Genomic DNA, 71563 nt, shown 5'->3' with positions numbered 1-71563 from the left:
CTCTGGTCCTTTGAAGTCTTTGTTGCTTTGGGTTTTTTTGGGTTTTTTTCCTCCACTCAGAGAGTCCCCGTTAAAATTTCTTGGAGGGCTGCTTTAGTGGTCACGAATTCCTTTAGTTTTTGTTAGTCTGGAAAAGTCTTTATCTCTCCTATTCTGAATCACTGCCTTGCTGGATAAAGGATTCTTGACTGCATATTTTTCTTATTCAACATTGAATATTTCCTGCCACTCCCTTCTGGCCTGCCAAGTTTCAGCACACAGGTCTGCTACTAACCTTATGTGTCTACCCTTGTAGGTTAAAGACCTTTTATCCCCAGCTGCTTTTGGAATTGTCTCTTTATCTTTGGATTTTGCCAGTTTCACTATAAGTCATGGTGTTGACCTGTTTTTGATGATTTTTAAGGGGATTTCTCTGTGCCTCTTGAATTTGGATGCCTGTTTCCTTTCCCAGATTATATTATTATTATATTATATTATATTATATTATATTATATTATATTATATTATATTATATTATATTATATATATTATACCAGTTCTCAGGTATAATTTGTTTGAATAAACCTTCTACCCTTTTTTCTCACTGTTCTTCTTCTGGGACTCCTATGATATGGATATTGTTTCATTTCATGGAATCGCTTTGTTCTCTAAGTCTCCCCTCATGCTCTAGTAATTTCCTTTCCCTCTTTTTTTCAGAGTCATTATTTTCCATAATTGTTTCTTCTGTTTCTTCCGTTCCCTCCTCTGCTTCTTCTGTCCTCACTGTCACTGTATCCATTGTCACTTGCATCTCAGTTACAGGATTTTTTAATTCATCCTGACAGTTCTTAGGTCTTTGATCACTGTAGCAAGGATTTCTCTTGTGTCTTCTATGCTTTTTTTCAAGCCCAGCTAATAGTCTTATGATTGTTTTTCTAAATGCTTGTTCAGATATATTGTTTGTATCTGTTTTGAGCAAGTCTCTGGCTGTGATTTCTTTTTGGACATTTCTTGTGAGGAGAATTCCTCCATCGTGTCATTTTGGCTAAGTTTCTGTCTTTCACGTGTTTTTAAAGTTTGTTATGTTTCTTGTCGACAACTGTTCGAATGATTACAACTTCTCATCAGAAACCCAGGAAGCCAGCATACAGTGAAATATCTTTAAAGCACTGACAGGGAAATAAAAACCATTAACTAAGAATTTTGTATCCCCCAAAATATCTTCCATGAATGAAAGTAAAAGAAAGATATCTTCAAACAGTGGAAAACTAAGGGTATTCATTGCCACCACACTTGCACTGCAAGAAATGTTACCACAAGTTCTTTAAGCTGAAGGGAAATAGTACCACAGGGAAATTCAGAAAAGAGTAAGTACAGAGATTTATATACAAGACTATTCTTTGTTTTTGTTTTTGAGCCAGTATATTTATTTTGTGCTATTCTTTTAAATGGCAAATATTCTAGGAAGTTATGATGTTCTATCATATTTCCATGGGTTTGCACATGTTGTTCTTTCTGCCTGGAATACTCTTGCCCAGTCTATCCACCTAGAAAACTTCTCTACAACCTTTCAATTTTATCTCAAAATGTATATCATTAATAACGCCTTCTGTAATGCAGTCAGCGAACCTAAGTGTCCTTCATATGCTCACACTGCATATGAAATGTGACCCCCAATGGAGCAATTAAATTATTGGTTCACATTTTTTTCTTTGCTTGCCCTTTCCCAACTAGACTGTATGCCCTTAAAGGAAAGAGAATTGTGCATAAGTACTAGATTCCTACTCAGGGAATGAATGAACATAGCAAACACCTAAGCCTATCATTTAAGGCAAACAAAGTGTTCATTTATTTTTTCTCTTCCTTTTATTAAAAAAAAATACATATACTGAATAGTGTGTCTGTGCATGTGTATATAAATATATATATATGGTGTATATCTGTGGTTAAAATTATATATATATATAATTATATATGCTATATAAGTATATAAACATAATTTTAAAATTATTTTCAAAGTATTTATATATGCAGTATTTAAAAATTTACTTTATGATTACCACATGCCATGATTAAAATTTTGAGGGATGAAAAGATTCATTAAAGGTGCAGAAATACAATAAGATCTAAATATTATATTTTTTAATCATTTTAATATTTTTCTTTTTTTTTTCAATATATGAAATTTATTGTCAAATTGGTTTCCATACAACACCCAGTGCTCATCCCAAAAGGTCCCCTCCTCAATACCCATCCCACTCTCCCCTCCCTCCCACCCCCCATCAACCTTCAGTTTGTTCTTAGTTTTTAAGAGTCTCTTATGCTTTGGCTCTCTCCCACTCTAACCTCTTTTTTTTTTTCCTTCCCCTCCCCCATGGGTTTCTGTTAAGTTTCTCAGGATCCACATAAGAGTGAAAACATATGGTACCTGTCTTTCTCTGTGTGGCTTATTTCACTTAGCATCACACTCTCCAGTTCCATCCACGTTGCTACAAAGGGCCATATTTTGTTCTTTCTCATTGCCCTGTAGTACTCCATTGTGTATATAAACCACAACATCTTTATCCATTCGTCAGTCGATGGACATTTAGGCTCTTTCCATAATTTGGCTATTGTTGAGAGTGCTGCTATAAACATTGGGGTACAAGTGCCCCTATGCATCAGCACTCCTGTATCCCTTGGGTAAATTCCTAGCAGTGCTACTGCTGGGTCATAGGGTAGGTCTATTTTTAATTTTCTGAGGAACCTCCACACTGTTTTCCAGAGTGGCTGCACCAATTTGCATTCCCACCACAAATGCAAGAGGGTTCCCATTTCTCCACATGCTCTCCAGCATCTATAGTCTCCTGATTTGTTCATTTTGGCCACTCTGACTGGCGTGAAGTGCTATCTGAGTGTGGTTTTGATTTGCATTTCCCTGATGAGGAGTGACGTTGAGCATCTTTTCATGTGCCTGTTGGCCATCCGGATGTCTTCTTTAGAGAAGTGTCTATTCATGTTTTCTGCCCATTTCTTCACTGGGTTATTTGTTTTTGGGTGTGGGGTTTGGTGAGCTCTTTATAGATTTTGGATACTAGCTCTTTGTCCGATATGTCATTTGCAAATATCTTTTCCCATTCTGTTGGTTGCCTTTTAGTTTTTTTGGTTGTTTCCTTTGCTGTGCAGAAGTTTTTATCTTCATAAGGTCCCAGTAATTCATTTTTGCTTTTAATTCCCTTGCCTTTGGGGATGTGTCGAGTAAGAGATTGCTACGGCTGAGGTCAGAGAGGTCTTTTCCTGCTTTCTCCTCTAGGGTTTTGATGGTTTCCTGTCTCACATTCAGGTCCTTTATCCATTTTGAGTTTATTTTTGTGAATGGTGTGAGAAAGTGGTCTAGTTTCAACCTTCTGCATGTTGCTGTCCAGTTCTCCCAGCACCATTTGTTAAACAGACTGTCTTTTTTCCATTGGATGTTCTTTCCTGCTTTGTCAAGATAAGTGTACTCTTTAATAAGACTCTTTCTTCTCTTAATTTCTTCTAATGCTATTTAAAGACAAACTTTTAACATTGTCTTACAGAGTTGATTAGTATGTAGATGTAATACATATGATAACTGCAACATAAAGCATGGTGGGGGCATATATGGATGGACCTATACAGTTACAAGGATTATATATATGTGAAGGAGTATAAGATTGACTCTAAGTTATTAACTCTAAGTTTAACTGTAAGACTCTGAAAAACTAAGGATGCATATTATAATCCTTAAAACTAAAAATATAACACAAAGAAGTATCACTTAAAACCTAATAGATAACATTAAAATGGAATTCTAAAATGTATATAAATAATGAGAAGGTAGAATAAAAGACAATAAAGGAATAGTGAACAGAGGGAACAAAGCAAATAATAAATTACTAGGCCTAAATCTAATCATTTTAACGATATTGAATTCTAATGGACTAAATAGGCCAAAATTATCAGAATGGATTTTTTAAAAAGCCAAGATTAAACTCATATTGTCTACAAGAGATATTTTTTGGAATAAAATGTAGCTTTATTTATCATAGAGACATTTTAAATATAAAGATGCAGAAAGATTGAAATTAAATACATGGAAAAATATACATCATGTAAGTAGCCAGCATAAAAAGGCTGGGATGGATATATTAATATCAGATAAAACAGATTCTCAGATAAAGAGTAGAATTTTGTGAAAAGGTAAAAGAGGTATTTCAAAATATTAATGTTATCTATTGGCTTTTTAGATAAATTAATTATATATATACCTAGGAGCCTCAAAATAGAAGTGGAAATTGATAGAATTAAAAACAGAAATTGACATAATACATAATCCTATTACATAATCATAGTAGGATAATTTAACACTCTTCTCAGAAATTGATGGAACAACTAGATCAAAAAAAGGTAGGAAATAGACAATCTGCCTCATTTAATTACTGTTTGTAAGTCACTATAGCCGACAATGGCAGAATATGTGTTCTTTTCAAGTGCGCATGAATCATTTACAAGAAAAGACCACATGTTAGGTTGTAACAACAGTTTCAATCAATTTAAAAGGGTTCAATTCATACAAAGTATGTTCTTTTACCACAATGGAATCAATTTAGAAATCAATAACAGAAAGATATCTGGAAATTTTCTAAACATTTGGGAAATAAATAAAACATTTCTAAGCAATCCAAGGGTCAAAGAAGAAAACGTAAAGGAAATAAAATGTTTGAACTGAAAGATACAGAATGTACGACATATCAAAGTTTATAGGATACAGGTAAAGCAATGCTTAGAGGGAAATTTAGTACTTATAAAAGCAGAAAGTAAGTAATCAAATTTAGTACTTATAAAAGCAGAAAGTAAGTAATCCCATAAGTAATCAAAGGCTTTACTTTAAAAAAAATTTTAAAGTAAAATAGAGTTCAAATAGTTCAAAATTTATAAAAACAGTACCATTTATAATAACATCCCAAAATGGGATACTTAAGAATAAATACTACAAAATATGTACCAGAATCTGTACGCAGAAAGCTATGATACACTGATAAAGAAAGCCAGTAAGACCTAAAAAAATGGAGAGACATACAATATTCATGGATTGGAAGATTAAAACTTGTTAAGATGTCAGTTCTCTCCAGAAGAAGCCATAGTTATAATGCAATGCAAATCAAAATCTCAAAAATTAATTTTGTAGATGCTAATAAGCTCATTCTAAAATTGATATGGAAAGGCAAAGAAATTACAATAGCCAAAACAATTTTGAAAAAGGAAAATAAGGAGTATATACATACTTGATATCAAAACTTATAAATCTAAAGTTATCAAGGCAGTGTGGTATTGGTAAAAAGACACACAGATTAGTGAATCAGAATAGACAAGGCAGAAACAGACCACACCAATATGGTTAGCAAATTTTTGGCAAATGTGCAAAGGCAAATCAATGAAGGAGAGAGTGTCTTTTTAACAAATGGTGCTGGAACAATTGGATATTCATATACAAAAAGTTAACTTCAACTCATTCCTCACATCTTGCCCCCCCCAAAAAAATTAACTCAAAGTGGATTATAGACCTAAATGAAAAAAACATAAAGCTATAAAATATCTAGAAGAAGACAGAAGGGAAAAAAATCTTTGTAAACTTGGTTTAAGCAAAGAGTTCTTAGATATGATACCAGAAATATGATCCAGAAAAGAAAAAATAAATTAGACTCCATCAACGCTAAATTTTTTTCTGTTAAAGGCACTTTAAAAAGAATAAAAAAGGGGCCCCTGGGTGGCTCAGTCAGTTAAGAGTCCAACTCTTAATTTTGGCTCAGGTCATGATCCCAGGGTCATGGGGTTGCACCTGTGTTGGGCTCTGACCTGAGAATGGAGTCTCTCTCTCCCTCAGCCCCTTGCCTCATTCACACACACTCTCTCTTTAAAATAAAATTAATAAAAGAATAAAAAGCCAAGGCAGAAAATGCGAGAAGGTATTTTCAATACATATATTTGGCAAAGCATTTGTATTCTAAATATGTAACTCGCAAAATTCAACAATGAGAACACAATTTTTTTAATGCAAAAGATTCAAACAGTTTACCAATAAAGAAAATAGATGACAAACAAGCACATGAGAAGATACTCACCATTATTAGGCATTAAGAAAATGCAGATATAAAACGTTTTAAAAATCATTACTCTATACCTACTTAGAATTATCTTTTATTTTTTTTAATTGACAATATCAAGTGCTGGTAAAGATGCAGAACTGGAACTCTAATATGTTGTTGTCAGGGATGCATAATGACGGGGCCGCTTTGGAAAACCAGTTTGGCAGTTTCTTATAAACATTTGTGTAGTATATTCCAGGATTCCATTCTTAAGTATTTATTTACCCAAGAGAAATGAAACTTATGTTCACACACAAATCTGTACACAAATGTTCATAACTGTTTTATTTAGAATTGCTCAAAACTAGAAACATCCTAAATATCCTTCAATATGTGAAATAGAAAATAAAACGTGGTATCCTTTGGCAAATTTAATGCAATTATTTGGCAATTGTAAGGAATGGACTGATCACATAGATGAATCTCAGCACTGTCATGCTGAGTGATGGAAACCAAATACAGGACAGTACATACGGTATGATTCCATTCAGATAAAATTTCAAACTAACCTACAGTAAACAAACAAACAAAAACCTATCAGTGATCGTCTGTGACCAGGAGTGGAGGGAAGAATGCACTGCAAAGAAGCATAAGGAATCTTTTGAGAATGAGGAAATACTCTGTATCCTGATTGGAGGGGTAGTTTACAGGTGTATATACTTGTCAAACCCATGGTATTTACACTTGAAACAGATACAGTTTATTGTAAATAAATATAAATAAATAATATCTTATCAAGTTGATATGAAAAAGGCATCTCTAATCATTTTGCTTTCTAATAACATTTTTCTTTCTCCTAAAAATGAATAAAACATAAAATTTTCTGTCTAATAAAGTGATCTGCCTAATAAACTCACAATGTAGCATCTTTCTAGAGTCTCTTCTCATCTATCAAAGTTTCTCCATCTTTTGTCCTTCACCAGCTCCTTTGAGTGCAAGTAGCATAAGCATTCTGGAACACTAACTCTACTTCTTTAGATAGAAGCTAACTTCCGTTGCCCAGATTGAATTGAACTAAACTTCTTGAATTCTGCATTTTTTCATCCACTCATATCCAGGAGTTACTGGCTCCATCTCAGAGATCAATGCAACTGAATTATTGATGCTTGGGGAGATTGTATTCAGATTCTCATTAACTGCCTGGAACTATAGGCCAGATTGCCCCAGGAAAACTTGTCAACCAGGAATATTGTCTTCATTGCCTAGCACTCAGAGTCTCAAACTCAGAGTGGGGCTTAGAGAACACTAGTCTAGTCACTGGCTTCCATTCAACCGGACCCTTCACCACCAAGATATCTTCCAGCCTCTTCTTGAACACTCTGGTGATGAGGAGCTCACAGCCAGGTTTGTTGTCTTCCTTATGATTAATCAAATCTCTCCCTTGAAGTTGACTCCTTGTTTCCTTTCTGGACTCTCTCTCCACTTTCTGGGGTGCCCGGGGTTATCTCAACTTCCAATTGCCCATGGCCCCTTCTGCACATCTAGGCAGTTCCCACCAGAGGGCACTCCAAGCACTGCTCAGTCTCTCTTCTGCAGATATGTCCTCTGCTTCGATTTCTTCATCTTGCTCTCTGCCTTGTGACAAGGTGTCAACCAAACTAATCCTTGCCAAGAGATACTTAACTGTCATTTCAGATCACTTAGTGCTTTAAACCCAAATAAAGGTAGATAGATACCTAGGAGTAGAATTGCTGGATTGTATAGTAACCCTACATAACATTTTCTTTCTTTTTCTTTTTTTTTTTTTTCAATATATGAAGTTTATTGTCAAATTGGTTTCCATACAACACCCGGTGCTCATCCCAAAAGGTGCCCTCCTCAATACCCATCACCCACCCTCCCCTCCCTCTCACCCCCCATCAACCCTCAGTTTGTTCTCAGTTTTTTATCCTACATAACATTTTCAGGAACCGCCAAACTGTTTTCCAAAGATTGCACCATTTTGTATTCGCACTAGCAATGTATGAGGGTTCTTTCTGATTTCTTCACATTCCCCTCAACCCTTATTATTGTCTGTCTTTTTTAGTTATAGGTATTCTGGTAAGCATGAAATGGTATCTCATTGTGGTTTTGATTTGCATTTCCCTACTGATTAATGATGTTGAGCATATTTTATGTCCTTATTGGACATTTCTATATGTTCTGTGAAGAAATGTCTATTTGAATTTTTGTCCATTTTTAATTGGGTTATTTTACTATATATTATTGAGTTGTAGAAGTTCTTTATATTCTGGATATAAATCCCTTGTGAGATATATGATTTGCAAATATTTCTTCTCAGTCTGTTGGTTGCTATTTTACTTTATTGGTGGTATCCTTCGAAGTATGAAAGTTTTTAATTTGGATAAAATCCATCTTGCCAATCTTCTCTTTTATTGCTTGTGCTTTTGGTGTCATATCTAAGAGATCATTGCCTAACCCAACATCACAAAGATTTATTCCTATGTTTGCTTCTACACATTTTTATATTTTAGCTCTTACATTTCTTTACCTTTATAATTCATTTTGAGTTAATTTTTGTTTATTGTGTGAGATATGGGTTCAAATCCATTCTCCTGCATGTGGATATCCAGTTGTTTCAATATAGATTTGCTAAACGGATAATGAAAAGTTTGACGTGATTTGTCTTCAGAGATCACCAAGCATCTAGATTTTTCCTATGGTTCTTACAGGCTAAAGGAAAATGATGAACCTATTAAACTGGTACCAGACAGAAAAAAATCTACCTCACATATTTCCAAGGCTTTAGAATGAAGAAGAGAATGCATTAGAACTGTTGACAAAGTGTGATGGCATTTCAGCCACATTAGTCTCTGCAAATAATTCTGCTAGTAGCCAAGGGGGTATGCTGTGAAGGGTTAGAGTATTCATAGCACCTCTAAATTTGGGAAGAAGAATGCCTCATTTTTAAAAGAAGAGTAGACCTCAGCTGAATTTAGAAGACCAGATAAAGATTACACAGAGCCCCTAGAGTCCAAATAAATATTGTACATAAGACAACAGGCCTTATTTTCATCTTTAAAATGTTCTATCCCAAATTTTCAATTAAATATATTGGAAGTTTTGCCCACTTTAAAATTCATCTCTGGTTCCATACTGGCCATAAAGAGAGCCTACTTTATGTGCTGCCTCCGTGAACCCTTCCCAACCTGCCCTAGATACCTCTGCCCTCAGAATTCCAGCTACCCTGGCTTTCCCAAATCCTCAACTCTGTCTTATCAACTCGGGGAGATCACCAGCCTCTGTTTGGGCTTCCCTTCCCTGTGCTGTGGCTTGGAAACTTTCTTTAATCAATTAGCTGAGGAAATCATGGGCTCATCTCCTTTTGATCATTTCCTTTTGCTCAGGAAACACTCATGAATTGTAGTTCAACACTTGGACGTTGTTTCATATATTTTTCTACTATTTTAGTTATAAATACAGTCCCGATTTTTACATAATAACCATTTGTGGATGTCCCATGTCACAAATTTTGCTATGTCATGCTTTTCATTTTCATTTTGATTCAAACATTTTTTAAAGATTTTGTTTATCTATTTATTTATTTTTCATTTTTAAAAATTTATTTGAGGGAGAGAGTGCATGAGCATGAGTGCATTTGAAGAGGGGCAGAGGAAGAGGCAGAGACAGACAGAGACCCCAAGAGGCAGAGACAGAGACCCCAAGCTGGCTCCATGCTCAGCACAGAGCCTGATGCAGGGCTTGATCCCACAACCCTGTGATCATGACCTGAGCTGAAATCAAGAGTTAGGTGCTTAACCGACTGAGCCACCCAGGCGCCCCTAAGATTATATTTTTTAAATAATTCTACACCTAACATGGGGCTCACAACCCTAAAATCAAGAGTCACATGCTGTACCAACTGAGCCAGCTAGGTACCCATGATTCAAAATACTCTCATTTATCGTGTGATTCTCCTTTGACATACAGGTTATTTGAAAGTGCACAGATAATGTGCACAGAGAGGAGCATTGAAATTTGACTACAATTATGGATTCATTTCTCCCTCCAGTTATAGAAGTTTTGCCTATAGATTTTGAAGCTCTGTTATTTGATGTGTACAAATTTAGGTTTGCTTTCTTGATAAATTGGCTTATCATGATGTAATGTCTTTCTTTATCACTTATAATATTTTTTGCTCTACAGTCCAAATGTTCATCAACAGATGAATGGATAAAGAACATGTGGTGCATATATGGAATTTTACTCAGCCACGAAAAAGAAGAAATCTCTCCATTTGCAATAACATAGATGGATCTAGAGGGTATAATGCTAAGTGAAACAAGTCAGTCAGAGAATTGACTCATGTGATTTCATGTGATTTCACTCATATGTGGAATTTAAGAAGCAAAACAAACAAATAAAAACAGAGACAAAGCAAAAAACAGACCCTTAACTATAGGGAACAAACTGATGGTTACTAGAGGGGAGGTAGGTGCGGGGGATGGGTGAAATGGGTTAAGGGTATTAATATCATGATGAACACTAAGTTATGGATAGAACTGTTGAATCACTGTATTGAACACCTGAAACTAATATAACATTGTATGTTAACTATACTAGAATTAAAAATGTTTTTAAATATATTCCTTGCTCTAAAATCTACTTGGTCTGATATTAACATAACCTCTCCAGATTTATTTTAACTAATGTTTTCATAGTATATATTTTCCATCCACTAACTTTGTAATTTTAGCAGGTTTCTTGAATATAGCATATAGTTGGATCTTGCTTTTTTATTTAGTCTGGAAATTCTGCCTTTTAATTGGAATGCTTATACCACTTCCATTTCATCTAATTACTGATATGGTTGGATTTAAATTTACCATCTCACTATTTTCTATTTTCCCCATCTGTTTTTTATTCAATTCTTCTGCTTTCCCTACATTATTTTGGGATTGAGTTGTTTTTTATTATTCCTTTTCGTTTCCACTATTAATTTATTACCTATATCTCTTTTTTTTAGTTGTCACTCTAGAGTTTATGCAGTATACATCTTTAACTTAACACAGCTCACATTCAGATTTATACCTCTCTCTATAGATTTAGCATAAGAATCTTACATTAATGAATTAACTAATTAAATGCATTAAATGCAACTAATTAATGAATTAATTAAAGAAATGTAATTGATTTTATGGCATTTGCTTTCTAATCAATGCTGAAAAAAATGCATCCCTGTAGGGAAGGATCCTTTCCTTGGGAGCCTCTGGAGTAAAGGAAAAGAAAGACCATGAAAAAGCCACACCCTGTGGATGCTTACTCCTCTGGAGGCTCCCATCCCCCCACTGGCCTCACCAAACTTGGATGCTACCATGCACTTCTCAGCACAACTCTATCTCTTTCTCACAAGTGTCACTGCTGTACAGACTTAAAACCATCTTTATGAGGTGAGTGAACAGAAACATAATTAAATTATTGTGAGGTACAACCATATGGCTTGTGTTTAAAGAAATTAAGCATCTTCCCTTATGAAAAAGGAGCTCTAAGAAGAGCTTATTCTCTCTCCCAGAAGGATTCTTTCTCTGGGAGGATAAGGAAGGGATCAGACTTATGCAAACTGAAGGCAAGAGAAAGGAAAGAATCCCACCCTGTCGGGAGAGACTCCCTCTCCCAAGGCCCTTTCCCTGACTTTATCGCCCACTTTCCCCTGCCCCTACCCCTGCTCCTCCTACATAACTGCCCACCTCCTCCACTTTCTGTGTTCTCCTCCTGCTCTCAGCCAGCCTGCCATGTGGGAGAGGGTAATGGACATCCCTTACCTAGCCTCTGACTTCACTGAGCAAAGCCAAACCCTGAACTTAACAAAGATTAAGACAAAAGGAACTAAACACAGGTTAGTACATATTTAACCTTCCTCAACAGTGCATTTCATTCACCCACATCCCAAGCTATGGCTGGTGGGAAGAAATGGGACATGATACAAATAACATAGAACCTTTTAAGATCACAGCCTAATGGACTTACAGAGAGAATGAGTAAATCTCTTACTTAAAAATAAATCCACTCAGTGGCTATTAAATCATCCAAGCACCCACATCACCATCTGGTACCATTCCTTTTTCTTTTATCATGGGATAGTGGAGATGCCATAAAACAATCAGCAGCCTTTTCTAGAAGGTTTTGCTTAGCATTTATTGTTACCCTAGCTTATTTGCCATGCCTGGACCTCGGCCCACAGCCTATTAGAGAATCAAAAGTCCAGGCAAGAAAGGAAATGACTCTTCATGAGTTCATTCCTTCATGTGCCAAGAGCTTTATCTTTTGATTCGTGGTGAGATTACCATAAGGTTACCACAAAAAGTCAAGACAGCTATTAAAAAACTGCAAGGCAGTAAAATCGTAGGCTTATTTATTTGTTCCTGAAAGGGTTAGACCACCTAAATCACTATTTAATTGCAAATTTCTCATTAGAGGTCTTTTTCCCCCCCTTTTGAATACAGTAAAGCCAGTGTTGCTCCTTCTGGAGGCAAGCATTGGGGGTAAGGGTAATTTGGGACTGGAAACCCTTTCCAGAACACAAATGCCATCTCTACTCACCATGATCTCTACCACACCTTCATTTTATGAAACAGGTTCATGATAATGCATAGCCTGATCCTCTCCACAGAGTGCGGGTAACAGATTCCACAAAATGGATGTGACAATTGGTAGATTCTGAACTGTAGCACCACACTGAAGCTCTGGCTGTTTTTCTCCTGCATGAGTTCCTCAGAAATCTAAATGGTAGCCCCTAAAGGACAAGAATCATGTCTAACTAAACAATATCTCCCACCCCTTACCATTTTTTTGTATTTTGAATACTTAATAAATGATTGCAGATTATGTTCAGGCCTTAAATTCTATGTAGAGCCTATCTATGTGGGCTCTGCTGGGTCTCTCTTACAAAAGCCTGCTATGCCCTAAGAAGAAAGACAAACTTTGTTTTTAAGTTTATTTATTTTGAGAGAGACAGAAGTAGCACAAGTGGGGGAAGGACAGAGAGAGAGGGAGAGAGAACCCCAAGTAGGCTCTGAGATGCCAGCCCAGCGCCCGACCCAGGTCTCGAACTCAAAACCGTGAGATCGAGACCTGAGCCAAAACCAAGAGTCCAGACGCTTAACCAACTGAGCCACCCACGTGCCCAAAGAAAGACAAACTTCTGATTCTTAAAGGGGCAAGACAGGATGGCTGCTCTGACCAGCTACGTGACCTTGGAAGGCATTTTAACACTGCAGGTCTCAGTGTCTCCATCTATTATGTGAATGGGGCAGAACTAGCTGATGTCTTAAATGTGCTTTGGCTCTTTCATTCTGAAAACAAACAGAACACTACAACATCTCCCACAAGGTCAGGAGGAAAACGTTCCCTCCATGAAAGTTTCAGCAAGAGCAAGACAGAATATTTTGTTAGCTAAGCCACAGGCATATTTTAACCTCTTGTTTCAAAAACCACTCCATAGAATCCTACACTAACCATATTTTTGTTGCACTCTAGTTTTAGGAAAAAAGGGAATACATTTAAGGATGAACATACCTTCCCTTCAGACTTTTATTGTACTCCATCTGCATACATATTCTAGCCCTACACAGAGAAAACGAGTTGAAAACAATGGCCCTAGAACACTGAGAGTACTTCAGTTTTAAAAGAAGAGTTAAGATTACGTGAAGTTTAATCCACATTATATTTAAATTAAGAAAGTCCACATTAGGGACACCTGGCTGGGGCTGATATGATAGATTGTAGGACTCTTGATCTCGTGGTCTTAGGTTTAAGCCCCACGTTGGGTGTAAAGATTACTAGCAAATAAACTAAAAAAAGAAAAGTCGACGATCACGTTAACTTGAAATGACAATAGGGTATTTAAAATTTCCAAATATGTAAGTTACCTTATTAAATCAGGGTTGGCCTAAAAATTCTAGAGAGCACCCTCTTGTGGCAAAAAATGCAATTGCTGAATGACAGTTTTATCCAGAGATTGTACCTACCAGGCAAAGAGCAGCTGCCATTCATCAAGCACTTATTACAGTTCAAGGATCAGCCCAGGTATTTTATATGGCAATAAAATAAAAGTTTTAATAAAGGCAGTTTTCAATATCATGGAGAGAACTGGAAGTCTTTTGTTTCACGGAGCCCAAGCTACACCTTAAGGTTTACTTCACTGAGAATGTCTCCCCCACCTGTATATTCTTGAACATGAGGGGTATCATCTAGCCTTAGCACATTCTCCAGCACCTTTCCTGCACCTTCTTGGAGTACTGAGCTGTGCCTGAGACACACTGTTAAGTTATATTTCTCTTTTGTTTTCAACTCAGAGACCCTTATTTCAAGTTGACAAAATGAAGACAGAAGAGCAAAAAGGAAGCAATACTTTAAAAAAAAAAAAAAGGAAGAAAACAAAAGGCAAACAACAACAACAAAAAAAACCCCACAGGTCAACACCTTATAAAAATCTTTATGAGCCCAGGGATCTTTAAATTCAAACAAAATTACTTAGCATCCATGATTTGAGAGGCATTTAATAAACAGAAAAACACTTATATGATTACAATTTATATTCTTCAGTAATATATATCATTCTTAGATCTTCTGAGCATCCTATGTTTCTTATATAGCGAATTTCTGTACTTAGTACCTCGTGTGATAAACCTAGTGTTCATTTCTCAAAAGGGCTTGCTAAATATTACCAACACTTGCCACAAACCTGGACCTGAGGGGACAAATATTTTTGTACATTCTGATTATGAATGTTCAGCCCCTCCCTAGAGAGCCCGATGTCAAGTTCCCATGCTAGGTGACCCCTCCACCGAGGTTGCAAATTCTAATGCCTACTAGCTGATCAGTCCCCATTCTTAGTGGGCTTCATGATCTCAGATCCTCCAACTTTTTAAAGACAATTGAAATGTAGAGACCTAACTTTGAAATTTTGGAAACTTCAAATGTTGAAAAAAAGGAAGTCAAACTATGTGTGAAGCCCTGTCTGAGCCAAACAAAACAGGCTTTCTGCCCAGTTGCGTCCCTCTGGTTCAGAGGCAGAGGTTCAGCATCTGCCCTCAGGGATTCTGAGGACTGCTGTTCAGTCTACCCCCAGGAAATGCCTTCCTGATCAGATCCTGAGGACTGCAGTGAAGAAATCCCAGAAGAGGAGAGCTGCTGAGTGCTTCTGATATGCTTCAGTGTCACTGCAATTGTCTTCAGGCAAGCCATGTATGATCTTATCCAGTCAATTCCCTTCTTTAACATTCTCTCATTACTTGGATATTTCCACAGGTTTCAGAAAATACCAGAGTTGACAATGTCTACTATAAAACACTTTTTTTTAATTCTCTCAGGAGCCAACCAGAGTCATGTCTTTCTCTTTGTGGTCATGAAAAGCCGTCCTTCAATAAAACCCACACCAGTTTTGGGGATATCTCCAACAGGGATCATGGAATCTTTCAGAAGATAGGGGCACTGAGATAATATACAAATTTGAAATGGGGTCAGTGCATCGTTGCATCTTTAGCAAGATGAAGAGAGCCTCCTCTATTAAAAGTCCATCTCACATCTTTCATAATTAACTAAGGAAAAGGAAAGTGTGACTGAGTTTCCATTTGGGAGTAGATTTGCTCAGGATCCATGCAGCTTCAGATTTTCAATATCTGCTAATTTGTATGGGTATAGAATATGTACCTTTAATAAAGTCTATAAGCAATGACCTCAACTGGGAACCTCTCTGACTACAGAGATGTCTTACATTGATGTAGAGTAGGTATTCAGCCACACGTACTCAGATCACCCAAAGAAAAAAGTATAGGGAAGTTCTATACTTTCTAGGAGGAATAGCTAAGAAGCAGATAGATGCCTCTGTATGGAAAAGAGCCTTGTCGAAGCTTCAAAAGGAGATCAGGAAAGAGACGCTCTGGGACAGTGGAGTACACACTAAGTACCCACCTCACAGGATCTCCAGGACAGCTGTTGGAACGCAAGAAGCCTACTATTATGTATATGCACAGTGCAGCTTTAAAAGTTACAGGTTCAGCAGCCTGATGGTGCTCGACAGTCATGTGGGAGCTCTGTTCCTTTTTATTTGGTTTCTTTAAAAGATGAATGGAATAAGGGCTTTCCGAGATTTGGGGTAGTCCTCAAACATCTTGAGGTAGAACCTAAAAGACAAGAAAGGATAATTATAATAAGCAGTGGTCAACAGTGGAGGTTCACTGGGTCTGAAATCCTTATGACTCATCAACCTACAGTTATTCAGGGCCTGACTCTTCCACACGGCCATTTGTCCATCTTCTTTCTCCCTCCTGCACCCTCTTCTGTACATGTTGAAGCTTCTTGTGTTGGGAAATAAAAAGTAACAGCCAGAGGACAGTGGTGATGGTTGCACAACATTATGGATGTACTTTAAGACGACTGAATGGTACATTTAAAATGGCTAAAATGGTAAATTTTATGTTATGTGTATTTTGCCACAATAAAAAAAAAAGTATAAGCCAGAAAGAATTGCTCAATGGATTCAACTGGGAAATAAGGAACCAAAGACCCCAAAGACAATGGGCAAGGTTACTCCTAGAGACCTGGTAATGTTCCCAGGCGAATATCCCCTCATGAGGCCTGGGAATGCCAAGAAAATGTTATCTTGTGTTATGGGTTGAATTGTGTCCCTCAGAATAGATGCTTGAAGCCTTAACCCCCTACCTGGAAATAGGGCCATTGCAGATATAATTTATTAAGGTAAGATGAGATCATACTGGAGTAGGGAAGGCCCTTAATCCAGTATGACTGAAGGGGAGAAGAGACACCACGACAGAGACAGGCAGGGAAGGAGGCCATGTGGGGACAGAGGCAGAGGTTAGGAATGGAGCTGTGTAAACCATGGGACACCTCGGACGGCAGGTGCAACCAGAAGCCGGAAAGAGGCAGGGAGGGATTCTCTCTTAGAGCCTTCAGAGAGAACATGACCCTACATCCACTTTGATTTCAGACTTCTGCCTCCAGAACCACAAGGAAATAAATTTCTATTGTTTTAAGACACTCGGTTTGCGGCCATCTGTTTCGGCAACCCTGAAAGATTAACAGAAGTTGTGAAATGGCTTTCTCCTTCAGTGACCAGTCTGTCCTCCTAGCTAACTGAAGCTGGTAGTTCTCAGGTTATAGTCAAGATGATGCACTCTGTTAAAGTGCCTTAATTTGAAATGGGGGACACCCAGTAATAATATCCGATGAGAGGTGGCATGTTTCCGGTGCTATGATTATGCCCTCTGGGCCTCCCTCTGGAGCAGTCTGACCTAACAGGACAGGGCCACACTTAGGAATTTGTTGGGGCACCAGCTGGAAACCTCTGGTGGAAATGCTGTCCTTCCCCTGACCAGCTCCACTGAGACCACTTCTCAGGGCTCCTCGAACTGCTGGCTGATGCCCTCTCTGCCCTCTCCCTCTCCACCTCTGGTGGTGAGCAGACTCTGCCTCAAGAGAGGAAGGGTGCTCTGCAGCCTGTCCCCACCAAGTCTAGGAGGTGGCTGGCACGGGTCATGAGGACAGCTACTGTTTTATTCATTTCTGACAGGTCTGCGTAAATTCCACTCCAAGGAAAAGAACCCATTCTTGGTTTAACCTTCTAAACTATGAAATTAATCATTAGCCCAACTAAAACACCTATGCAGGAGCCTAAGGGTCCCCCAGATCTTGGTTCCAAGGCTATTCTCCCCTTGGCTATCGCTCGCTCTCTCTCTCTCTCTCTCTCTCTCTGTCTCCAGCCACAAATGTCGTTTTATTTTTTTTAATTTAAAAAAATTTTTTATGTTAATTTATTTTTGACAGAGAGAGAGACAGAGCATGCGCGGGGGAGGGGCAGAGAGAGCAGGAGACACAGAATCCGAAACAAGCTCCAGGTTCTGAGCTGTCAGCACAGAGCCCGACATGGGGCATGAACTCACAGACCACGAGATCATGACCTGAGCCGAAGTCGGACGCTCAACCGACTGACCCACCCAGGTGCCCCTATTTTTTTTAATTTTTAAATTTTATTTAAATCCAAGTTAGTTAACATATAGTATAATAATGATTTCAGCAGAATTTAGTGATTCATCACTTACATATGACACCCAGTGCTCATTCCAACAAATGCCCTTCTTAACAAATGCCATTTTAGAGAAAGGATCTGAAATTCAAGTTCAAAGCCTGGTAACAACTTGGCATGTTACCTTCCTTCCCCCTGCAGTGAGACATTTAGTCAATGCTTTGGTCCCCACCCCATCCGAGGTGCAGGGTTTGGGAGGGAGGTGGAAGTTAGTAAAGCTTTAGGCTAGCCCTACAGAGAAAAGTTTCCAAACCCGTACAATTACCCAGGTGAGGGGACAGTCCTGAAATCATACCACATAAGCACTCACTTACCCTGCCTTCCCAGGAAGCCAGCAATGACCTTGGCTATGACTTATGGAGGGAGGAGGTAGAGGGAAAGGGAAGTACCCATACCCAAGTAAGCCCGAATATTGCACAGATTCCAAGAAAATAATCCCAGAGTTTCCAAGGCTCTTTGATTACCTGGACTGTTAGCACCAAGCCTAGAATTAAAGAAAGTAGCCCCACAAGACCTGGGGCCAGGCTGTCCCTTGGTGGGACTGTATCCTGGCTGTCCCTCAGAATTACCTGTGAGGCTGCGGAAAGTTCCGCCCACGGAACACACTTAGAAGTGTGGCAGAAGTGAAATGAACTGAAGCAGAGAAATGGAAGTGAGTTGAACTGAAGCACTTCTTGTGCCTCTTGACCCTTCCCTATAGCCCACTGCCACCCAGTATCCACCCACCAGCAGGTGAGCCTGCTAGGAGGGCACAGAGCCACCTAACATATGAGGACACAAGGTGCTTCTCCCTGGGAAGCCTTCTTCATCAAGGCGTTAGGTGGCTCCCCAAGTCACTCCCCAATGGGTTTAGTTTTCCTCATAGAAAAAAAAATTTTTTTTTTTTTTACAATACTGTCATCCGCCTAAATTTCAAGTTCAGTGAAAGCCCAGGAAGTCAGAATTTACCAGTCCAGAAAACTGTATCAATTTTACCTTATACAAACACATGTCTTAGTTTCTACATCTATCTGACTCCCAGGGCTGAAAGCCTGTTTAGAGAAGAAAGCTACTTGGATGCTGCCACCCTGAGTGCAAAGTTTACCTATGGTGGTGAAAAGCTCGCAGCCCAAGGAAACAAAGTGAGAAAAAGGCAAATGCAAGCGCTGGGAGCGACCACGTGGCCAGGGCATAGCCGATCCATTCAATGATCTCACCAAGGAAATTGGCTCCAGAAACGTAGGTAAACAAGCCACCTGCATGCAGAAGAAAGAAAGAATCATCGGAACTGGATCATTGCCACATTAAAACCACTCCTCCTATGTAGAAATACAAAGGGGAGCTACAATGGACAAGGGGCTGAGGACTTCCTTATGGTCACTGCAGTCTGGGGCAGTTTTCTTGGGGACAAGGGAAAACAAAGTGACGCAGCCTGTTCTCGGAACATCCCAGAATCACGAGGAGTGGCAGCAACTTCTTGACAGGCTCCAGCCAGTCTCTAGCAACGGCTGCACCACTGGCTCCCAGACAGGACGCAGAAGAGGGGCAGGAGGTGTGGGGTTTGTTTCGTTCTATTAAGTAATGTTTCCAGGCCACCTCTCACCTTCTCCCTTCTCCCGCGGACACCCACACTGCCGCCAGCATATTTCACGCTGGCACTCAGACAAAATGCAACAACACACAGTGTGACAAGAATAAAAACCTGAGTTGATGCCAGAAGTAGATTTGGGGACTGTGCCCCCAGCCCCCCGCCGCCACAAGATCTGCTTCTGCTGATTTTCAAGGTTTACTTTTCTATCCAACCATGTATGTCTGATATCAAAACTATAAATAGAAACCAACACATTTCCAATGACAGTAAATATATCCACTTTCTGCCCCACACTAAACTGGGAAACTCACCCAAAACTAGTTGTTTTCTTTCCACAATTCTATAAAGAATATTTTGTTGTTTTCTTATTTTTTTTTTAAGTTTATTTATTTTGAGAAAGAGGGAGAGAGAGCATACATGTCTGTGTGGGAGGGGCAGAGAGATAGGGAGAGAGAGAATCTCAAGCAGGCTCCCCACTGTCAACCTGTAGGCTGATGCCGGGCTGGAACTCACCAACCCGGGGATCATGACCTGAGCCAAACTTAAGAGTCTGATGCTTAACCAGCTGAGCCACCCAGACACCCCAAGAATATTTTGTTTTCAAATCATTCTCACTCCAAGAATATTTTGTTTTCAAATCATTCTCTAACATACCTTAAAGTTGGAAACTAACTTCGACAATGGAGCTTTTAAGAGCATTCTTTGCTCTTCTTTGTTTGGTGAGTGAGTGAATATTTAAAATCCCACAGCCCCTTAAATTTATCTTCCTTAAAGATGACACTGCCTCAGCAGTTCCAGACCTGTGATTTTCCAGACCCTGGGAGGAACCACTGTCCTACTGCAAAGGGTCTATAAATTGCCTGTGAATGCAGCAAATGGTATTTATCAATGTATGGCATTATTTTTGTTTTATGTAAGATACCATTAGGATGTCAGCAACATTTAAATTTTTAAAAATGAATATTAATACCATATTGTAACTTAGGAAAATTTAGGTTCCATTTACATCAAAAAGGATGGGAGCCATCCTTTTTAGGTTAAAGGAAGTTAAACCTATATAAGTACCACCTAAAATATCCAAGGATTACTTGGACTGGTTCACTCTCAGCTGCTTATGTTTGTCAACCTCACACCCTGATTTCTTGGGAACAGTTAGGGTTTCAAATATCCTGTGACTTTATATCTGAGAATGCATTTGTAGTTGCAAGACTTCCCATCCTAATTTGTGATTAATTATGGCTCTCCACACCTTTAAGAAAATACAAGTGGTAGGAAATATACCCCTGACTACTCACTAGACAAATCTAGGTCAACTGGAAAAGACAAGTCATACAGGATTCATCTTTATCTGCTGACTCAGGAAGGACCAACACTCTGTGTACACATGATGCTTAACTTTTTGCGTTAACCTGACTGGGCCATAAGGTGCCTAGATATTTGGTTAAATACTATTTCTGGGTATGTCCATGAGAGCGTTCCTGGAAGAGATTAATGTTTGAATCTATACACTGACTGAAGCAGATTTCCCTCCCTGATGAGGGTGGGCCTCACCCAATCCACTGAAGGCCTGAATAGAACAAAAAGGCCGAGTAAGGGAAAATTCACTCTCTCTGCCTGACTGTCTTTAAGCTGGGATGTTAGTCTTTTCCTGCACTCAGATTGGAATTTACACCACCAGCTTTCCTGGGTCTCCAACATGCACGTAACAGATCATAGGACTTCTCAGCTTCCATAATCAATTCCATAATCAATTCCTCAGAATAAATTTCTCCATATATATATATATATATATATATATATATATATATATATATATCTGTATCCGTATCTGTATCCTAGTGGTTCTGTGTCTCTAGAGAAGCCTAACCCAGCACATGTAATCATACCTATTGTAACTAGGTGGTAGCCTATTTCCACCTTGCCCCCAGCCTTGCACTACCCCACCTTTAGGGTGTTATGATCTCACACCTTCCTGAGGATGCCTCTGCCTTTCTTGAACTTCCAGGTTTAGATAAAAAACACAAATGTGTTGTGGGGTGGGAGGGGATGTCAGAGGCAAATGGAGATATAGTGTGTCATTTGTGCCCTCACTGCCCCCCCCCCCCCATTTGCCGTTCATAGCATAATCCCTGGGAAAGGCTCCCAAGGAAGAGTAGAAATCTGGAGGGCAGGAGAGACATTACCTTGTGGAATCCTATAGATGACTTCTCCAGGCTTCCTGAGCTGGCGCAGTATACAGTCGCTATGAATGTTGATCCCCATTCCCAAAATAAATAAGAAGACACCTTAGCAAAGAAGACAGAAGGAAGAAGTTAAAAATGTATCCTGATTTTGGTGTTTTTCTCACAAGCTAAGTTTTTTTTTCTTCCTAAAAATGGAGACAAGGGCATTCAATTTCAAATTCTGAGGATGCTACAAAGAATGTCAAAGGGTGGCCAATTAGTCATGGTCCCAAATTTGGTGGAGAGGCCACATTGTTTCATAGAACTGTGTCATATGATAGAGGCAGGTGGCAGAGAAGAAAAAGGGAGGCAACACCATCGGCCAATACTTGAATGAATGAATGAATGAATGAATGAATGAATGAATAGCAAGCTTTTGACTCATTCACAAATAATTAAATTGTGATTGGCAAACTCAACAAGTAATTCCAAATCCCCTTCCTTTGCCTTTCCACACTATAGAGGCTGGAAGTCTGAAAAGTGGTCATGTGACCTATTTCTGCCACAAGGATGTAAAGGGAAGTGAATGTTCTGGGTGTTTCCTTGGAAATGTTTTGCTTTTCTGATAAAAGGGCAGATGGAACAGCACTTCTTCTGTCACCCTCCTCATTCATTGCCAGATGTGATGCCTCGAGTTATAGCAACTGTCTTGCAGTCATGGAGTGAATATGTTAAGAATAGTGGAAAAGAAAGTATAGAAAGTTCCTGGGATCTTAATGACATCTGTAAGCAATTGAAGGGATGCAGAAGTCACCTGCCTTTGAACATTCTTGCTATGTAAGAAATATAAATTCTTAATTATTTAAGTCATTATGAACTGGTTTTCTGTGACTCAATGCTCAGAGCATTCCTCATTGATACATCCATTCGCATGAAAGTAACATGAGCTGGACTAGGGAGACTGGCACCTAGTAAACTGGTTTCCACCACTGTCAGTCACACACACACACACACACACACACACACACACACACACACACACACACTTATTCCCCATTCATTGGTTCAGAAAGAGCCCTGGTCTGAGGTGAGGAGAGCCAGGATAAGGGATGCTAGGTCTTACACCCCAATGGGCACCATTACAACCCAGAAACACTCTATTTTTCCACATAGATGCCCAACCTCACCTCTCAACGATGTGTATTTGTACCGATCAAAACACATGAGGCAAAAAGCAAGAACACTTGAATTCAAAACAGATCTACTCTCACCTCATTTAGTGTGATATGAAATACGATATGATATGATTTTCAGTCTTGTCTAGTCGAAAGATCATTGGCCGTGGTATGGCATCAAATGGTGACTACCCTTATCTTGGTGATCTCTGAATAATGTATAGAATTGCTGAATCACCATGGTGTGCATCTGAAACTAATATAACATTGTATGTCAACCATACTCCGATAATATTTTTTTTTTTAGTTATTGGCCTGGAAGAAAAGGAAACTGGGGAGAGACACCAATGGCAAGACGTTGAGAGAAGGAGGGGAGATAGCATGCACAGCAGTGGACAAAGCAGGAACCTTGGACTCAGAGTCTGTGCTGTCTGTCCTTGGGCAAGTCACTGACCTTCTCTCAGCCTCCATTTTGTCATCTGTAAAATGGAGATTCTAACAGTACCTATTTCACAAGGATGGTACAAGACTCACTTATGTGTTCATTCATTCATCTATTCATTCACTTATTCATTCAACTACTATTTACTGTTACTATGTACCAAGCACTGTCCTAAACATCAGGGATACAGTAGTGAGAAAACAGTCAAGGTGTCTGTTCTCATGGAGCTTACATTTTAGTGGAAGGAAACAAATGAATTCAAATAATTAAAATTGTTTTAATTATATAACATCACACCAAAGCAGAAGATCATAGGATCATGAGATAGAGAATGAGCTGGGGAGGGGAAGTGGTGTCTCTACTTTAGATGAGGTGGAAAATCTTTACTGAAGATTTGGCATTTGTCCTGTGATTTGAGTAATGAGAACGCACAGATCTGAGGGACAGCAATCTAGTATAGGGATTAGGTGCAAAGGCCCTGAGGCTAGAATAGGTTTACCGTGACTAAGAAGTAAAAACTTTGCAGTTGAAACTTTAAGATAGAGGGAAAAGTGAGAAAATGTGGACTGGATGATAATTAAAAAAAACACAGTAAGCATTATATACCTTGGTGAGGAGTTTGGATTTTTAAGTGCAAGAGAAAGCCAGTGTCAGGTTTTAAGCAGGGAAAAATAGGAACTTATTTCTGTTTATTAATATTACAAAAGAAATAAATATGTGGAATACTACATGTGAATTTGTAAAAATAAGAAAATCAAGACACCTTATTCCCACCACCCAGAAATTACCACCGTTAAACACCTTAGTGCGTATCCTTCCAGATTTTCATCTTGTGTAGTATCTAGGCCAGATTTCAATTTCCCCAGGAAGAAGCAAAATGCTCCTTATAGCTGGGTTGAGCAAACCAAAGTCCAACATAGGACCATATCTTGTAGTTGGTCATTATCTCTTTTAAGACCATTTTGACCTCTACCTTTTTAAAACATTTTTTCAGGGCACTGACTTCTTGAAAAGACTGGACTCTTGTACCTCAGAATGCCCCCCTTTCTAGATAAGACTGGCTCATTTTCTCATGGTGCCATTCGGCTTACTTCTTCATTTGCCTTATTTCCTGTAAACTGGCATAAGTCATTTTCCTGTGTGGTTATGTTACCAGCTTGATATATAGTTAGGTACATTTATTTGTTTGTTCCCAATTTTAGGGAACTTTTTCCATTTAGATTTTTTTAAGTTTTCTTTAAATTTATTTTTTAAAATTCAAGTTAGTTAACATACAGTGTGGTATTGGTTTCAGGAGTAGAACCCAATGATTCATCACTTCCATGTAACACCCAATGCTCATCCCAACAAGTTACCTCCTTGATGCGTAGCATAGATTTTTTTTAAGTTTTATTTAAGTAATCCCTACACCCCACATGGGGCTCAAACTCACAATCCCGAGATCAAGAGTACCTTCTCCCTGGACTGAACCAGTCAGGTGCCCCCACTTAGATTTTTTTTTTTACCTAAGTTATGAAGTTTTGTGATTCAAAGGACACAACCATATCAAAAGAGAAGCTCTGCCCACCATCCCATTCTCTTTCCCTGAAAATCTATGTGTCACCTTTTTAGTTTTTATCAATCTGATACTCCCTTTTCCAGTTTTATACACACACACACACACACACACACACACACACACACACTTCCCTCCCACCATTTTTACATGACAAGTAGCATACTATATATACTGTTCACACTTGATTTTTATATAACCACATATTCTGGAGACATCTTACAGGAGCACACAGAGACCTTCCTTGTTTTTGTTTTATTTTGTTTGTTTGTGTCTGTGGCTCCAGAACACTCCATTGTGTGCGTGTATCGGCATTCATATAACTAATCCTCCAGTCATTTGTGTTTTCTTTTTACTTCTCTTTCTTTTTTTTTTTTTTTTGAGAGAGAGAGAGAGAGAGAGAGTGCACAGAGCAGAGGAAAAGGGCAGAGGGAGACAGAGACAGAGACGCTTAAAGTAGGCTCCATGCTCAGTGCAGAGCCTGATGCAAGGCTCAATCCCGTGACCCTGGGATCATGACCTGACCCTAAATCAAGAGTCAGACACTCAACCAACTGAGGCACCCAGGTGCTCCCGGTCATTTGTGGTTTCAAATGTGGACTCTGACTGCTATGTGCAAAAGGGGCTATTGAAGGCCAGTACCAGTGGTAGGAAGCTTAGTTTGAAGTTCACTGTCGTGGTCCCGGCAAGAGGTCATCGCTGCTCAGATTAGGACAAAGTTGGAGCAGTGAGGGACAAGTGAGCCCAGTTGGCACAGTTATGGAACTAAATGCAGCTGTACTAGGCTGATGGGTAGAACTGGATGTGTGATGTAAAGAGAAAAATTAAGGATAATCCCTGCATTTTGGTTTGAGTCAAAGTAATGCACAATTGAAACTTCCCAACTTGAGTTCCTCTTGCAGATAATGAAAAAAAAATTCAACAATTAGTGTCTTCTACTATTTTAGATAAATGGTCAGGAAAAGTCTCTTTGAGGAGGCACAACTTGATAGAGACCTAAGTAAAGTGAGGGACCAATCTCCATGAATATATGTGGACAGAACATTCTAGACAGAGGGAATGGTCTGTTTGAAAGTTTTGGGGCCAGACCAGCTTGGCCATTTCAGGCCCAGCAGGAAGTTCCCTGAGGCTACAGCACAGTAAATGGATGGAGGCAGGAAATAGGGTTGGGAAATCGTGCAGGACCAACAATATTTGGGTGTCAGAAGCAGAGACAGTGGTAAGGAATTTGTATTTCATCCTGAGAGTAATAGAATTCTGGAGGATTCTCGGGGCGGGGGGGGGGCAATGATGTTTTTCAAAGTGCTCTCCTACTGCTTTATAGAGGAAAGACTGGTAGCAGGGAGAGAAGAAGAGAAGGGAGTCACTAAGGGTTATTGCAGTAGGGTGGGGAGAGGTGATGGTGATTCGGGCTGTTGGAAGGGATATTCACTGGGGTGTGGGTGGGAGATGGTCAGGTGTACTCACCCAGGCTAAACCGTATGTCTGTGTACCAATCAGCAGGGTATTCAGCACAGTAAATCAGATAGTAGCCTTGGAGAAGTCCATTTCCCATGCAGAAAACAAAGCCTTTGACGAGGAACACAACTGGAAAAGGCCTCCCTCTAGTAAGCAATGAGTAAACAAATGTCCTGGGGTATATGGGAAAGAAAGGACAGGATACACTGTTTTAAAAAAAAAAAAATCAAATAAGATAAAACAATAAACAATCATATCAAGCCCATTTTTTAATTAATTAATTAATTAATTAATTATTTTGAGAGAGAGAGAGAGAGTGAGAGGAGGGCAAAGAGAGAGAGAGGGAGGGAAGGTAAGAGAGTGTGGAGCCCAGAGCGGGGCTCAAGTACACCTGGAGCAGGATTCAAATGCACAAACTATGAGGTCATGACCCGAGCCAAAGTCAGATGCTAAAACGATTGAGACACCCAGGTGCCCTACATCAAACCCATTTTATAAAATCATTTTCCGGTGAACTTATGCAAAGAAGAATATTATTATTCAATTCTACAGCAATCATTTATGCTATTATTTATCTCACTTCATTAAAATCCATAGTAGTCACCATTTATTACCTTATTTTATTCTCAGACCAGCCTTGAAAGTTACATTTCCTCTCCATCCAGTAGTTAATAAATTCAATCCTATGAGCCCAGAATTGGAGATCAGCTTTATATCAATCTATAAGTAAAATCCATACCATCCTGAAGAAAGGGAAAGCCTGGCCTGCCCCATGCAGCAGTGCAATGACATTTTTATAGCAGCCACTCAACAATGCATTTTTCTATGTCTCTCTGATAGACTTAATTACTGATATTGTAGCATTTCTAGAAAGTGGACTGAAAAATCTCGTGAGAAAAGAGAGAGAGTCCTCTAAATGTTATGGAATCTAGAGTAATCTAGGAAGATCGAACTAAAAAAAGTAGAAATAGCCTCAAAATAAAAATTTGCCAAGGTATAATTAAATGCTAGACATCAACTATATCTTCTTTGTAACTTTCCTTCTTTTATCGTTCAATATAACAATCATACAGGTAAGTTCATAAACCTATGTGAACAGGTCTTTTAATATTTTTAAAAATATTTTTATTTATTTTTGAGAGAATGAAAGAGAGACAGAGTGTGAGCAGGGGAGGAGCAGAGAGAGAAGGAGACACAGAATCCAAAGCAGGCTACAGGCTCTGAGCTGTCAGCACACAGCCCGACATGGGGCATGAACTCACAGACCACGAGGTCATGACCTGAGCCAAAGCCCAACCGACTGAGCCCCCCAGGCGCCCCGTGCGTGAACAGTTTAATGCATAACTATTAAATAAACACCCATATAATCACTAAGCAAGTCAAGAAATAGAACATTCCCATCACTCCCAGAAGCCTCCCATGGGTCCCTCCCTATTCATGGTACCACCATCACCCCAGACATAACCACCATCCTGATTTCTGTGATAATTTCTTTTTGCTTCTTTACAATTTTACCACATTTGGATGCATCTATAAAAATATGGTTTATTTCTGTTCATTTTTAATTCCATACGAATGGACTCATATTCTATGATTATTAGAGTATCATTAATGTCATGTCTTTAACTCCTATTGTTAATATAAGCATGTTGTTGCATATAAGCTATATAGTTCAAGCATGTTGTTGTATATAAGCTATATAGTTCATATACTTTCATGGTTGTATATTACTGATATGTATGAATATATCACATGTGTTTATCTATTTTACTTTGATGGATATTTGGGTTGCTTCCAAAGTCTTATAACCACTCATTATTTAATGATTTTACATTTTACTTTTAAACCTTTGATACATTTGGAATTTCTTTTGTTGTAAGAAGTTAGATAAGAATCCGACTTAAATCTTTTTCCTAATGGTAGTAAATTTACTTAATTCTTTTTTTCACTGACATGCACTACCATTGGTATTATTAAATGGCCATAAAAATTGATTCTTCTTCTAGACTCTCAATTCTTTTCCATTGATCTATTGATTGCCAGTATTACACTGTTTTAATAATTGTACTTTTAATATATATCTTAATACTAGGTGGGGCTAAGTAAACTCTACTCCTAATGTGGGGCTCAAACTCACAACCCTAAGATCAAGAGTTGTAAGCTCTAGTGACTGAGTCAGCCAGTTGTAGGTGGGGCTATTCTTAAATCATTACTCTTTTTGAGGCTTTTCAACTTATTCTATATTATGTATTTCTTCATCTGAACTTTAAAACCAACTCATGGAACACTCACCCCGCTAATTTTAGAAATACGCCTAGATGTAAAAATTAAGTAAGGGAGGGAAATCACAGAAGGGGGACCTCTAAGAGTTTGTAAAAAAGCATAAAAGCAAAGAAAAAACTGGCAAAAAAATAAAAGTCAAAATCAACTTTGTCAAAACTTTGGGTATTAGCCCAGACTTGCAGTAACATGGGGAGCATTTAGGCAAGAAAATAGCTGAATCTCAGGAAGGGCCACAAACACCGTGCATTTTAACTTACTCATCTTAGTCCCATTTCCCACGTTCCAGCTCAGCACAGCCTCAAAAGTAACAGCCCGCATTCCCAGGATTGGAGGGAGGAAAACAGGGCGGGAGCCTTAGTCCCAAAGAGAAGTCATCATGTTATCTGTCTGTTGGTTCCCCTCAAAAGGCTTGTCTTTTGACCACCTCACTCAACCTTACCCAGGGCTAAATGTTTCTGGGGAAGGGGGATGTTTTTGAATGTTTTACTAGGACAGTGGCCTGAGGCAACGGATAATAGGTGGGGCAGATGAAAAACTCATCCAAAAGCTTTAAAGGAAAGATGGAGGAATGAGATGTCCATAAGGGGTTTTGAAAATCTCAGGTATGTTTCTGGGAATCTACACAGCCATGAACATGCATAGGACCATGCACATGTTCAAAAACAGACCTGAAAATGTCCTACACTCTCACCTCTGATTGACCTTAAGGTTTGCACAAGTAGCTAACAAGGCTAAAAGCAGAGCTGTAAACTACATGGGTGATTACTGAACAAGTCCCTTAACAGACACCCAGAGGTCCTTGGCAAAGACAAGGGAGACTTAATTGGTTCCAGGTGTTTAGGGAAAGCTCTGTGCCATCATTAACTGATCATTGAGCTAACAAGCAGTGACTTCAGTGGCCACAACAATAAAGATGAAGACTTCAGAGAATGAGTTCAGAAAAGTCACTAAGCAAACAAACGACTATGACAATAGACAGCAACAACAACAAGCCCCTGGAAGGCAGGAGAATCTGATTCCCAGAGCTGCCACAAAGTATCATCAGAAAGGCTTCATTTTCAACAATCAACCGTGGGACATACAAAGAAACAGGAAGGTATGACCCATACACAGGGGAGAAAAGCAACCAAAAGACGGTGATGCTGTCCCTGAGAAGCCCTATCACTGAGCTTACCAGACAAAAACTATAAATTAACTATTTTAAATATATGAAAACATACATTAATACAAGAACTTGTCCACAAATATTTATAGCAGCATTATTTATAGTAACCAAAATGAAACAACCCAAGCGGGAATGGATGATGAATGGATAAACAAAATGTTGTACATCCATACAATGACATGTTATTAAACCATAAGAAGGAATAAAGTAGTGGTACATATGCTACATGAATGGACCTTAAAAACAATATCCTACATGAAAGAGGCCAGTCACAAAAGGCCACATATTCTATGACTCCATCCATATGAAATGTCCAGAACAGACAAATCCTTAGAGACAGGTGGTGGCCAGGGGCTGGGGGATGAAGGAATGGGGACTGACTGCTACCAGGTACAAGATTTCTTTTGGGGATGATGAAAATATTCTAGAATTAGACAACGGTGAAGGTTGCACAATTTTTTCGACATACTAAAAACCACTTAATTGTACACTTTAGTATGATGAATTTTATGGTATGTGAATTATATCTCAATTTTTAAGTTAACGAAGAGAAAATTCAAGCAGTGGTGCACAGGGGTTAAATTGCAAGGCTTCTTGGGGTGCCTTGGTGTCCCAGTCTGTTAAACGCCCAACCCTGGGTTTTGGCTCAGGTCATGATCTCACAGTCTGTGGGTTCGAGCCCTATGTCAGGCTCCATGCTGATGGTGCAGACCCTGCCTGGGATTCTCTCTCCCTCTCTCTCTGCCACTCCCCTGCACTCGCTCGCTCTCTCTCTCTCTCTCTCTCAATAAATGAATTTTTTTTTTTTAAATTGTAGGGCTTCTTCCATTTACTAGCTCTATGACCCTGTCACCTAGCTTCATTTGTTGTGTCTGTCTCTTCATCCACCCCCATTTCATAGGGTTGTGAGGATTAAGTGAGTCAGTATATGCAAGGTGCTTAGACCAGAACAAAGAAGAGATCAGTAAACGTGTTGTTTTTGGTAATGTGTTTATTAGGTTGTTGTTGACATTACCATTTTATTCAGGTACAGGTGGTTCCTTTCCACTAACTCAGGTCTTTTTTGTGTGTTCCCCAGTACATTTTTAAGTTTCTTCACATAGATTTTGCACATTTTTTGTTATGTTTAATCCCACGCTTTTTAAAATCTTATTTTGTGTGACTGTCAATGGGATTTTCCATTGACCTCTATTAACTGATTGTTTTACATATAGAAGGCCTTTGATTTTTCTACTATTAATATATTAATTTTGTTCCCAACCACATCCTGAATTCCTTGTTATTTATAATAGCTTTCCAGTATACTTTCCAGGATTTCCTGTAACTAATGTTATACTTCACTCTTAGAAGATTCTGGAAGGCTTCATTCTTTGACCGTGCTCTGGAATGACATATAGCACTAGAATTACACAGTCTTTAAAAATTTGGCAGAAGCTTTTTGTGAAATCTGTCTAGGACTACACTGCTGGGAGGAGGGTTTGTTGTTATTATTGATAATATCTCTATTTCTCTCAGAATAATTGGTTTCTTTGTCTTATCTATGCCTTCTGGGGCACTCTAGTAAGTCCTGAAAAACACATGTTTTTTATACAAAATCATGCTTATCACTCAAGTTTTTAAATGTATTTGCATAAGGCTGAGAAGATCATACTTTATGATACTTTTAAACTCTCAGTACATTTTCTTATTACTCCTTCACCACAAGGGTCTTTCTTACTATCCTTTTATAGCCACATCCTCTCCCCATTCCTGGTAACCACTAACCTGTTTTCATTTTCCACAGTTTTGTCATTTCAAGATTATGTTAAGTGAATCGAACACATGTAGTTTTTAAAGTGGTTTTTGTCACTCAGCATGATTCCTTCAAGATTCATCCAAGTTCCGAAATTTATTTGTAAGTGAAAAAAAGGAAGCTGATAAAGAGTATATTACAAAAAGCTTGTCATCGTTTTGTAATCAAGAAAAGGAGGGGCGCCCGGGTGTCTTGGTTGGTTAAACATCTGACTTCACGGGCCCCCCGTCCGGCTCTGTGCTAACAGATCAGAGCCTGGAACCTGCTTTGGATTCTGTGTGTCTCTCTCTCTGCCCCTCCTGCTTATGCTCTGTCTCGCTCTGTGTCTCAAAAAAATAAAATAAAATGTTTAAAAAAACATTTTAAGGAAATAATATATACATTTATTTTTTATAAAAGCATTATTGAGATAAAATTCACATATACAAAATTCACCCTTTGAAGTGCACAATTCAGTGGTTTTTAGTATAGTCACAAAGTTGTGCAGTCATCACCATTATCTAATTCCAGAATATTTTCATCACCCCAAAAAGAAATCCCGTAACTGGTGGCAGTCAATTCCAATTTTCCACACCCCCAACACCACCAGCTTCTGGTCAACAACCAATCTACTCTGTCTGTAAGGATTTGCTTCTTCTGAACATTTCTTACCAATGTAATCACACACGATGTGGTCTTCTGTGACTGAGTCCTTTCACTTAGCATAATGCTTTCCAGGTTCATCCACGTTGTACTGTGTATCAGAACCTCCCTCCCTCTTGGGGCGCCTGGGTGGCTCAGTCGGTTAAGCGCCGACTTTGGCTCAGGTCATGATCTCGCGGTCGGTGAGTTTGAGCCCCGCGTCGGGCTCTGTGCTGACAGCTCAGAACCTGGAGCCTGTTTCAGATTCTGTGTCTCCCTCTCTCTGACCCTCCCCCGTTCATGCTCTGTCTCTCTCTGTCTCAAAAATAAATAAAAACATTAAAAAAAAATTAAAAAAAAGAACCCCCTTCCCTCTTAAAGCTGAATAATATTCAATTATATGGATATACCACAATTTGTTTACCCATTTGTCAACTGATAGAAATATGGGTTGTTTCCACTTTTTAGCTACTAGGAGTAATGCTGCCATGAGCATTCATGTCTAAATTTTATGTGAATGTATATTTTCCATTCTCTTGGGTAGATACCTAGAAGTGGAATTTGTGGGCCTTATGGTTATATTAACATTTTAAGGAACTGATAAACTGTTTACCAAAGTGGTCACATTTGCTTGCTTTTGCAAAACAAAACAAACCCTAAAGGGTAAATGAGAAACTAATTTTAAAAGATACTTAGCTATAGAGGGCAGAAGGAAGGGAAAGGATAAAGAGTATAAGGGATTGAGGTGGAAATGAAACATCACTGAATTTACCTTTTTTTTAAAAAAAAAATTTTTAACATTTGTTTATTTTTGAGAGATAGAGTGAGACAGAGCATGAGTGGGGGAGGGGCAGAGAGAGGGAGGGACACAGAATCCAATGCAGGCACCAGGCTCTGAGCTGTCAGCACAGAGCCCAACGCAGGGCTTGAACTCACAGACCACAAGATCATGACCTGAGCTGAAGTTGAATGCTTAACCAACTGGGCCACCTAGGCACCCCATTTACCTTTTTATATAGCTTTGAAATATGGCCCATGTGAATGCCTTTATGTTTAAAAAGTTACAAAAAGAGCAAACTGTAAAAGTGAAAACAAAGAGAAACATAAATCCAGTTGTATATAAAGTTGGTAACACAAGCACATACACAAAAAGAATCCTTTCAAGTGACTTTTGAACATGGTATTATGACTGTATATCCTTAGTGGGACAGAAAGAATGGCACAGAAATAACAACTGATTTTTTTGTTTTTATCAGTAATAATGGTATTGTAATATAAATTATCTTATTAATATTGTCAGAGAAAGCCAACAAGTATACATGCTATTGTGATTAAGAACTAAGATTTTCAGGGGCTCCTGGGTGCCCTAGTCAGTTGGGTGTCCAACTCTTGATTTTGGCTCAGGTCATCATCCCAGCATTGTGGAATTGAGCCCCACGTCGGGTTCAACACTGAGCACTGAGCGTGGAGCCTGCTTAGGATTCTCTCTCTCTTGCTCTCTCTCTCTCTCTCTCTCTCTCTCTCTCACCCCCTCTGCCTTTCTCCCCTGCTCACATGCTCTTTCTCTCTCTCTCTAAAATAAAAATAAAGGCAAAAAAGAAACTAAGATTTTTGGTGTAAAAGAAAAGGATATGAATATAAAGTCAAAGGAAATGTAATGTTGAATTTGAATTGGAAGTATCATATAAATTCATGACTTGTAATTCTGACCCACTCAAAGACATAGGAGTAATGACACGCCCATAGCAATAAGCACCAGGTCTTCATTTGTGAATGCTATTCTCTAAAAGAAGCAGGCCACCATGGAGAAACAGCTCATTCCAGATCAGAGGCAGAAAAAGTATAAGGTGAGACAGAAGTGTTTTGGTTGTGTTGGAAAGTAAGGAAACAATCCAAGATCAAAAGGGAGATGACGGGGACTGTCAAAATTACATACGTGCCAACCGGAAAGGAGTTCCACTGGCCAAATTTGTAACAAACTGCATATCAAAAAGAATAGTGCCTATAGTTGATGGTTAATATCTGTAAACTGAGGTTAATCTTTACTACCTCATTGGATTCCTGTAAAAATTAAATGTTTATGCAAGGAAAAATGCCTGACACAGGATAGTTGCTGAAGATTTTGTTTCTCTTCCCCTTCATACCCCATGAAGCCTTGAGGGCCTAAAGGTAGCTTAAGTTCTCAAAGGGAAAGAGTCCTGGAAGGCTACAGAAAGGTTATTTGAAAAATTTTTTAAATAGTTGCTTGCCTCCCAGAGTGGCCCTGTCAGTGCCAACAATGCCCCCAAACTGGTGCTCGCATGTGAGCCATGCTTCCAGATCAAATCACATATCTGCCTCACCCCTAACCTCTAGACCTTTTAAATCTGAATGCAAAGCCAAAACTCATCATATCTCATCCAAAGGAGTGTGTTATAATCAGAACAGGCTCATGGCTATAATAAAGAACTCTAAAGTATCAGAGTTTCCACATAACAAAAGTTCATTTCTTGCTCATGCCACAGCATAATGTTCAGCGGTGGTGCTCTGCTCCACAATCATTCAGGATCCAGACTCTTCCAGGTCATCTTCCTCCCCTGATGGGCAAACAAAGAGAGAGAGCATAGAGGATGGTGTATAGGTTTTCCCAAGGGCCAGGCCGTAGGCTGGAAGTGGCCTCACTGGGAAATGTAGCCTCACTGGATTTCCCAGCAGGAAAAGGAAAAAAGGGTTGATGAAACCCATCATAAGGAACAGACTCTCGAAAGTCAGGAGCCCCAGAAGGGTAAATAATCCTTCTGATCTGAATGATTTTGCTGCTGGAAAGCTGGAAGCAGTTCAAAATAAATGTTTCAATGTAGAAAGCAATAAAAACAATGAAGATAAAGGAAAAGAGAGTCAAGTAGCCCAAGAGGTTGACAATTAGTGCTATGGAGGGTGCAGGTGAGTTTCACATTCAGATCCCACATATGCTCTGAGACTCAGTTTTCCTGATCTGGGACCACTTTGCTTTAATTCCTTCCTACACTGCTAATGACATTTTCATTCTCTTGTGTTTGTTCTGATACAGAGACTGATAAGTACTCTGTAAATATAAAGTTTTCTATCACTGCTAAGTAAATATTCATTTTGGGGGACTCTTATTGGAAAGGGTTAACTGAAATTCCAAATCCAAATTAAATTAAAGAAACAACCTTTAAAATTACACATCTTCCATAGACCAACTCATATTTAACTAAGTCTTCTTCAAATATAAATGCTATTGCTAAGATTATCAAGCCTATTGAAGACTTTTCACTATATGAAATTTTAGATTTCATTGTCAATCAAAATAAATTCAAATTCTATATGTAAATACAAGGTTTCCATGTATATATTTACTTGTTATGTGTAGTAATAATTCCTTCCTCAATCCATGTCTCCCTTCATCCACCACCCCATTGTTTTGCTTTCCTTTACAGCAAAACTCCTTCAAAGAGTTGTCTATACTTGCCATCTCTCTGTCTCTCCTCTTCTTCTTTCTTCCTTCCCCAGCCACAGAAACTGATCTTGGCAAGACCACCAGAGACCTTCATATTTCCAGATCCAAGAGTCCATTTTCAGCTCTCTTCTTATTTGACAAGTTAACCTCTCCATCCTTCTGGAAACACTTTCTTCACTCAGCTTCCAGCACACCACTTTCTCTTGGTTCTTCTACTTTACTGATTTCTCCTCATTTTCCTTTGCTGCTTTCTCTTTATTTCCTTGACCTGTAAATATTGGAGTGCTCCAGGGCTCAGGACTCTTTTCTTATTTATAGCCTCTATAGATGAGACCATGTCTAGTCTCATATCTTTAAATATCATACACAGAGTGACAACTCCCAAATTTATGTCACCAGACAGGATGTCTGCAGTCCTTGAACTCAGATTCATACAGCCAGTGTTCCGCTAGACTTCCAGTTTAAAGGATATCTCAAAGTTAATACATCCAAACCCAAAACCCTGATTCCCCACCCTTCCCAAAACCTGCACTTCCCTAAGTCTGCCTCATCTCAGTAAATGGCAAGTTCATTCTTCCAATTGCTGATTGTGGACCTTGAACCACTGTTGACTCCTCTCTCTCTCTCACTCTCTCTCTGCCTCTCTCTCTCATATACCACATTAAATCTATTAACAAATCATATCAGCTCTACATTCAAAATATTTCCAGAACCTGACTGCCTCTCACCAACTCTATCAAATAGAAAAATATCAAGAAGTTCTCCAAAAGTTGGAAACTTAACAGAATACTTCCAAATAATTTATGGTTCAAAGAGTAAGCTTCAAAGGATATCAAAAACTATATTGAACTCAATGAAAATTAAAATTACAATGTATCAGAATTCATGGGACACAGCTAAATCAGTGCTGAGACGGAAATTTGTTGCACTAAATACATACAATTAGAAAAGACGAAAGGTCTCAAAGCTCCCACCTTAAGAATCTAGGAAAAAAAGATCATAATAAATTCAAAAGAGGCAGAACAAAGGCAATAATAAAGATAAAAGCAGAAATCAAGGAAATTAAACATTAAAATGATAAGTGAGAGAGGAGAGGGAAGAGAGAGTTACTGCTGAGCCAGGGAAGAATCTGAAGCTCACAGATGTGGTAATTTTCCTAGGACCACATGAGATGAGATTCAAATGAGGGTCCTCTGCTTCAAAATAACTCACTCATTTCCAGTTGGAAAGAGAAATTGTGATCAACATATACAACTGGGGGAAAAAATCCCAAATACCCTTCAAAAGAACCCAGGTTTGGTTTTCAGACATTTTAGTTCAAAGATCTATTACATCTATTGGAGTCATCTGTTGTATTTGCCACCCAATATTCATTCTTCCTTCTTAGAGTAACTACCTTGGTTCTCCTTTCCATTTTAGCCCACAAGAGGGTTCATCCTCTTCAGGCTCCTCAGCCAATCAAAACAGGGATAGCCTTATCACTCTGGTTATTTCAGAAATTGGCATGTGACCCAACAAATCCCAATAAGGTTTTGCTTACATTTTTTTTAAAAACTGTTCTTTTCCACATGTCCTGGATCAGAGAGGATATAAGCTGTTAGATCCTACAGTTGTCTTGCCACCACTAAAGGACAGCCTTTCAGAGAACAGAACCAGAAAAGGTAGAGCCAATAGCTGGAGAGAGAAACTGAGTCTTGATGGTATCTTTAGAACCACGCATCAATCTGGACCTGAAGTCAGAATTTTTCAGTCATGAGAGTTAACAAATTCAGGTTTTATGTAAGTCCATTTGAATTGATTTTTCTGTTACTTGGAACTGAAAGAGTCCTTATTAAAGCACCATCACACTGTTCTCCTTTGAAATAAATCAAACTTTTCCAAAGATAAAGCCAGGAATGGTGAGGGTTTTCAGTTGTATTTAATCATAAAATAGAGTTGCCCCCCAATTTTTCCCTTTGGAGCAGAACCCACCAAGAGGTTCTTCTGTATGCCAAAGGGCATTGGGCCAACTAATCCTCTGAGCCCTTGGTTCACTTCCCTGAGTCCTTCCAATGAAATAATAAACACTGACAATGAATAGTCACTTGTCTGTATATACACAGGTGATACCTGTTATTGTAAATAATGGTTTTGGATATATTAGAGAGCGGGGTATGTAGGCCAAATGCAAGGGTGACTGGACACAGAATGAGTCAGTGATGCATCCCATCCAAGCTTACATTTTTTATGGACCTTGAGTCAAATGGTGGCCCCCTAGAAAAGATGTGTCCATCCCTAATCCCCAGAACTTGTGAATATCACTTTATAGCAAAAGAGTGAAGACTGTGTTACATGGCAAAAGATGTGATTAAATTAAGGATCCTGAGAAGAGAGTATCCTGGAGAGTCTGGGTGTACCCTGACTGCAATCACATGTAGCCTCATACAAGAAAGGGGCAGAAAAAGAGAAGAAAGACACACAGACAAAAGGCAATGTGAAGACAGAGAACAGAGATGTGACCACAAGCCAAGGAATGTTGATAGCCACCAGAAGACGGAAGAGGTAAGAAATGGGTTTTCCAGAGGGACCACAGCGCTGCTGACACCTTGATTTCAGACTTGTGGCCTCCAGAATGGCGAGAGAAAAAAATTTCTGTTATTTCAAGCCACTCAGTTTGTGGTGATTTGTTATAGCAGCTACAGGGAAATAATAAGTCTTGTTAGAGTAATATTAGGCCATTGAGATTAATTTCAGTTCAGACATTTGGTAGGAAATACCAGCAAAGGACACCAGACAGCTAATGTTTATATAGTGCTTCCTAAGTTCCAAGTAATATTCTAGGTACTATGCACATATTAACCCATTTAGTTATTAAAGTTACCTAGAGGGCACCTGGGTGGTTCAGTTGGTTAAGCGTCTGACTTCAGTTCAAGTCATGATCTCATGGTTTGTGGGTTTGAACCCCATGTCAGGCTCTGTACTGACAGCTCAGAGCCTGGAGTCTGCTTCGGATTCTGTGTCTCCCTCTCCCTTTAATCTTCGCCTGCTCACACCCTGTCTTCCCCCCTCCCTCCCTCCCTCTCTCTCTCTCTCAGAAAGAAAGAAAGAAAGAAAGAAAGAAAGAAAGAAAGAAAGAAAGAAAGAAAAAAGAAAGTTACCCTAGGAGATAGGTATTACTATATTATTCCATTTTACAGATAAGGAAACTGAGGCACAATGAGAACTGGTATTTAGGTACAGGTAGAGCTAGTTCCAGAGTGTATGCTCTTGATCACTTCACTCTCTAGCAGTTACTATGTGGAAAAGGAATCAATCAGGCACATGGGGATTAGTCTACATCAGAGGTTCTCACTTCTGGTTGTACTTTCAAATCACCTTTAGGCTTTAGGAACCCTAAAGGGGAAGAGTCACACTGAAGACAAATTATTCAGAATCTTCAGCATAGAATCTTGAACATCAGTAGTGCTTAAGATTTCCATCAGATGATTCTAATGGGAAGCCAAGGTTAAAAACGCTGACATAATAACCTCCAATTTGCACATTTAACTAATTTTTTCAAGTTGGCTTTGACCAGATGTTTGGCTTCTCCAAAGGCTATGCCTACACAGAGAAATTAGATTGCCAAACCTAGTAAAAGGTCTAATTCAGCAAAACCACGTTGTTTTTTCCTGAAGTGGAATAGCTGACCATTTACTATTAAGGGCTGGACCATGGGAAAAATTCAATGTGAGGTCTCCCCAAAGCAAGGATCCTGAGACTTCTTGTCATCTTGCTTTGACACCCTACAAGTGAAGATAGTCAGGTTCCATTATCCACCCCTAGTAGATATCTTCTGGTTTGAATCATCTAGTGGTCATGATCCAGTAGATCTATTTTAATTGTGAAAAACATTGAAATGATTAGCTCATGAAGACTTAAAATAAATGAAGCCATTTTGAAGTTTTCTGTTTATGTTTTTTTATATCTTCATATTTGTGTCCTGGTAGTGCTGGGGGCTCACTCACTCACTTCTCCCTCTTCCTGCCTCTACCTCAACAGAGAAGTTCAATCTGAACATGTAATGAACTACCAAAGTTTTAAGGAACTTGGAGGGTTCCTCTGAGATAGAAAGATAATCATCATACAAGAGACATACTACTATTGATCACTATTTATACCCCCAAAGATCAAAATCTGAGTATACAAATAGAATCAGATCAACCTTTGGCCTGAGTAACTAATCAATTAATTCGAATAACTAGTTAAACTTTTTTTAAAAAAAATTCTTAAGGGGCGCCTGGGTGGCGCAGTCGGTTAAGCGTCCGACTTCAGCCAGGTCACGATCTCGCGGTCTGTGAGTTCGAGCCCCGCGTCGGGCTCTGGGCTGATGGCTCGGAGCCTGGAGCCTGTTTCCGATTCTGTGTCTCCCTCTCTCTCTGCCCCTCCCCCGTTCATGCTCTGTCTCTCTCTGTCCCAAAAATAAATAAAAAACGTTGAAAAAAAATTAAAAAAAAATTTTTTAAGTGTTTATTCATGTTTGAGAGAGAGAGAGAGAGAGGTGAGAGTGGGCAAGAGAGAGTGAGCAGAGAGAGAGGGAGACAGAGAAACTGAAGCAGGCTCCAGGCTCTGAGCTATTAGCACAGAGTCCAATGCAGGGCCCAAACCCATGAACTGTGAGATCATGACTTGAGCCAAAGTCAAAAGCTTAACCAACAGAGTCACCCAGGTGCCCCTAACTTATCTTTTCAAGTTGACTGTTTGAGGTGGGTTTTGGCACTGTGTAGGAACACCTGCTCAGCCATTCACTCCAACTGCTCTTGATGAAATAAGTAAATTGTAGATAGCGACATGGGGTGATTTTCAGCTTGAAGCACAAAATCCAGTAAGCTTTGCAGGCTCAGGGAAAAGTATGTAGACTGTTGGACACAAATACATCATCTCTCTAGGCCACAACTTTGTCCCCTTTATTTTTCATTGTTTGCAAAAAGAAATTTATGGTTTTCTAATTCCAGCTCTTTGGCTTTATACTGCAGCCCAGCTTTATTTTTTCTTTTTGTTTTTGTTTGTCTTGCTAGTTTTTAAATATAATTTATTGTCAAGTTAGCTAACATACAATGTATACAGTGTGTTCTTATCTTCAGGAGTAGATTCCCATGATTCATCACTTACATACGACACCCAGTGTTCATCCCAACAAGTGCCCTCCTCAATGCCCATCACCCATTTTCTTCTCTCCCCCATCACCCCCCCACAAACCCTCAGTTCGTTTTCTGTATTTAAGAGTATCTTATGGTTTGCCTCCCTCCATTTGAAACTATTTTTCCCCTTCCCTTCCCCCATGGTCTTCTATTAAGTTTCTCAAATGCCACATATGAGTGAAAACGTATGATATCTGTCTTTCTCTGACTGACTTATTTCACTTATGTAGCCCAGCCTTATAGGGCTTCTCATGCTGTTCGGAAACTGTTCTATATAGCCATGTAGCAATGAGGCCTATATAGTGCCATCATTCTGAGAACTTCTGAGAAATTTCTACCTTGATTTAAATATTGTCCTGGCACTCAGTAGCCCCGATCAAAGAGTACCATTTTTTTAAATTTTATTTAAATCCAAGTTAGTTAACATACAGTGTAATAATGATTTCAGGATTGGAATTTAAAGATTCATCACTTACACATAATACCCAGTGCTTATCCCAACACCCATTTATAAAGGAAACCACTTTCAAGGGCAAAATGGGTGATGGACATTGAGGAGGGCACTTGTTGCGATGAGAACTGGGTGTCGTATGTAAGCAATGAATCATGGGAATTTACCCCCCAAACCAAGAGCAAACTGTACATGCAGTACATTAGCCAACTTGACAATAAATTATATTAAAAAAAAAAGAAAGGACACCACTTTCAAAAATGGATCTGCCTCAGTGCATCTCCCTCCTACATCTCCATTCCATTGTTCATGCTGATGAAAAAAGGAAAAGCCTTTTCTGAGGTCTCTGTGGCAGAATTTACCATGCGAAAGTTTCAGTCCTGACATTCATAAGCATCTGCTGCTATCTCCCACACTCTATCCCCCAACTTATAGTCATGGAGCCATGGGACTCATGAAAAGGAACCCCCCATTCTCCTATCATGCTTAGCTCTCCACAGGTTTAGAAACTTGTACCATGGGACCCAAAGTCCATTGCACATTAAACCTGAGAACAGAAAAAGTAATAGTTACAATGAAACAAAGGAAACTATTACAGACAGAATGTTTATGTCCCCCCAAAATTCATAGATTGAAATCTAATCCACAATGTGATGGTATTTGGAGATGGTGCCTTTGGAGGTAATTAAGTCATGAAGGTTGAGCCTTCATGAATGGGATTAGTGCCCTTATAAAAAGAGGCAAGAGAGCTCACTCACCCTATTCCCACTATGTGAGGATACAACAGAAAGTCAGCCACCTGGAAACCAGAAAATGGCCATCAACCAAACTGAACCTTGCTAGCACCATGATCTTAGACTTCCAGCCTCCAGAACTGTGAAAAATAAATTTCTGTTGTTGATAATCCACTCAGCTTATGGTGTTGTATTATATGAACCTGCACTAAGATCAAAACACTCAGAACAAATTGGTGGAAAGTTTAGAAACACAAACCAATGAGCTTAGCATAGTAAAACTGAGTACAAGCAGAGGCCACCAAAATCAACAAGTAAACAAACCTGCAAAATGTTCAAATTTTCAAAGATAAATGCTAAAACCCATTGGAGGGACTTTAGCTTCCAGTCAACATGGAGTCAACAAGGACTAGATTTATCATCCAGGCTGAACAAAAATACAAACAAGACAAATTATACAAAACAATGATTTATAAAACATTGAACATCAGGCAATGAAAGACAAAGATCCCTGAGAGACACACACACACACACAAATGATGTGAGCCTTATAACTGATCTAGTTTACTTCGAGAGAGAGTTTTCCTTCCCAGGAAAGATGCCCTTCTCTCAGACAGAAGTTTGCAGATTTGCTGCATTGAAGAAAGAGAACTGAGATTCCAGATCAAGATATCTAGAAGTCTCAGGAGAGAGTACTGAAGATGAGAGATATACAAAGAGACCTGCGTCTCAATTATTCAGCGAATCTTAATTAATGCACTTATGTAAGGAAAGGATCACTCAAAAGGATTAAAGGTAATAGTGCTTAGTGCTTACACATGGCCAGGAATAGAGCCCCTTCCTACCAGCTAGACAGAGAAATATGGTACATTGGGTAGAGTATTCATAAAGTGCTTACCTCAGAGGAGAGGATTAATTACCCCTGTCACTAGCACTCTTCTAGAGCCACTTAAAAACTCAGATCAAGTCCTGAAAGGATCAAATTATTTCCAAGTAATTCAACTGCATCCCAGAAAAAAGTCAAGAATATTTATAGAAATACAGACATATTTAACATTCAAAAAGCTACCTATGACCATCCAATCAAAAATTTCCAGCCATACAAAGAAATGGGAAACATCCCCCTTCATGAGAGGAAAAATCAATCAAAACTGACACAGAAATGACACAGATGTTAGAATTAGCAAACAATGACATTAAAGAAGTTATTATAACTGTTCCAGTTATGGAATGAATAAGTCATGGGGATAAAAGATACATCATAGGGAATATAGTCAGTGGTATTATATAAGCATTATAGGGTGACAGACAGTAGCTTCACTTGTGGTAAGCATAGCATAATGTATACTGCTCAAATTGCTGTTGTACACCTAAGACTAATATAACATTGTGTGTCAATTATACTTCAATTTTTAAAAAACCACCTATTATAACTGCAATCCATGTTCATAAAGTTAAGTAGCAATATGGAGGATAGCAAAAAGACCAAAATCCCACTTCTAGTGATTGAAACTATAATGTCTGAGTTGAAAATATCCCAGATGGAATTGAAAACATAAGACACTGCAAAAGACTATGAACTGAAGACACAGCAATAGAAACTACTTCAAATGAAGTACACAGAAAAAAATAATCCAAAAAGGAAGGAAGGAAGGAAGGAAGGAAGGAAAGAAAGAAAGGAGAGAGGGAGAGAGAGAGAGTGAAGGAAAGAAAAAGAAAAGAAGAAAGAAAGAAAGAAAGAAAGAAAGAAAGAAAGAAAGAAGAGAGAAAGAAAGAAAGAAAGAAAGAAAGAAAGAAAGAAAGGAGAGCAAGAAAAGAAAGAAAGAAAGAAAGAAAGAAAGAAAGAAAGAAAGAAAGAGAAAGAAGCATCAGTGAGCTGTGGGATGGTTTTACACATGCATGGGCCTCACAAATATGTAATTGCAGTTTCTGAACAATAGGAGAATGAAGCAGGGAGATGAAGAATAATGCACAAAAATTGACCAAATTTAATGAAAACCTTAAATCCGCAGACCCAAGGACTTTAAAAAACCCCAGCATTAAAGTCATGACAAAAACTACACCAAAGAATATGATAGATTACTCAAAACCAGTGATAAGAAGAAAACACTAAAAGCAGTCAGAGGTTAAAAGACACATGTACCGAGGAACAAAGATATGAAGGACAACAGACTTCTTTTTATAAACAATTCAAACAAGATGACAATGGAGCAGCACGTGTCAATTACTCAAAGAGAACAGCTGTCATTCCAGAAAGCCATATCCTGGAAATGTATATCTCCAAAAACAAAGGAGACACAAAGACATTTTCAGATAGTCAAAATCTAAAAGAAATAAAGTTCCTGAGGCAAAATAAAAAATAATACCAGATATAAATAGGGATCAATCTCCAAAAGTGAAGAACATCAGAAATGTCAACTATATGGGTAAATATGTAAGTTTTTATGATTTAAATCTCCTTAAAACATAACTGACTGTTTAAAAAGATAATAGCAATATGGTTGAGCTTTTTATAGCATGTATATATGTAAAACAAATAATGACAATAGCATAAATCTCAAGAGATGACATGGAAGTATTTATTCTTATTCTTATACTGTACGTGAAGGGGTATACTATTACTTGAAGGGAGACTGTGATAAATTTAAGATACGTGCAATAAATCTTTAAGCAAACTAACAAAAGAGTTATAGCTAATAAGCCAAAAAAGATATAAAGTGAAAAAAGTTAACAATCCAAAAGATGGAAGATGGAGGAAATGGGAACAAATAACAGAGGGAAAAATAGAAACAAACAGCAATATTCCATAATGGAATTAAATTATAAATTAGTAACATAAGATATCTGGAAAAATCCCTAAACATTTGGAAACTAAAAAGCACCCTTCCAAAGAATCTATGAATCAGAGAAGGAATAAAAAATATAAGACATTTGAAAATGAATTAACATGAAAACAACATATAAGAATTTGTGAGGTGCCATAAGCAGTTTATTTGTGTGAAATTCATAACAATACGTGCCTATACTACAAAAGGGAGAAGGTCTCAATCTATAACCTTAGCTTCTGCCTTCAGAAAGTAGAAAAAGGAGAGCAAATTAAAGCCAAAGCAGGAGGAAGATAGATATAAGTATCAAAGCAGAAAACAAATAAATAGGTAACAGAAAAACCAATAGAGAAACTAAATAAACCCAAAATACAATTCCTTGAGAAGATTAATAAAATTGATAAAGTTCTAACTAGACAGATTGGGGCAGAGTGAGAAGACATAAATTACCATTATTAAGAATGACAGAGGTGACATTCCCACAGATTCTACAGGTATTAAAAGGATATTTATCAAGTAACATGATTATATTTTAAGGGATCTTCAACATCCTAACTCAAAGTATCCATATGGAAAGTGACAATTTCAGGAGTTAGTGATATCATAGCAGCTTAGTAGAAGAAATCTTACACATGAATGGTGATTCTTCCTTCAAAGCAAATCCCTCAAAGCAGTGCCTACTTGTAGGAGTGTCTTGATCTCTGTGGCATTTAATCGCATGGTCAGTTTGTGAAGTACTTCTTAAAATCTTGTTAATATCAGTGTTATTTCTTCTATTAGGTTTAGTAAGAGCTAAACCATATTACAAGAAACATATAACATATTACAAGAAAAAACAGAAGCCTAAAGTATCAGCTATTTATATCACTTTATATTCCAACCCTTATCAATGTTAATTCATACATGTTGATGTGGATTTTTCAGAGCATACTCTTTATGGGCTACTTTTTTTTACTAAATGACTTTATACGCTTATTTTCATCATATAATCCAAAAAACTAATATTTTTAAGTAAACATGATATTCAATCATATTGATTATAATCAGAACTCAATTATAGGGCATTTAAGTAACTTCCAGTATTTCACAGTTGTAAATAATAACATAACTTTGTATAAATTGATTTATTTTAGATTATTTCCCTTGAGTAGTTCCCCTAAATGAAATTCCTGGGCCAAAAAAAAAAAAAAAGTGAACAATTGTCCAGCTATTGGTAAACATTGCCAGATTAGAATCACAGAAACTTAGAACAATTCTCAGTGACACAGGGCCACACATACATACAATTTTCTCACTGGCCTACCTGCAGTTTTTTTCATCCTTATTGAGGTATAATTAAGAATCAAGGGCACATATTTAAAGTATGTAATTAAGTATGTAATTTGATAAATTACTATCGTGATATCAAATAATGAACATATTCATCACCAACAAATTTTGCTCATACCCTTCATAATCCCACCTTCCATCCCTCTTTTTCCCTAGGAAACCACTGATACTTTTTTTTTTTTATCTTTATTTATTTTTGAGAGAGAGAGAGAAAGAAAGAGAGAGAGACGGAGCATGAGTGGGGGAGGAATAGAGACACAGAGGGAGACACAGAACCTGAAGCAGGCTCCAGGCTCTGAGCTGTCAGCAGAGAGCCTGACCAAACTCACGAACCACAAGATCATGACCTGGGCCAAAGTTGGATGCCCAATGGACTAAGTCATCCAGGTGCCCTAAGAAACCACTGATACTTTAAATACCACAGATTGGTTTCAATTTCATATAAATGGAATCATAACGCATGTATTCTTTTTTGCCTGGTTTCTTTTATCCAGAATAATTATTTTTTAGTTTCATCCCATGTTGTACCATGTATCAATAGTTAATCTTTTTTTTTTTAAGTTTATATATTTTGAGAGAGAGAGCACGAGCAGGGGAGAGGCAGAGAGAGAGAGAGGGTGAGAGCGAATCCTAAGCAAGCTCTGGGCTCAGCACAGAACCCAGAGTGGGGCTCAATCCCACAAACCATAAATCATGACCTGAGGCAAAATCGAGAGCCCAACTGTCCGAACTCCCCAGGCACCCCAAAAATTAATTCATTTTTTAAAATTTTCTTTTAATGTTTATTTATTTTTGACAGAAAGAGAGAGAGACAGACAGACAGAGCATGAATGGGGGAGGGGCAGAGAGAGAATCCGAAGCAGGCTCCAGGCTCTGAGCTGTCAGCACAGAGCCTGATGTGGGGCCCGAACTCACAGACTGCGAGATCATGACCTGAGCCGAAGTCAGAGGCTCAACCGACTGAGCCACCCAGGCGCCCCCAAAATTAATTCATTTTTATTGATGAGTACGATTCTATTATATGATTACACCTCAGTTTGTGTGCTTACTCACCTATTTATGGACGTTTGGGTTGTTTCCAGGTTTTGGCTATCACAACTAAAACTGCCATGAGCATCTTCATACACATCTATGTATGAATATGTGCTTTTATTTCTATCAGGAAAAGAGCTAGCAAAATGAATGGCTAGGTCATATGGTATGTTTCTGTTTAACTTTTTAAGAGACTGTCAAAATGTTACCCAAAGTGACTGCCATTTATATTCCCATAAACAATGTATACAAATTAGTATGGTCAGTCTTTAATTTTAGCCATTCTAGTGGATGCATAGTGGTATCCCACGGGGTGCTTCAATTTACATTTCCCTAATGACTAATGATGTTGAGCATCTATTCATGTTTTTATTTTCCTTTACGTTCTCTTTAGCAAAGTATCTGTTCATATCATGAGACGCAAGAGCAATTCATTAGAGAAAGAAAAGTATTTTCAGGAATGATACTAAAACAAATGGATATCCATACCAAAAAAAGAACTTTGATTCACACTTCTAAGCCTATATAAAAGTTAACCCAAGATGGATCATATGCATAAATGTAATACCCTAAACTCTAAATCTTTTATTTATTTATTTATTTATTTATTTATTTATTTATTTATTTATTTTTCCTTAATCTTTTAAGGAAACATAAGAGAAAATCCTTGTGACCGTAGCTTACACAAAGATTTCTTAGAGATGACACCAAAAGCACAAAAACAAATAGAAAAATTGGGTGGCATTAAAATTTTAAGCTTCTGATTTTTCAAAAGACATGGCCAGGAGAATGAAAAATACAAGCCACACAGACTGGGAGAAAATATTTGCAAAGCATGTATCTGGGAAAGTATTTGTACCCAGAATATATAAAGAACTTGCAAAACTCAATAATAAGAAAATAAAGGACCCAGTACTCTAATATTTAGATTTGTTTACCAGATATATGACTTTGGGCAAGTAAAAAACATTTATGGAGAGACTGAAGTGAGAACTCGTACTGCTGTTCAAAGAGAGCAAATAGGGGCAGGAGAGAGACAGACACTGCACACAGAAAAGGATCTTGGGATGTTTCATGGTCAGCTATGTCAAAAGCATATTGCCTATTTTCTTCACAGTAACTTCTAGGGTCAGCCTTGACAACATAGAATTTTGAAAAGAGCTTGGAGCCTGATTAAGGTTTGGGTAGTAGGATTGGATATTATGGCATACATTTGAAAGATATTTGGTATTAAAAAGAGGAGAAACATTCCAAGTCAATGTACATAAAGCGCTGGACAATTTTAAGTCATAAGCCATCAGGCCCCTTTTCCTGACTGAACATCACATGCCCACCCACAAATTTGGGAATAGACCATTCTTTGAGGGCCAGACCAAGTGCCCGCCCATTACTCCCACTCAGTCCCACCAATCACTGCACTCAGATGGAGCGCTGTCATTTGTGAAGTAGTATTAATAACAGCAATTGCCTCAAGGACAAAATGAGATAACCAAAGTAAATGTTGTAACATCATTCCTGGAATCCCCAGAGCTCAATAAATGTTGGGTTCTCCTTTCCTTTGTCCCCTTCCCCAACCAAATAGAAGGCAAATCACATTGCTGGCCCCACTTCAGAAAGTTCTTTAATTTAGAGCTCCTACACTGAGCTCTTATTAAAGGATTCTGGGTTGAGCACAGTGACTTTTGAAACAACCTGAGTCCAGATTTGGATGGCCCCTTTGCCATATGTGGCAGGGAGTCAAAAAGCAGAGGGGGAGGTGCTCCACGCTCCAGAACCAAGTTGCCAGGCTCTGGCAAAAATCAATAGGTAGACAACTTTTCTATATATCTAGAAAAGAAAACACTTATGTCCTCCCTCCTGCTTGCTGAGAGCCCATCATCAGAGTATCCCTCTTGGCCCTTCCACTGTTCCTCACTCATTCCTCCTCAGCGAAGAAGTGAATTGCCTGATTGGTAAACGTACAAACTTGCAGCACCTTTCAGGAGGTGTACACAGCTCAGCCCTTCTCTCCCTCTGCTGCCTTTTGAAAATAGGCTCCACAGAGAAAGACCTATGGTTGTTCAGCTATGGGTGTTGCTGAGTATTTTTGAGGTATAGTGTTAGGAAGCTCACATGATCTAAAATGTAAGCCACGTTCCCCCAAATCAACTTTAATTAACTCTACTAACAGTAGTGATTGTTGCCTAAGTCTTAGGTTTATCTCTCAGTTGGTTCTGAACTTGGGTAGGAGGAGGGAGTGTCTTCTATTCAATGCACACTCAAGCACAGACAAGACATTCAGTGACAGGACTGTGTCCCCCCCCAATTAGGTCTGTATCTCCCTCAATTTGCATTTTCCCACCTGCCTTAGACCTCTCAGAATGACATTGCCACCACCCAACTTTCACACCAGAAAGAATGATAGACACATAATGATGATTCTTTCTTGCCTTCCTCCAGGAGAGCAAGCACCGGGAGGTGCTTCTCTGTGTCTCCTATGGGACCTAGCATGCTTCTGAGCACGTGGAACGCTGACAAAGAATCAGAAGGCCGAGTTTAAGCCCCACGCTGCCCCTTCCTGGCCATGTGATGTCATACACATCACTTCACCAGTTTGGATCATTGTTTCCTTATCTTATTTGTTCATTTTAAGCAGCATTACGTGAGATTTAAAATGAGCAAGAAGTTCGTCCTTTCTTCAATGTGGCAAAAATGAAATGGTCAAGATCTCTTAAAGCTTGTTTACATTTTTGGCAAACAGAGCTCTATATTTTTCAGATGTGCTTATGATGTCATCCCATTTAGATGTAAACTCCAAGACTCCTCCTATTTCCCACAGGGTTCAGATAAAGGACTTGGAACCTAGGAATTCTCAGTAAATGATGTCACTACCAAATTCGCGTTTAAATGCACCAGAAATTTTCTAGAATCTGCCCATTGCTTTGCTACAGGATTTAACAAAATTTTATTATAGTATTACCTGAAATACAATCAATTTACTGATTGTAAAGCTATGCCATTCGTGGTTTTCTTAAGGAGAGGCCGGCAAAAATTAACGGTCCACAGGCCAGAGAAGGAACACAACCACATTCATTTGTGCACATATTACCTGTGGCTGCTTTCACGCTATAACTGCAGGCTAGAGTAGTTGCAGCAGAGACTATATGCCTGCCAAGCCCAAAAGAGTTACTATCTGGCATTAACCCTCATTCTAAAGAACCCTTTAGTTACTCTTACTTGATCAAATTATGCTTCATGAATGTCCTTAACTTATGATCAAGTGACAACAAAAATGTGGCTCATCCTGCTTTTCTTCTCAATCTGCAAGAGAAGAAACTTGTCTAGATGGTTTCCAACGTAGGCATCACTCAACACTGATTCTTAGCCAATGAGTCGTTTCCTTCATAAGGATTTTAGAGGGGTTTTTTTTTTTGAGTTTTTATTGTTTTATTTTACATGTAAGGACACATTTTTCTTTTTTTTTTAATTGAAATAGATTTATACACAACGTTACATTAGTTTCAGGTGTACAACATAGTGATTTGACAAATTTGTATATTATTCTATGTTCACCACAAGAATAGCCACCATCTGTCACGATACAATGTGATTATACTACCATTGACTATATTCCCTGTGGTGTACCTTTCATCCCGGTGACTTATTCATTCCATTACTGAAAGCCTCTATTTTCCATTCCCCTTCACCCATTTTGCCCATTCTCCTCATCCCCTCCCCTCTGGCAACCACCAGTGTGTTTCCTGCATGAGGTTGGATTACTTCTGAATATTTGAGACATCAGCACTGCTTGTGAGATTGGAGAAGCATTGGCAAGGCACATCCGGAGATTCGAGTCCCAGCCCCCTCTTTGCCTCTAATTCTTGGTGCTTTATTTCTGTAAAATGAGGATGCTGTTTCCTTAGAGAAGATAATCATGATCCAGTGTGTAAAGTGCCTCACAGAAGGCCACACTAGCTGCTATGAAAGCCCAAGGAATGGTATCACCCCTGGATTTACAGAGAAGGGACTCAGAGAAAGCTTCTTGAAGGAAGTGATCCCTGATCTGAGTTTTGAAGAATAAGGGAGAATTCATGCTTCTGGAGAATGAACTGACCCATTGAAGCAAAAATGCATCTTATGGAAGCCATCATTTTATTTGGCTAATTGGGAAATGTCATCTGTTTCAACATCTAAACCCCAGGAAAGATCTAAATTTAAACAGACTCTAAAGTGCACACTATGCTGTGCTTCTGGATGGATACATGTCAGGAAAAGTCACACTGCAAGCAACTTTTCACAATATAGTCACCTTTTTTGTGAAAAGAGCCTTCTTTTCCTTTTTCAGCTAAATACCAAAGTCACATCCAAGTCTTGAAAAAGACATCAACTACCACAGGCATAGGTGGCATAATGATCATTGCACAGGACACAAAGTCTTCTCTGGAAACATGAGGATTAAACAGAGTGTGAGCAAAGGATCATTCCAGGGCTGTAGGCAAGGTCAACAGAGATAACTCTGACTTCAAAATAACTTTGGCAGTGGGATTAGGCAACATGCTTACACAGCAATCTTTTCCTGTGGCTAGACCATCTAAACATCCACAACAATAGATTCCAAAGGGAGGAGAGCTGTCTCATTGACCGAGCCATGCAATCTCAGCAGTAATTTCTAAGTATTCACTTGCTCTCCTACAATCCTGACTGCCTGTACTAATGTCAGAGGTAGAATCCATTCACACATTCAACAGATTTAGTGAGTACCAACTATCTACTGGCACTTTTCTATACACTGGGGACACAGTCATGAACAAATAAGACAAAAATCCTTGCCCCTGTGGAACTTACATTCTAGCATATCCCCTTTGTAAGGAGAAAAGTGAAGAGTTTTAACTTCTATTCAATAGGACATATTGCTGTTCTGAATAGTCCTGAAGGGACAGTTTGCAAAAGATTCTAAGCCACACTTGAGCCAGCATTCCTCCTGAGCCCCTGTCCCTTCATCCTAGTTTCCGTGTCACAGCAATTTACAGAACAGAGTAAAGTCAAGGAAGCCTGATGCTTTCTCCTGAATGTACCCTTATTATCAAGCTACATAACTCCTAAAGCCTCAGCACAAAAATGTTCATAGCCTTTGAACCACCTCTGGGAATCTTGACTGACAAAACACTCCTACATTCTGAAAAGAAGGTAGGTTGCAAAGACATGATTCATAGATTTAACCCCTGCAAAAAAAGGAGGGGGGCAAATTGAATGTCCAACTATAAATTAACAGATAGGTAAATTATTGTTTTACATGAGATGAAATCACAAGCAGCCATTAAGATTATATTTACAAAGATTCTATGATAATGTGGGAAAACACTTATTATAAAATGTTAGGTTATCAAACAGAACAAAACCTATTTATATTCAATATAGCAAGCCTGTGTAAAAATCTAATAAAAATAAAAGCCTTGCTAGAAATGTTCCAAAATATTAACCACTGATATACTTAGGTGTGGAAACTATGGGTGTTTTTCTACTTTTTGTATTTTCTGTTTTTTCCTTAGTGAACATTTATTATTTTCAGAATAAAAAAATATTAATTGTAAGTCTAAGTAGGTCTTTAAAAGGTAAAGACAAGGCAGCAAGAACAAGCATAGAAGAGTTTATCATGGTAGCAAAGAACCTGACATCTGAATTCAAACTCTCTGGGTCTGTGCCATGGCTCCCCATGTTACTGTGTGGCCTTGGGCAAATGATTTAACCTTTTCTTCCCCCAGTTTCTCACTTGCAAAATGGGGGTGAAAATAGTGCTGATCTACATACGTTGGATGAGGATTAGTAGATAATCCACAAAGAGTGTTCAGCAGAGTATAACACCTCATACACACTCAAAATGACAGCAGATCCAGTACTCCAGTGGCCTCGAAGAAAGAGCTCACACAAGGGGAAGGTGAGCAAATATCACATCTTCATGCCTCAAGAACAACTAACTCAGAGCTGTGCTTTCAGTGGGCAATTTTCCCTCCATCAGAATCCATCTCCAAATCCTTTACTTTTATTTTAAAAATTTCCCCTGAGATACAGGAGTGCTGATGCATAGGGCCACATGTACCCCAATGTTTATAGCAGCACTTTCAACAAGAGCCAAATTATGGAAAGCCTAAATGTCCATCAACTGACAAATGGATAAAGAAGATGTGGTTTATATACACAATGGAATACTACTTGGCAATGAGAAAGAATGAAAACTGACTATTTGCAGCAACATGGATGGAACTAGAGGTATTATGCTAAATAAGTCAGTCAGAGAAAGACAGATACCATATGTTTTCACTCATATGTGGATCCTGAGAAACTCAACAGAAGACCGGGGGGGAGGGGGAGAGAGAAAAAAGTTACAGAGAGGGAAGGAGGCAAACCATAAGAGACACTTAAATACTGTGAAACAAACTGAGGGTTGAATGGGGGTGGGAGAGAGGGTAAAGTGGGTGATGGGCATTGAGGAGGGCACTTGTTGGGATGAGCACTGAGTGTTGTATGGAAATCAATTTGACAATAAATTATATTAAAAATGAATAAAATAAATGAAATAAAATAAAATAAAATAAAATAAAATAAAATAAAATAAAAAAGATTTCCCGTGAAAAAGATGGACAGTACATTGATACTCATTTTATGGGTAATTACTTCCTTGGTTTTTTTTTTTTTCTTTTTTAATGTACTGGTCATCATTTATTGTGCAAAGTGACTTTTACTTTTAAAAACAAGTCTAAAAATTATGTTAATAGGACTGTTAACACCAATCATTACTTTAAGATGAAATGACCTCAAAAAAATACTGTCTATGGTGCTAACAGACACTTGTTAATTTGAAGATAAAAGCCATTGTTGTAGAAGCATACTTTTTGGTCAAATGTCAATTCCAAAAACAGTGAAATCAAAAGATCGTCTCTTATCTGTTTGGTTTTTTTTTTTTCCAGTACACATGAAATCATTTAAATCTGGGCAAAATGACATGGTTGTTTATTAAACCTGCACCTTGACCACAACAGACTTTTTGTAAATATTTGCACAAGGGACACCCATTTCTGAAATTTTAAATCTTAGTTCTTGTTGCTTGCCAATCCTCATCTTTTTAAAAGAATGAGAATTCACTTTCAATTGTATAAATATTAAATCTTGACCAATGATAAGAGACCCAGAGGATAAGACAGGTTAACATTTGTCTGTCTACAAACTCCTGCTCCAAAAAATGAGGCGTCCTTATGGAAAAGGATTGTGCCTTTCAGTTTCCAGAGGCATTCTTTATCCTAAATTCTAATCTAAACTTCCTTCATCTTTTGACTCCAGAAATGATCTACTCAAAATTAGTCTGTGCTTGTGTTCAACTTCTTGATTTGGTTTGGCAACTTTTCTCTGCCATGGACTCTGTTTTCGTCTTGCATGGACTTTGTGCCTGCTTAACGTGGTGAAAACGTCTTGAACGTAGAGTTTCACTGACTTAAGAGTTTCGTTGAAACGGTGGAATTGCATTGACTTAGATTTGAATCTGGCCAGGCATTAGCTGCATCGTCTTCCTGGAGTCCCTTAACCTTTATTCAGCATCGGCTTCTTTGTCTGCATAGTATCATAATTAATTACAGATCTCGCCAGGTTACAACGGGGCTGGAAGAGACACCAGATGCTAAATGACAGGACGCGACAGGCAACTTACTCAGGTGCTCCTTCCCTCCCCAGGGAGTCTTTTTTGAGGGTCTGCAGTCAGTGTCCGAATCCCCGAAGCCTCTGGTTTCAGTCCCATCTTTCCTTAGACCGGAAGGCAAAGTTGTCCCGAATTTGGGATTCTTAATTTAGAAGAACATCTGAGCTCTAAATTAACTTCGACTCATTCACGCTTATGTCCCAGGGTAACTGACCAGGTAGATGAGTTGGTGGCGAGCGCAGCCCCTTAGGGCTGAGAAGTGGGGTTCCCGCTCGGGCCAGGGGGTTCCCACACGTTCTCTCTCCCATCGTGGAAGTCCGGGTCAGGCTCTGCCCACCTCCCTCCTCAGACCCACAAAGGTGAAGTTATGGGTCCCTCCGAGCACGGCCTCCTCCGGGAGATGCCAATACGTAGACTCACTCACGATCCCAGGACCAGCCCGCCCCCCACCCTGCAAAGGAAAAGTGAAGGGGGACTGAAACGGAGTGGGGGGGGGGGGTGCGGTGAGCCGCCACAGGTGACCGAGCACGCGCGCGCGGAGGGAACGGTGGGTGCCCGCAGCTCTGCCCAGCCTGAGCTTGCCAGCCCACCTCCCGCCTGCCGGACCTGCCTCCCCGCGGCAGCCGGAGGGCCCCAAGCCAGCCCGAGAGGCTCGCGGGGCCGGGGCAGTGTCCCGCGACGGCTCCTCGTCTGGCCCGCGCCCCGCCGGGTGCTCCCCTCGAGCCGGGCTCCGCGCTCCCTCGGCTCTCGCTCCTGGACGCCGCGCCCACAGCGAGCAAACGCTACCTGTAGAAGTAATGTCCGCAGAAGAGGCCCAGAAGCACGGTGGCCGGAGGGCTGAAGAGAGCACGCGGCTGCCGGGCAAGGATCCCCGCAGGCACGGCGAAGGATGGCAACTCCTGCAGGAACCAGGCTGCGCGGGCTGGCAGGCGAGCAGCGGCGGGCATTGCGCGCTCCGAGTACTTCCCGTAGCCGGAGGGCTCCGCCAGGTACAGGACCAATGCCCCCAGGGCGGCCAGGGCGGTGCTGCCCGCCAGCACCGGGCTCTGATGGCAGGGAACCCGCATCGCACCGCGTTCCCCGCCTGTGGCCGCAGCCCGCGCAGAAGACAGCGCGGTCTCACTGCCCCTTTATGGGGCGCGAGACGCCACCCTGCGTCCGCCCCTTCGGCTTTGGCCCCCGCCCCTCCATCCTGCTTTCTGCTTGGCGCAGCCAGCCCTGGCTCGGCTCAGCATCCATGCCCTTTTCGCACGGCTGGCGCTTGGGGAGGCAGCCGGGGAGCAGGCGAGGACGAAGGGATCCCCCACCGGACCCCACCTGGGACTAGCCCTCGTCCGCGCCTCCGCCCGTGCGCCCACCCTCCCCACCATCTGCCACTGGCCTCCCCTTTAGATTGCTCTTCGAAGACCTGTTCCTTACTCATCACCCTCTGATGCTGCCGCTCCTAACACCAGGAAATCAGAAGAGAAAACCACAGGGAGGATTTAGCCGGGGTTGTGCTCCCGTCCCAACACACTTCTGTTCCGCAGCCACGCATCACCTCCATCCTCAGACCATCCCAGGATCTCTCGAACCCCTCCACTTCCCTACGCGCCTACACTCCCTGTCCGTTCCCACCCAACCCTGCACCCATCTTCCAACCCCAGGCTGATTTCCAGGCACTTCCCGAGCCCGTGAGCCCTTCTGCGCCGGGGCTCGGCGCTCCTTCGCTACTCTCAGCGTCAGAGTCCCCTCTGCCCGCACCACGCCCCCAGGGCCTTCATTCCTTCGCGGTTTCTCTCTGCTTTGCTGGGTGCACCCCTTGGTCAACGAGGCGCACGTCCACTGAGCACCGACGCATAAGCAAGGATTGCGGCCGGGAGTAATGATCCACTCGGTCCGCCCTAGCTTCTCCGCCACCCCGGGACCCCTGGAGTCTGCCCGGACTCCAGTTAAAGTCTAGGGCTTCTGCGATGGGACGCCCTCTCCCCACTCCTGGAGTGGATGAGTCGGGCTCCATATGGTGGTGCCACTGGAGATGCTACTGTGCTCTGAACATCCAGATGTGGTTCTTTCTGCCTTCTGTTTTCCACCCTCCTCTCATCCTTCACCCCACTTCGTTCATTACCTATTTCTTCTACCTGCTCAGATTTAGTATCTGGAACCTCTTTGGCTGCCCTCCTTCTATGTTTTGTGCCCCCCTTTTAATGTCTTCTTTCTTTGACTTGGCTTCCTCCAGGTTGGCCTTCTCCTCCCAAGTGCTGTTGACCTCATGCCTCCATTTTCTTGTCCCACCCCAATAGGGATTACTCTATCCCTATTAATTTTCCCCTCTGGTCCCTATGTCAGGCTCTACCCCAGTCTTCCCCCCACCCCAATCTTCCCCCACACATACACACACACTCCCCTTTCCTTGGCTCTTTCTTCATCCTTCTCTCTTCATTCTTCACCCTTCACTGCTTCTCAGGAGCCCCAGTCAGTATTCCCCCATCCATTCTTTCCCTGTTCTACTGTCTGTTCCATGAAAGGCACACGGTCCCATCTGCCCAATTTAAAGGGTGTTTCCTGACACCTGGGACACTTTCCAAATTTGATGAGAATCCCATCTTACAGATCTAAGAACCATGATAAACTCTAAGCAAGAAGAACACACACCTCCAACTCATAGCCAGCAATCAAATTGCTGGCAACCAGTGATAAAGAGGAAAATCTTTAAACCAGACAGAAAAAAAAAAAAAAAAGACCTAGAGGCACAAAGGTAATAAGTACAACAGATTTCTCAGATACTATGCAAGCCAGAAGAAAATGGGATAATACAATTAACGTCCTGAAAAAGAATTTTTATCAACCAAGAATTTCACATCTAATTAAAATAGCCTTCAAAAATGGAAGTGAGATTGGTTTCCAGACATGATAGACTAAGATTCTTCTAGACAGACAGACACACACACACACGCACACAGCAGAAAGTGATGATACAACCTGGGAGGAAAGAAATCTGCTTGAAGTTACTACAGAGTGAACAGCAGCAAACATGCTCAAGGGGAAATCACCTTCACATGGAGGAGGGACATGGACAGCTATGGCCATAAGTTCCTATTTTTTGACACTTTTAGCCTGGGCTAAATGCAGTCTGAATAATGCACACAGCAGCAACAAAGACACATGTGAAAAAAACCTACCAGAGTCCTAAAACAGGAAGAGCCAGAGAGGGCAATCCCCCAATTCTGTCTACCCATACCGCTGGATGACTCCTTAACAGCACATTATAGAAGAGACTCAAAGCAACTCTGCTCAGACAAAAGTTCTGAACAACGCAAGAAGTTCAATCCCAGCCAAGGAAATCACCAGCTAAAACAAATGAAATATTCATAAGAGAAAAAGAATATAACCCATCATCTCTACTATTTAATATGCATAATGTCCAAAATTACCTGACATAGGAAGAATCAATTCAATGAAACACATTCTCGAGAGAAATAAAAATCAATCAAATCCAATATTACAGTGAACCAACCTTAGAATTAGTAGACAAGTATTTTAAAGTAGCTATTATAATTGTAATAGTTTGTTAGGACTGCTATACCAAGTATCATGGTGGCTTAAACAACAGAAGTGTATTGCCTCACAGTTCTGGAGGCTAGAAGTCTAAGATCAAGGTGTCAGCAAGGTTAGTTCCTCTGAGGGCAGTGAGGGATAATCTGTTACATGCCTCTTTTCTAGTTTCTGGTGATTCACTGGAAATCTTTGGCATTCCTTGGCATGTAGAAACTTCATTCCAATCTCTGCCTGACTCTTCACATAGGCTGCACCCTGTGTGTTTTTATCTGTGTCCAAATTTCTCCTTTTTATAAGGATACCAGTCATATTGGATTAAAGGCCCACCCTACTCCAGTATGATCTTATCTTAACTAATTATATCTTCCATGATCCTATTTCCAAATATGATCACATTGTTATGTACTTGGGTTAGAGTTCAACATAGAAGTTTTGAAGGAGACACAATTCAACCAACAGCAGTAATTAACCTCAGTAAAGTATAAAACAAAACATATCTTCAATGCATGAAATCACAGTGTAGAAATGGGAAATAGTGAGATATTGAAATGATTTTTTAAGGATGGAAATTCTAGAACCAAAATTACAATTTATGAAAGAAAAAATTATGGGATAGACATAACAGCTGAACAAAGATGGAAGGAAGAATAAGCAAACTCAAAGATAGATTAATTGATAAATGGCAGAAGTTTACAGATTCAGATTATTCAGTAAGCAATAAGCAGAAAAACACAAAAGCCCATGCTGAATCAAATCATATTTAAGTTATTGAAGATCAAAGATAAAGATGACATCTTAAAAGCAGCAATAGAAAAACATCATACTATATATAGGAGGACAACAATCTGATTAATAGCTAACTTCTTATCAGAAAACTTGTGAATCATAAGTGAGTGGAACATCTTTTTTTTTCAATATATGAAATTTATTGTCAAATTGGTTTCCATACAACACCCAGTGCCCATCCCAAAAGGTGCCCTCCTCAATACCCATCACCCACCCCCTCCTCCCTCCCACCCCCCATCAACCCTCAGTTAAGTGGAACATCTTTAAAAGCTGAAAGAAAATCTCTGCCCACAATTCTACCTATATCCAACAAAAGTATTATTCAGTAATGAAGGTGAAATATGGATATTTTCAGAACAAAAGCTATGCACATTCAAAACTTCAATACAATAAATGGTAAAGCTCTTGTGGCTGAAAGGAAGAGATAACTGATAAAAACATAAAGGATGGTGAAATATGAGTTTATAAGTTTGCAAGATTTCTTATTTTTTTAAGTGAAGCAGTACATTACAACTATAACTACACCATGATAGTTATGAATGCATGTTGAAATCCATAGGGAAACCCTATAAAAAATTTAATGAAGAATAACTACTGTGTATAAGGTTGAATGTTAACTAGACTTACTGTGGTGATCATTTCACAATACATACAAATATCGAATCATTATGTTGTACACCTGGAATTCACATAATGTTACATGCCAACTATACCTCAATTAAAAAAAAAGAATAACTATTAATTCAACAGTAAAATCAAATAAAAATCTTAAAAAAAAACAAATAACCCAAATGGAGGGGACGGGAAGAGAATAACAGGAACAAAACACAGAAGAGTTAAATTGTTGGAACAGCTTGGAAAGGAAAAAGTGAAACTACATCTATTCATAAATGACATGATCTTGTATATAAAACACTAAGAAATCTACCAAAAAAACTATTAGAACAAATAAGCAAGTACAGCAAGGTTACAAGATACAGGATCAATATAAAAATATCAATTGAAACTAGCAATGAGAATCTGAAATGAAATTACAAAAACAATCCATTTATAACAGCACCAAAACCCCCCAAATACTTAGTAAGTTTAACAAAAGTTTAACAAAAAAAGAGTAAGACTTATGCACTGAAAAATATAAAACATTGTTGAAAGAAATTAGAGAACACTTAAATAAATGGAAAGATACCCCATGTTCATGGGGTGGAAGACTTTATATTGTTAAGATGTCATACTCCCTGCTATAGACTGTATTGTGTGCCCCTAAAATTCATATGTTGAAACCCTAGCCCCCAATGTGGCTGTATCTGTTTCTGAAAATAGGGTCTTTAGGAGGTAATTTTTAAAAATATTTATTCATTTATTTTGAGAGAGAGAGAGAGAGAGAGGAAGCAGGGGAGGGACAGAGGGAGAGGGAGAGAGAGAATCCAAAATGGACTCCACACACTGTCAGCACAGAGCCCGATGCAGGACAGACTCGGTCTCATGAACCATGAGATCATGACCTGAGCCACAGTCAAGAGTCTGATGCTTAACTGACTCTAATCTATTATGACCCATCATAATGATGGGACTCTAATCAGATAAAGGACTGTGACCTTATGAGAAGATCTCTTTCTCTCTCTCTCTCTCTCTCTCTCTCTCTCTCTCTCTCTCTCTTTCTCTCTCTCTGTCTCCCACGTGAAGAAATAGTGAGAAGTCAGCCATCTGTGGCTCAAAGAGCTCTCACCAGACACCAACCTTGCTAGTACTTTGACCTTGGACTTTTAGTCTCCATAATTGTGAGGATAAATTTAAGTTTAAGCCACCCAGTCTATGGTATTTTGTTATGGCAGCCTGAGCAGAGTAGGACACTCCAAAAAGGTCTTCATATTCAATTAAATTCCTATCAAAATCCCAGCGGACTTTTCAGAAATGGAAAAGTTGATCCTAAAGTTCATATGCAAATGCAAGCGGCCTGGAATAGACAAAGCAATCTTTAAAAAGAAGGAAAAATTGAAGGACTTATACATCCTGATTTCCAAACTTATTACAAAGGAACAGTAATCAAGACAGTGTGGTACCAGCATAAGAATAGATATATACATCAATGTAATAGCATTTAGAGTTCAGATATAAATTCATACATCTATGATAAACTGATTTTCAACAAGACTGCCAAGATCATTCAATGGGGAAAGAATAGCCTTTTAAAAAAATGGTGTTGGTACAAATAAATAGCCCCCTGGAAAAGAATAAAGGATGGCCCTGTGGTTGGCAGAGGGGAAGCCCTGAGTTGTCTTAGTTCCTCCACCTTATTTTGCATAAACCAATTCAATTCAAGATTAAAATGCTAGGAAGTATCATTGGAGCTATACGTCAAAGCTGTGTTCTCCAAGGCAACCTTACAAAACTTTATAAAACTGATATTTTGATGTTTGTTGTTATTGTTTTTGTTTTGCATGAAAGCAATTTTTAAAGGTTGATTCCAAAAATAAATAAATATTTCACTAATAGATGAATGGAATAAATATCTAAATTTTTAGATTCAAAGGTTCTCATTTATATAACCAAAAAATGCATTTTATCTGCTTGGAAAACTCCTAATCATTCTTCAAAACCCAGCTCATATTTATCTCTCCTATGAAGCTTTGCCAGGAAGAATTAATCATGCCCTATTCCATTTCCATGGTACTTTCTGCATGTCTTACTGTATCATTTTCCACAGTTTTCACAAGTTTCTCTTTTTTTTTTACTTGAAAGATTTATTTTTTTTTCTTTCTCCATATTTTTATTTAAATTCCAGTTAGCTAACATACAGTGTAATATTAGTTTTAGGTACAGAATTTAGAGATTTGTCATATACATATAACACCCAGTGCTCATCACAACACATTTCCTCCTAAATTCCCATCACCCGTTTAGCCCATCCCTCCTACCTACCTCTGTACCCATCAATTTTCTCTCTATAGTTAAGAGTCTGTTTCCTGGTTTGCCTCTCTTTTTTCCCCTCCTATGTTCATCTGTTTTATTTCTTAAATTCCACATATGTCATATGGTATTTGTTTTTTTCTGACTTACTTCACTTAGCATAATACTCTCTACCTCCACCCACATCATTGCTAATGGCAGTGCTAATGGCACATCATGCTTGGATGCTCAGTCTGAGACCATGGAGTTGGTAGAAATCAGTGATTTTTCAGAACATTGGAAGGTGCACACAGTTGGCACTAGTGTATTTTTTGTCCGTTCAAAGCACCTATGGACAGTCCTTTGCTTTTCCATACAAGAGTAAACTTAGGAACGCTTAGCTTCATTCTAGGTCAGGCTGCTTGCAGATACAGACCCTTTACTCTGGAGCCTTACCGTCAGTTACATTAAATACAGTCTATGACAAGAGTTTCTTCATACTGTACTACAGTCAACATCTGTTAGTGATAGTGAAAATTGTCCTACGCAATAACCCTCCTCTCTCTTGTCTCCCTTACACCAGCCATGAAGGTTTTCAAAGTTAAGTGCAGGTTAATTTGTTTATTTTTCTTTATATTTTGTATTTTGTTTATTATTTTGTATTATATTACAATTTTGGTATCATTTTTATATGAATATTTTTGGGTTGTGGAATAAATCATCTGAGTTTCTATTTTTATGGGGAAATTTGCCTTGACATACAAGTGTTTTGGATTACAAGCATGTTTCCAGAACAACTTAGGCTCACAAACCAAGGTTTTATCAAAACTTCTTTATCCATTCATCAGTTGATGGACATTTGGGCTTTTTCCATATTTTGGCTATTGTTGGTAATGCTGCTATAAACATCGGGGTGCATGTATCCCTTTGATCAGTATTCTTGTATCCTTTGGGTAAATACCTAGTAGGGCAATTGCTGGATCATAGGGTAGTTCTAGTTTTAATTTTGTGAGACACCTCCATACTGTTCTCCAGAGTGGCTGCACCAGTTTACATTCCCACCAATAGTGTAAGAGGATTCCTCTATGCATCCTCACCAACACTTGTTGTTCCCTGTTGTTAATTTTAGCCATTCTGACAGGCGTGAGGTGATATCTCATTGTAGGTTTGACTTGTATTTCCCTGATGATGAGTGAAGTTGAGCATCTTTTCATGTCTCTGTTAGTCTCTGGATGCTTTCTTTGGAAAAATGTCTATTCACTTCTTCTGCCCATTTTTTAACTGGGTTATTTGTATTTTGGGTGTTGAGTTTGATAAGTTCTTTATAGATTTTGGATACTAACCTTTTATCAGATATGTCATTGCAAATATCTTCTCCCATTCCATAGGCTGCCTTTAATTTTGTTGATTGTTTCCTTTGCTGTCCAGAAGCTTTTTATACTGATACAGTTCCAATAGTTTAAATTTTTGCTTTTGTTTCCCTTACCTCAGGAGATATATCTAGTAAGAAGGTGCTATAGGATATCAAAAAAGTTACTGCCTGTGTTCTCTTCTAGGATTTTGATGGTTTCCTATCTCACATTTAGGTCTTTCATCCATTTTGAATGTATTTTTGTGTATAGTGTAAGAAAGTGATCCAGTTTATTTTTTTTTCAAAGCAATCTACACATCTAATGCAATCCTTATCAAAATACCACCAGCATTTTTCACAGAGCTAGAACAAACTATCCTAAAATTTGTATGGAACCACAAAAGACCCCAAATAGCCAGAGCAATCTTGAAAACGAAAAGCAAAGCAGAAGACATTACAGTTCCAGACTTCAAGTTATAGTACAAAGCCATAGAGATCAAAACAATACGGTAAAGGCACAAAAACATCCACAGATCAACAGAATAGAATAGAAAACCCAGAAATGAACCCACAACTATATGGTCAACTAATCTTCGACAAAGCAGGAAAGAATATCCAGTGGGAAAAAAGGCAGTCTCTTCAACAAATGGTGTTGGAAAAACTGGACAGCAACATGCAAAAGAGTTTTTACAAGTTTCTGTTTACATGGTAGTATCCCCTGAAGAACATAAGCTCCTTGGGGCTCCTGGGTGGCTCAGTCAGTTAAGCGTCTGACTTCAGCTCAGGTCATGATCTTGCGGTCCATGAGTTTGAGGCCCACATCAGGCTCTGTGCTGACAGCTCAGAGCCTGGAGCCTGTTTCAGATTCCGTGTCTCCCTCTTTCTCTCTCCTCCCCTGATCATGTTCTCTCTCTTCTCAAAAATAAATAAACATTTAAAAAAATTTAAAAAAAAAAGAATGTAAGCTCCTTGAGGGCTTACATAACATTTAAGATAATAAGGCTTGAAGTCCAAATGTTAACTCTTTTCTCTACTGTTAATAGTTGTATAACCTTGAGCATCAGATTAAACTCTCTGACACTGATTTTCTACATCAGTAAAATGGGTATAATAATACTATCATGAGCAATAGTTTTTAAGATATAAAATGACAGAGGGGTGCCTAGGTGGCTCAGTTGGTTGCGCATCTAACTCTTGGTTTCAGCTCAGGTCATGATCCCAGTGGGATCAAGCCCCACATCGGGCCTCATGCCAAGCGTGGAGCTTGCTTAAGATTTTCTCTTTCTCCCTCTGCCCCTCTCCCCATCATGCTCACACTCTCTCACTCTTTCTCTATCTCAAAAAAATAAAAATTTTAAAAAGGCATATGGCAGAAACCTAACTCAAATGATCTTAACCCAAACAAAACAAAAGAAAACTTTGTGTGCATGTATTCATAAGTAGAGAATTCAAGAAGTGGCTACAAGGCAAGACTGGATCCAGGGGTCCAAACTTTGTCACTAGACCCTCCTACTCATCATCAATTAACTCTGATTTCTTCTGCTTCATTTTCAGGAAGGGTATTCTAGCAGCTCCAGATTCAGTCAGGCCTTAGTTCTTACAATCTAAGTAGATTCCTCTTGAAGAAATCATTCCCGTTAGAGAATTCTATCTCTGCTTATGTCATATGCCTGGAGAGGAACCGGCTACTTTGAATGGGGTAATTTTGTGCCCATCCTATGGCCCGGAGGCATCTAATGATAATCCCATTAAACCTAAAATTCACATGGTTATGTGAATGTGTGTGCACACATACACAGGTCTGGGAGTTAGTCACAATTTAGTGCGAAAACTAATAGTACTCAAACTACTTCAAGCAGAAAGGCCCACCTTGCAGAAAATTACAGAATTGTTGGAAGGGGCTGCAGTAGCTAAAGTCAAGACACTGCTGCTGGGCTTCAAATTCACCTCACCATTGACTTCATACAAGTGACACACAGAGGTCAGCATCTTAGTGTGGCCCATGAAGTTGAACACACACTGGAAAGTGGGTTCTGGCAGCTGTAAAGACTCATTTCTGCACAACACCCCCAAAACGATCACCAGGACAAGTAGGCTGGCCTTCACCTCCCTTTGACATTCTAAGCCTCGTTGGAGTACATCTCATTAGCAGGAGCTAAATCACATCTAGAAACCTAATTGCCAGGGAGTGTTAGTCAGACTACTCCTTATAATACAAGCAGATCTTAGGGGGGAGGGACATGGATACTGACTACCAATAAACAACACTGAACACTAACAACCAAAAGTAATAGATAACTGGTTTTCAATATCTATTTTAATGTATACTTCACAGTTTTACACTTGAGCAACTGACACATATGAACTATAATTACTCATTTTTCCCATGTGCAATACTAAATTCTTACTGTACTTTCAGTGTAGGGGAAGAGTTCACATCTTAGTTCCCATTATTATTGTTATATAGTAGCTAAAAATTGTTATAAACAAAATACCAGAACCTCTGTCACTTAACAACTTTAATTCATTCCTGAAAAATGTGCTAAGTTAAGGGATTTGACATGGGTAAGAATTCCATTAATCTTAATGAGAAAAGTCAAGATGAACTCCAAGCCAAGATTCACACAAAAAAGTCAACTGAACATTGAAGTAACTTCATATACATAATACATAGAAATTTTTAAATAAATAAGTAAAGTTCGGATGTAAACTGTAATTTAGACAAGGTTTACTGTACTCGCTAAAGAAGGCAAAGAAAACCTGATAAGAAGTGGTAATTGATGTAGAAGGCTACAACAGAGTAATTCTCTAGCAGGCACATTTTTCATTCTGTACCATTTTGTTTGTATTTCAACCTTTTGTCGCTTTGTGGTTATCTTACATTCAAAATGTGCTCAATGGAAAGAAAAACACAAATTGAACAAAATAAAGCTAAGTAAAAGAACATCTTGAAATACATGGAATCATGTGCACATATATGAGACGGAAAAACTGCACTGCTTCTTCACCCTGCTTGCTTAGCATATACACAAAACACACACTGTCTGGGGCTCATCCAAAGATGTTGAGCAGTTCAAATCTCTTCCACTACTTCCTGATTAGAAATTGTTCTGTCGGGTAAACTGATGAGTCTTTGCCTAAAATCATAATGTTGAAATATTACTTCTTAGCATTTATTTAGCGTGCTTCACCATGAAAATATATACAAAAAATCATCTAAAACGTGGTCTATGTTTTCAATAGCATGTTCCAAGGGCCTTAATTGAACAGTTGTTGTGTAAGCTAAGTCTGTCCTTGAAAAATTCAAAGCAAATAATTTCGAGTAAATTCACTTGCAGTTAGAGAATTACCTTATGCTTAAAATATCACTTTAATAATTAAATGAATTAATGTATGTAAAGTACTGGGAACTGGGTTTGACACACAGCAAAGATTTATTAATATTTGATAATATTAGTCTCAAATTATACTTTATATTTTAAACTCATACAGTTATTAATTGTGTGATGTCACTTGCTCAATTTCAAATCAATTTAAAAACCTTACCGGTGAAACTTATATACACTAGACTGGTTTTGGGGCAGGACAACAGAAAACAACAGTGGCCCAACACCAGTCTAATAAGCAATAGCAGTCTACCAATGGGGAAAAGGCAGGAGTGTATAAAGAGTTACCCTCTGTGGTGTAGGCATATACAGGAAAGGCTAAAAGCTGAGACTGGACCAGAAACATTGGTATAAACTTCCTCACATCCTAGCCTTCACCCAACACACAGGATAACACAGAGGGATTTGAAACAGTAATGCACTAAAGACAGCCATAGCAGCAATAATGGTCAAACCTCATTTTCTGAATAGACTGACTCCACTCACAAACATGAACAGCCAAGCAGAAGAAAATATTCTTCTCACTTTCAGGCATAAATATTATTTACCTCAGTTCTAGTGTTCTACTACAATGTCAAACATTCAACCAAAATGTATGAGATGCAAAAAAACAAGAAATAAACAACCCAAGACAAGAGATAGTGCAATCAACAGACACAGATTCCGAGATGACTCAGATATTGGACCTACCAGGCAGAAAATTTAATATAACTAATTAACATGCCAAAGTGTATAGTGGAAAAGGTGAACAATGTGAATGAATAGGAAATTTTTAGAAGAGTGATGGGAAGTACAAGAAGGTAAATGGAATGCTACAAATAAAACACATGAAAACAGAAATGAAGAATTGTTTCAATAGGCTTATTACTAGACGGGATTCTAAGAAAAAAAATTATTGAGCTTGGATACAGGCTTACATAAACATCTTACAGATATAACAGTCTATTTTAGGCTGATAACATTTTTTCTTCAATCACATACAAAAACTCTATGCTGTTACTTCTCCTCCTCCCACACTTGATGCTATTGATGTCACACTTTATATCTTTTTATATTGTGCATCCATTCACAAGTTATTGTAGCTACAGTTACTTTTCATACTATAATATAGTATATATAAAAAAACAAATATATTAGAGGGACATGGATACTGTCCATTGGATACTGTCATTCTTTTTAAATGAATACATAAAGTTCGGATGTATAAACAACCATTTTGGTTGTATAAACAACCAAAATGGTTGTTTATATATTCTAATATAAAAACAAATATATTAGAAATAAAAGAGATTCACACACCATTACAGTAGTAGGGTATTCTGAATTTGACTACATATTTACATTTATCAGTGTGTTTTACATTTTCATATGTTTCATGTTGTTAATGACTGTCCTTTTGTTCAACTTGAAGAACTCCTTTTATCATTCCTTATAAAGCAGGTCTAGTGGCAATGGACTACCTTAGCTTTTGTTTCTTGGGAAATATCTTTATTCCTCTGTCATTTGTGAAGGACAGTTTTACCAGGTATAGTATTCTTGACTGGCAGGGTTTTTTTTTACTTTCAGCACTCTGAATATATCATCCCATTCCCTCATGGCCTGCAAGGTTTCTGCAGAGAAATCCACAGAGAGCCTTATAGGGGTACCCTTGTATGTGAGGAGTCATTTTCCTCTTGATTTTTTAAAATTCTCTTTGACTTTTAACATTTTTATTGTCATGTGTCTCAGAGTAATCATCTTTGGGTTGTTCTTGCTCAGGTTCCTTTGAACTTCCTGTACCTGGATAGCTCTTCTAAGGTTTATGATTTATCTTCTAATGAGATTCTCATGATGCAAATGTTAATTTGCTTGATAATGTCCCATAATTAACATAGGCTTCCTTCATTCTTTTTCATTCCTTTTTCTTTTTGTTCCTCTAAGTGGCTACTTCCAAATGATCTGCCTTTGAGCTTGCTGATTCTTTCTTCTGCATGATTACATCTGTTGTTGAAGCACTCCATTAAATTTTTCAGTTCTATCATTGTATTCCTCAGCTCCAGGATTTCCATTTGGTTCTTTCTTATGGTTTCTACTTCTTCTTCAACTCTCTAATTTTGTCCATGCGTTGTTTTCCTGATTTCATTTAGTTGTCTATCTTCTCTCTTGCATTTCACTGAGTTTCTCTAAGATTTTTATTTTTAACTATTTGTTAGGCAAATCATAGATCTCCACTTCTTTGGGGTCAGTTATTGGAGTTTCATTCATTTCTTTTGGTGGTGTCATATTTGTCTGATTCTTCGTGATCATGAGCAAACATTTCCATGAGCAAACATCTCAAATTTCATGATCATGAGCAAACATCTCTTCCAGTTTTTACAGACTGGTTTCAACAGGTATTGACCGTCTCCTTTCTATTCCCTAGTCTGATAAGATTACCTCCAGAATCACAGTCATGCTGGGATGGAGCAAGTTTTGAGGTTGTCACTGAATCTGCTTGGGTGATGGGATCATTACCAGGGCATTGGGGATGCATGGATCCTGTCTGTCCCTGGGTGGATGATACTGTTTCCAGTGCCTTGTTCAGTAGGCTGGTGCTGGGACAAAGGTCCACAGTTGGATCTGGAGACAGTGGGCCTATTATCAGCTGTGTAGACAAGTGTGGTTCCAACCAGGTCCCTAGAAGAGCTCCTGCCTTGTCAATGGAAGGGCCCCTGGGTGAGAAGGAGTGGCCCTGAACCATGGCTGAGAGGGGTTGTAATAAAGTCCTACAGATGTTTCAGATTTCATAGTTAAGACTGAGGTATTCAGACCTGGCTCTGGATAGGTGTGTCTCCCACTAGGTCCCTGGGAAGGCTGGACTGCTCCCTCATCATGGCTGAAGTGGTTGAAGTGGTTGGAGCCATGTATAGAGATGTTTCAGGATCTCATGAGGTACAGACTCAAGTCTCCCACCAGGTCTCCATGCCACCAGGACTGCTCATGGACTGTGGCTAGGAGGGCCTATAGTCAAGTATAGGGCCCTTTCAGAATCTACAGTCTGACCAAGTTTGGCAGGTTTATATTTCCAATGTTTCCTAGACCATGGCCAACAGGGACTGGAGCTGGTTCATATGCCACTTCAGGGTCCACAGCTGGGACCAATGCCTGTATATGTATTATCTATGCACAGGTGGGCATGACTCCTCCCAGGTCCCTAGGTGCATGGTGCTGGGGACAGGACCAAAGCCAAATGTGGCTGAAGCTGAGCTCTCAGGGGTATACAGCTGTTTTCAATCTGTAGCCAGGACCACAGCTGCCAAATCAGCCACCTGGATGTGAGCCTACCTTCTCAAAATGGCTCTCCTCAGCCTTAGACCACCCTGGGGTTTTTCAATCTCTGCACTGGATCCCAAAGCTCCCACAAAGGCACTCCTGTCCATGGATGGATGCCAAATTATCACCGTTAAGGGAAAATGCTAGTAAGGGATGTCTCACTTGGCCATCTTGCTGATGTCACTCCAGAATTACTTCATTCTTTCTCACAAATGCTAAGAGTTTATTCTATGGATGTGCCTAACTTTTTACGTACATGAAGACTTTGTGCATTTTGCTATTACAAATAACATGGGGTATTCATGTGTGCACATTACCTTACACAAGTATAAGTGTGTTTGTAGGATGAATTCCTAGAAGTAGAATTGGGCCAAAATGTGTATGCCTTTTTTATTTTGCTAATGGTATCAAATTGCCCTCCTTACAGGTTTTTAACAATCGACACCCCCTCCTCAGCAATATATGAGAATTATTCATTGGGAAGCTGATATGTGAGGATGGTTGAATTGCCCATAATGTAAATTTAGCACATGTCAAATGCACCAGCATAGTAAAGGCATTAAAAAATGAGTAAAAAGGAGATCCAACATGGTGGAGAAGTAGGGGGACCTGAACTTTCCTCATCCCTCAAACACAACAGTGTTGAGGCCAAAGAACTTTCTGTTCCAAGAGTCCAGGCTTCAGAGTGATGGAGACATCTCCAGTGACCCATGGGGACAACCTGGTGGGCCATAGGTATGTGATGGCGAAATGGGAGAGAGAAAATGGGTGACAGAGGAATGGAGAGCAGGGATCCCGTTCTGCAGAGAGACAAAGAGAAGAGAGAGAGAGGCTGCGGAAACATAGGACTATATCTGGACAAGAGAAAAACCACGGACTGGGAGAGAGAGAGAGAGAAAGATCCAAACTCTAACTATGGGGCTTCCGCCAGACTGGGGCTGGCTGCCCAGTTCATTCACCTGGGGAGGATGGGAGCCAGCCCTGGGCTCAGGAACTAGTTCAGAGGCACAGTCCACAGAGGGAGAAAGCAATCCCCTCCCTTGAGTGCTGTGGAAAGATGGTATATAAGCATTCGAAGAACAAAGGACCCTGCCTGCACCCACCAGCCAGAGACCATTTATCAGTGGCACAGAGTGGCACTTCCCTGGAATCAGGGCGCACGGAGTGGGACTCTTTAAGACATCAGGTTTAAATCCCAGCTGAGTGCCAGGGAGACAGGGGAGTCATCAGAAAGGGACAAACCTCCTCATTTGCACCCACGCAGCACTGGGAGGAGGTCTTC

General features: G+C 39.2%; 1 protein-coding gene across 1 annotated transcript; it reads right to left on the bottom strand.

The window, feature by feature from the left end:
• Window positions 1-14539: 14539 nt before the first annotated feature.
• Window positions 14540-56166, bottom strand: SRD5A2 (steroid 5 alpha-reductase 2). Its single transcript, XM_027033497.2, has 5 exons — window positions 55831-56166; window positions 26540-26703; window positions 21922-22023; window positions 19253-19403; window positions 14540-16249 (listed from the first exon to the last, which is right to left on the bottom strand). Exons 1-5 carry the CDS (start codon window positions 56109-56111, stop codon window positions 16183-16185), a joined length of 765 nt encoding a protein of 254 aa, XP_026889298.2. The 5' UTR covers window positions 56112-56166; the 3' UTR covers window positions 14540-16182.
• Between the last annotated feature and the right edge of the window lie 15397 nt (window positions 56167-71563).

This window comes from Acinonyx jubatus, chromosome A3 (assembly GCF_027475565.1).
Source record: "Acinonyx jubatus isolate Ajub_Pintada_27869175 chromosome A3, VMU_Ajub_asm_v1.0, whole genome shotgun sequence".
Lineage (NCBI taxonomy): Eukaryota > Metazoa > Chordata > Mammalia > Carnivora > Felidae > Acinonyx > Acinonyx jubatus.
The sequence above is the reverse complement of the archived record's forward strand: the minus strand, read 5'-3'. Positions and strand labels throughout refer to the sequence as shown.

Excerpts from the sequence above, each read along its gene's own strand:
- SRD5A2 (XM_027033497.2), bottom strand. The coding sequence starts at position 56,111 with ATGCGGGTTCCCTGCCATCAGAGCCCGGTGCTGGCGGGCAGCACCGCC. Across the intron at positions 26,704-55,830 it reads TGCGGACATTACTTCTACAG|GACATTTGTTTACTCATTGC; the intron begins GTAGCGTTTGCT and ends CATATACCCCAG. Across the intron at positions 22,024-26,539 it reads AGACATACGGTTTAGCCTGG|GTGTCTTCTTATTTATTTTG; the intron begins GTGAGTACACCT and ends TTCTTTGCTAAG.